The sequence below is a fragment of the Pteropus vampyrus genome, unplaced genomic scaffold, assembly GCF_000151845.1.
Source record: "Pteropus vampyrus isolate Shadow unplaced genomic scaffold, Pvam_2.0 Scaffold390, whole genome shotgun sequence".
In the NCBI taxonomy this organism is placed as follows: Eukaryota; Metazoa; Chordata; class Mammalia; order Chiroptera; family Pteropodidae; genus Pteropus; species Pteropus vampyrus.
Window position 1 is genome coordinate 513,128 of NW_011889171.1, and position 72,089 is coordinate 585,216.

A 72,089-nucleotide genomic window follows, 5' to 3' on the forward strand; every position below is an offset into this window, starting at 1 on the left:
AATATGCCCACTTTCAGGACTTAGTTCAGATATCACATCTTCCCGAAAGGCTTTGATATCCCCTGAAGCAGACCCAAGTGTCAGTGGTCTCACTGCTTGGTGTATGTCTCTGTATTACAGAATTTATTGCCAAGAAGCTGAATTCCACTCCATTTTGATCCATCTTCTTCTCTCTTTTCGTTGTCTATTGGTGTGTGAAGTGAATAGGAAGAAAAATTCAGGTCACTTCCACACTTTTGCTACAAATGACATCCTGGGAAGTAAACTTAAATCTATGGGAGGCAAAAACTGACGTTTCAGCAGCTGTATATTTTTCTCTCTCTTTTTGGAGGTTCTTATGGTGTGGCAAGCTTGCCTGCCTAGGCAAGAAACAGAGTTACTCACCAATCTGGTGTTAACCATCTTTCCAGGCTTGTCTTTTCCACTTCCTGTTACAGAATGCATCAGACAGGATCCAGCCAGGAAAACAAACCCACACCAGCCATCTCAATAGAGGGAATACAGGAAACAAATTAGTGTTAGAAGAATAGAAAGAGCAAATGGGGGAAAGATGAGGCAACCTAGAGCTTAGTAACTGCAAGAAGCTGCTATCAATCATAGGGCTGTAGGGCTGAGGGACAGAGACAGGAGATATGGCTACCAGAAAAGAGCTGGGACCTTTGAGGAAGAGCCCCTCAACAGAAGTTGGGATGCTGGAGCTTCCAAGTAAGAACTAGAGACACAGAGGAGACACTGCCAATTTCTGGAAATTCAAATGAAAGCAGGCTTGGGATACAGTGGCTAACCCCCTTCTCCGGCCCTCCAGTTTCTGACTAGTGTCTGTTATTGGTCAAACCTAATGAGAAGCCAATTCTCGAGGAAGCCCAGGAAATAGTTTGCAAAACCCTTGCAGAACAAGGGACAGATAATGAATCTAAAAGTAAAACAAATCGTCTTGTAGTTTCCCAGATTCACCATACCTTTTTCTTATTACCTTCACTTGAATTGCATCCACTTTCTCCTCTTATCTTAAACATGACCTTTTCTGTGAAGCCTTGTCTGATTGTCCCAGGCTTTTGAACTCTAATATCTCTATAGAACACACTATTCATTTAGTAATTAATATACAGTAGTCTCCCCTTATCTGCTAGGATAAGCCTTAAGACCTCCAGTGGCTGCCTGAAATAGCAGATAGTACAGAATCCCGTGTATACTATGTTTTTTTTTTTCTATACATACATACATACCTGTGATAAAATTTAATTTATAAATTAGTCACAGTAAGAGATCAACAGCAATAACTAATAGTACAACAGAACGATTAAAACAATATACTGTAATAAAAGGAATGTAAATGTGGTCTGTCTCTGTACTGTACACACAGCATAGATATGCTGGATAAAGGCATGTTTCACACTCTTCGGGTTGGGGTCAGGTGGCTGAGATTTCATCAAATTACTCAGTGCACAATTTAAAACTTGTAAATTATTTATTTCTGAAAATTTTAATTTAATGTTTTCCAATCAGTTTGGCCGTGGGTAACTGAAACCAAGGAAAGCAAAACTGCAGGTAAGAGGGGCCTATATGATCAATACTGAGTAGTAGCACTGTTAGTTATCTTTGCTTGCATGTATGGTGTGACCACCTAAATACCCTATAAGCTTATTGGAAAGGGAAAGGGAGATCTACATATCCACATATCCCATGGGCACCTAGCACATGGCAGGTTTTGCTTGGATCCCTGTAGCCCAATTCTAACTACTGTGTGATATTTTCTACCATATTAAGATTTCTTATGACATTCAGGTATAATATTGAAATACTTAACAATCAGATCAGACCCTGGCTATAAACAACTAGTACACTTATACTGGTTGGTGCATCCTGCTGAATATCTGGCTGGGCTATATTCTTCTGAACAGAACCTGCAGCATAGAGAAATGTCCTAAGTACATTATTTGGTTACAGGAGCCTAATTATGAAAATAAAATAATATTATTAAGCAAATTAGATTATAAAATAGCATGTTCCCTTAAAAAAATTGTAAAACATTTTTAAACACACGCATTGCGTGCATTGCATTATAATGTATATTTTGTTATATATTATATCTAATACATCATGTATGAATATATTATATATATCTTATGATAGTCTATATTTTTCATAAACACACAAAAAAACACATGCATTATAAATATAGAGCAATGTTTACCTTGGTACCTATTCAGGGGTATCATTATTTTCCTCTTGTATTTGCTTATTTACATTATCTTACTTTTCAACAACACAAAAGTGTCAGTTGTATGATAAAAAGTTTATAAACTAAGTGAACTTCTTTCAAATTTTTCATTAATCTCTAGGAAGTGGATGATGAATGAAAGAGAGAAGAGGGGATGAGGGGTATAATACATGCTCTAACAATACATTTTTTAAAGACCCAATAGCATGGAGAGGTTTTACACTCTATGCATGCTCTCTAGCTCTCAGAAAATCAACATGAAAAATTAAAGTTCACCCAAAATCACTATTCTTAAGAAGTGTTCTGAAGAAGAATAAAAAAGGTAAAAAGCTTGTAATAAGGCATGGCTTAACTTTTTTTAATGGAGATCAGTATTTCACAAAATGGGGAGATTAGTTTAGAAAATTGTCACTCTTCCTTTTCACTAAACCTACCTGCCACGTCAAATGATACCTCACCAGTCTTTGCATTTCACTCATTTCCAAAACTGTATACATTCTGTGGTTTGACCTCTGAGGTTAACCATAATTTTCATTTTCTCCATGATCAGTCCAGGCTGGGAGTTCATGGCCAGCATTTGAATTCTCAGCATGTAAACACAGAGTCCAGGCAGACAGGCCAATCAAAGATATGATAACACGACCTATTTCTGTTCTGACCCCTCAGATGAGGGGAGCTGCCAGCTGTCGGTACCCAACAATGACAACCCAGCTGCCTAGAACAAAAGCACAATGTTTCCAATGTGACATATTTGGTGATCTCCATGTAACTATAATTGATTTTCTTTACTGAGACTCTTTACTGCTATTTTAGTTTTATAATTACTTTCCAAAAAAATCTTTTGTCATGGTGACGCCTCCATTCTCTCATTCTTATCTTAGGCTATTACCAAGGCAGTGACAAACCCTGTGTTATTCCAATTCTGGTTGCTTTCCATTAATTTTTTCTTTGACTTGGACCTCTACACTAGGTCAGCTCAAAGTTTGAGCATTTAATTTCTTCTTTTCCAATAATTAACATAACATTAATAAGTCTTGTGTTTTCAAAAAGATTTAGCAAAATGTCACCCACATCCCTAGTCCATAAAGATAAAGAGCTATATTTAGCTTGTTCTAATTAAAAATAGCTAAAATGCTGCCTGGTATGGGAGGAGAGAGTAATCTGTTCAATTCACATCTCATTTCAAAAACTTTGACATTTGAGTTTCTTTAGTGCTATTTATCGTTTGAATATTGTTCCACTAAGTTTAAGATACAGCAAGCATCTAAATTGTATTATTGATCCTTATAAAACATGTCAAGTTCACTAGTCTCACATGCTGTAAATCCTGGACATGTGAAAGGTGTTTTGTGACTCTCATTGTTAGTTAAAGGCATCCTAACCAGAGAATTGGATTCTAGATGAATTGTCTCCTAATAGTCCTACAGAATGCTGCCTATCAGTCTGTCAGTTTGATATGCAATCATTGCCACTTGGCAGAAGCTATAAAGCAAAAACTCAAAATCTGAATCAATCCAAGACCTGAGGCTCAGTTCCCTATATAGCATAAGAAAAACAAAGATCTGCATGTTCACAAATCAGTGTCAGTGCATCTACTTTGTCCTTGTGTTCCTTTAAAACATTTCCCCATGCTTAAACACATAAAGAAACAAAACAAAAAACTCTCCATGAAATAACTCACTCAGTATTAAAGAGGTAAAAGAAATAGATTGTGTCTGTCTATCCTTGAGATGAATGTTCAGACCCAGGAAAGAGATTTCTATGGAGAACTGACACTTCCAAATCTAGAAGCAAGGTGCTAATGGGGAGGGGGCTGGGAGGCGGGAGGTAAGCCACTGAACTGAACCTCATACAATAATCTTATCCAAACTCCATGGGGGACAGAAAACAGCAGGAACCAATGATGGGGGTTCAAGGCTTTTGCAATGTGCAAATATGCATTTGTGTGTATATGCACATATGTTTTTGTCAGTGTGCATATATATATGTGAATGTGGGTTGTGTATGTGTGTATGCATGTGAAGCTCTGTGGACTAGGGTGTGTGCATCTGTATGTCCAGGAAAGCTTTCAAAGCCAAGAATAGAAATAGGCTTCTGATATCATCCTCTTTGGTCTTTCTATGTCATGAGAATGTCCTTTCTAGCCTTTGAAAGTATTAACCATATTCTTGTTCTCACACCTGGTTGGAGGGAGAGGTACCAAGGCACAGCAGGTGAAAAAACATGTGACTTCCCTGTCAAGAAGGCCAATCTGTGGATCACCTTATGATAGCTGGTTGACATTTCCTGCTCTTCGATAGTGTGCCTTTGAAATTACCAAAAGCAGCCAAGAACATGAAACAGGAAATTAGGAAACCGAGCCTTCAAGAATCTGCCCTCATTTTAGCTGTCTCCAATGTCTAACTGATATTAGTAATGTAGAATGGCTTTCTTTTGTTTCTTATTTGACACTTCTCACCTTCCTTAATTCCACATTAATTGACTGTGAGCATCTTAAAGACAGGAATTCTGTCTTCATCTCTCTGTTCCCAATACTAACACAATGCCTGGCATGAAAATTAGACTCAATGTTTACTGAATTGTAAAAATTTTTCTACCCCAGAGTCAGGTTTCCCTTGCACTCCAAAGCAAGATTGACCCTTCAATTCAGCTATATTTCCTTAGACCCATTCATGGTAGGACTCAATACATAAGCCTTGAGCTGAGTAATTAAATTGTCTTTCCAAGAGCTACCTTTGCCTAACACCCTGAAGATGTCAATTCCCTTCTTGAAAGCCTATAATACATATCATACATGAATCGATTCAATTAATATTTTCTGTGGGCCTGCTATGTAGGTTCTATGGGAGAATATATAGGTTCTATGGGAGAATATAAAGATATATGAGACATAGTGTCTGTTCTTTAAGAATGTATCCTGTAAGATAGATAAAATATAACCAAATTACTCTAGTACAAGGCTATGTGTGCTAAGTGCCATGAGTGTTTGTCAACAGGGTGCCAGTTCAGAGGAAGATGAGATGTCCTCCCTTTGGTATAGTCATTAAAAGCTTCCCAGTGAAGAGGCATTCAAGCTGGACCTCAAATGATGGATGGGATTTGAATATGCAAAAGGGAAGAGCTTGGAACTTTAGGTAGAAGGGACAAAGTGATAACAGTCACAGAACTAGGAACTTCTAAGGACTTCTTTACTGTCTACTTTTTTTAAGAGGTAAAAACTTCTTGGGAATATAATGTAACCAGTCTGTCAATCTCTGGAGTACAGCTCCAAATGCTGTGCTTTACAGTCATACAGGGAAAGGGTAGGGTGTTTCCTGGAATGGTATACATCTCCTAGTGAGCTGACCACAAAATGGGCTGTTCTTGGGTATGCATGTGCCTTTCCCTTTGAATAATATATCATTGCCTGTTTAATAGCTGCATTTTAAAGAGAACAATATAAAATGAGAGGGAGAAAAAGTGAATTTTCAGTAGTTTTTTAATAATGGTTTATTCTAATATATAAAGTTCACACACACAAAAATATCCACAGGAAACTTAAGTATTCTCATTATGAATAGAATTTTGTCTACATGATGCCAAGCATCTAACTGAAATAAACAGATACGTTTAGCAAAAATAATACCTACCTGGTATTAAACTTTTGGAAATATCCAGAAATACCTAGATGGTGGGCCAAAGTTGTTTTCTTCAGCATAAAACAGAGAAATCAGCATTGAGTAGACATAGCCTTACTCTACTTATTGGCACATCAAATCATTGAGTAGGCCCCCATTCACACCACCAGCCATAGTTTCTACCACCTCACTGATTTTGAAGAAGAAATGTGTGCTACAGCATTTTAATTCCTCATTTTAATTCTCACTCTTTTCAACTTCTACACATTCCTCAAGTCTAAGCACACATTTTTCTTCTACAAAGCTTCAATCAGCCACCCCAAACCTCAGTGATCTTTCCTTCTCCAAATTACACCAGTCTTATAACATTTAATCTTATTTAGGTAATATGTATATCTCCAACTATAAACTCCTGAAGGTCAGGGAAAACATTGTGTTTATTTTGCAGCCTCTTACAGCTGGACTAAATAAATCATTTATAATGTAAGTTAATAAATGGGTATAGATAATAATATGAAAATGCATAGATGTAACTCCATCACCCCTGCTTTGTTTTCTTTCTGTTAAATATCCCATATTTTTGTCCTCTAAAATGTAAATATTCTTTGTTAAAAAAATGTATGAACACATAGACTTGCAGCGAAACAAACCATTCCAGATGCCTAACACTCTATACTGTGATTCCTACAGAGTAACTCCAATTTCGAAGGATATCGTGTTGATCAATGCTTGAAGAACTTGAGAAACAGCCTTTCTTTTAATAATAATAAAGTTCTCAGTCTAGAAATTGTTCAGTCATATGTCTCTGTAGTATTTCAAGAGCTAAAGAAAAATAAAACAAGGAAGCAAAGGTACTTGTTTCAATAAATGTTCAATAAAGTATATAAACTCACCAAGAACTATAAACTCTCAGTGGATATACCTCCAAAGTGTACACTAACACACATTGTACATGCAGCATATTATCTATAACCCAGTTTTGCATCAAAAAAAATAGAAATTTCATTGAGGTTTTAAATGCCATAAAGCAAATATTTAAAGTGTTTATATTTATAATAAAGAACCTTCTCTCTTCTGTAAAAGTAATCTTAGAATTCACCTTCTCCATCTGACCAGTTTCATTCCTGTTTTAATCCTTATCCTTTACCCTCCCAGCTCAGAGGAAGAAATGTATGCCTCCCCATACTCAAGTATTCATGTCTACGTGTGTTCTCCAATCCTTTTTCTTTGCCCAACTCTGTTTCAGATTAAGTAGTTATTGCCTTCGCTATTTACCCCTCAGCTGTACTCAGCTTCAAATACATCACTCATATTTGTATATAATATTTTCATATATTATGACATTTCAAACATGACTAAATGGTCTAACTAAATTATAAGTTCTTTAATGGCAGGAACCCCTCACACAACCAAGAGAGTATTAAGTACACAGCAATCAGTGCTTAACTCCTACATAAATATACAGCGCTCAAGTACTGTGGCTATCTGACATCTTTTACTTTTAAAATAGGTGACATAACCATGCAGCCCTAAAACTTCATCTCTGTCCCTGAGGCAGTTCATTATGTAGCAATTACAAGTCATTTTCTGCTATCCTCCTTCATACTTCACTCTGACCAAGCCAAGCAGGACTATGTCCCACAAAACCATAACCTGCTCCCGCTGCCTTTTGTTTCATTCTACATGTGTTTTTCTTCTTTCTATATGTCAGTCCCTTCTCCTGGAATATTTTCTTTCTTACTCTTCTCTCCCATGAAAAGCCTATCTAGACCTATTTGAAGTTCTACTTCCTCTGTGAAGCCCTCCCTAGAAAGTCAAGCCAACAATTCTCTTTTCTCCAACTACTCATTGAATTCACCATCTTCCACTGACTGGGAGACTTAAACAACGCATATTTGTTCCCTCACTGTTCTAGAAGCTAGAAGTCCAAGATCAAGGTACGGGCATAGTCAGTTTCTGGTGAGAGTTCTCTTTCTGGCTTGTAGATAGGTGCCTTCTTGCTGTGTCCTCATATTGGAAGGAGAGGAAGAGGGAGAGATAGGTGAAGGAAAATAGAGAGAAGGAAGAGAGAACACACTCTCTGGTCTCTCTTATTATAAGAGCACTAATGTCATCATGAAGGCTCTAGCCTTATGACCTCGTCTAAAGCTAATTATCTCTCAAAGGCCTCACTCAAGTCCAAATATCATCACATTGGGGGTTGGTACCTCAATATATGAATTTAGAAGGGACACAATTCAGTATATAGCAAAGTCCTCCTCTACCCCATACCCAAGTGAATAAATAAGTCTGTAGACTAAGTTTGTAGGTTCTAGATTCTACCACTCATTAGCTGTATAGACTGGATAAATAGCCTATTTTGAATCTTAGTTTTTTCATCTATAAAATGAGGATGATAATGATGCTTAATAGGATTACTCTGAGAAATAAATGAGATAATTTACATAAAACACATACCAGCGTCTAATACAAAGTTAAGTGCTCATTTAATAGGCACTATGCTTATGATGTGCTCATCTGGCTTCTTTTCCTAGAATATCTTCCCACCAGATCTGCATATCTATCACTTGCTATAAATCCTTCAAGTCTCAACTCCAGATACTACCACCATAATCTTCACAAGCCTCCTCAGATCCCTTGAGTCAGAATTATAGTCTCCATCTTCTTCTAATGTACTGTGTTTCTGTCTCTATTCTGGCATTACCATAGGCTGCCTTAGTCTAGTTAGATGAGGCATTTAAATATAAAAACCTTAAATAGTAAGCTCATGGCTCGGAGGTATATGTATTACCTTGACCACAGTAGGTAGTTCATGCAATGAACTTCACTGGGCTAAGAATAAGGTATGGTTTGACTCTGGTGCTGCTATCCTCATATAGTAGTAGTATTCTGAAATAATCACTCTTAAAGCTTTAGCCTCAATTTTCTCAGCAATAAAATGAGACAACATCCCCAGCTTACACATATTACTAAACATATTAATAAACATATGCATTGCAGCAATTTCATGGAATCTGATTATGAATGTCAGCTCTGCCACTTACTAGTTCTGTGACACTGGGTAAGACTTTTATTCTGTATCAGTTTCTTCCTCTGAAAACAGGAAAAATAAGACATTCCTTTTAAGTATTAAAAAAGACTTGTGTCAAATACCTGAGGCCTGCTAGAACTCAGTTTTAACTCAGTAAGTGCTAAATCCTTCCCTCATTCCACAGTCTTACCCAGGGCAAGGACACATTTTCCCAGTTATGCTTTCATTCCTGCCTCCATTGACCCTGGGGTAACCATTCCTCTCTAACATTTTTGTCACATCCTTGCCTGTCTTTTCTTCCGCATATCCTTTTCCTTTCTCCTGAATCGCTACTCTATCCCTCTTCCAGCTATATCCTCTCTGCATCTCCATGAGATACTGGTAATAATCTGGAGCTGAGAAAATTCCTAGGCCCACTGGTTTACCACCTGGAGGGATGGCAAAGCAAGGGTTTCTCCATACTATTGAAGCTTCAGTGGGAAAGAGGGTGTTTTTGGAACACATGGTTGAATTATAACATGGAATTTCCCATAGAAACGCAGTGATCATTAGTATCTATGGTATTAATACAGCATGATCCTTCAGATTATGGATTACATAGGCTTTTATGGGCTGGAAACCAAATTACCATGGAGACCATTGTTTTCTGTGGGGAAAAAAATGCATTCTGCATTCCAAGCAACTGACTCACAAACATAATTTTGGAACACAAGCCAGGCATGAGTTACCAACTTTCTATACTTTTCTATTCTACCCAAGATCAAGCATAGAGATAGGTACTCCAAAGTACTGACTACTTACAGAAACTGAATAACTAAAAAAATCACTTATAGATCCTTGTACACAAAATATCCTCTCTCGTGGAAAGTCCTTACCTACACTATCTACCTAGAATATTTTGCCTCCTCCACTTCACCTAGCTTTTACCTACTATTACTTCCAAATTTACCTCAGGCTTCACCTCCTTCTCTAATTCTGATCAATCCCCTCATCCCTCAAGTGGCTAGATACTCTTCTCTGTCCCCAGAAAACCCACATTCACACCATTCCCAGAACACTTATCACAATGCATTGTGACTGCCTAGCTACCTGTTTGCTTCCACATGAGAATAAGGACTTTTATCTTTATGTCTCCAGTGTGTAGGATAGTACCTACTCTTCAGTAGGTAGTCAAAGATAATATCCTAAGTGATTAAATAGCCAGGACCTAAGAATGCAGTGGAAAACACACAGGTAGTCATCTTCATAGACCAGAGGGGTAGGGACCAGGAGAAGGATACATGCCTGGGATGAAGAGTAAGAGCTAGAAATACTAGCAGAGTTGGCACATGGTGCACCATGGCTTAGTTGCTAGATCTTTCACAGATTCTGAATAAATTCAAATGCTCAATATTAGCCAACTGAATTAAAGAATCAGATAAGTAGAAAACATCAGAACTCGTAGGGCCCTAAGAGATAATCTTATCCTCCTCTTACTTTCTAGAGATAGACATTGAGATCCAAATAGGAGCTAGGACTTGCCATTCACCCAAATTAAACATCCAAGAGCTCTCTTTCATTTAACAGCTCCCTTTCTGACTTAACAATATGACAGGGTAAGATAATCACTGTGCTAATGGGAACTCCAAACTGTTCCTCAGTACCTCTACATATCTTCTAGGGTCACCCTACCTAGATATCAGGGCCAGCTCAAGTTACAGAACCTAAAGTAGAATAAAAATCTCTTAGATATGGAAAAAGCCCTCAAAACCAGCCAGCTCAAACTGTTTCCATGCAACAATAAAAATTACTTCTGTCAATACTCCCCACAATTTGTACTTCTTAATCCCTTCACTTTCACCTCCTTTCCAACCCCCTCCCATCTGGCAACCATCAATTTGTTCTCTGTATCTAAGAATCTGTCAATTATATGTGGCATCTAAAGGAGCTTCTAGCTTCTAATCCTGAATCCACCACTGACCAGCTGAACTATCCTGGGAAAATCGTTCCCTTTCTATGAGCATTAGTTTCCCCATTTATAAAATAAACAGGTGAAAATAGATCAGTATTCTCTCAGAGCACTGCTTTAATATGTTTACATGTGTTCTGGATACAATTTCAATTGTAAATAAGAGTGCTAGTGGCTTTAAGATGTTCACTAATTATTAAACCAGAATTTCATGATTTTTTTTTCCTGCTAAACAATCTTGATTCTTAATTGGCTAACTTAGCACAAGAATCTAGGGATGCATAGGAGGAAAAATGGCATAGATGATAGAGGTTTTGTTCATCCTTCTGGCAAAAAAAATCAAAGTTGTGACAGAAACAAGGTACAAACAGCAAGGAAAATCACCTGGGATCTAGATGAACAAGCCATACTACTAGGGAGAGAACTAGGAAATAATCCTGCAATGGCAGAAGGTAGGACAGGGCAAGGAAATAAGGCTGTCCAGTCCCAAGCCAAGCGGCTGAGTGGAAAGGAGGCTGTGGAAGCGACAGATGCCTCTTAAAGGGGCTGTGTCCGTAAGCGGACTTTCGTGGTGACAGAGCTGCTTGCTCTGATCACCAGTGCTGGTCGGCTGTGCATGGGGCACCAGGGATTTACAGGGGAACATTGAGTTGTCAGAGGAAGAGCTGAGTCAAGACTCACTCTGTACAGAAGTGCTGGCAATATCCATTGTTCTTCTGATGAGTCCTCCCCTCTTCCAGTGTGCAGACTCAGAGCTGCCATAGCTGACATCACCAAACTGAATAACAGAGGTTGCTTGGCCCAGAGAATTCCCTGAAACTTGTCTCCCCAAACTCGCTGCCCTACCCAAGCCACATTCAGGTGTGTTCTTGCATAGTCAGGTGCCCCTTCCTGAGCAGCATCAAGACTCTCACTGGTGTCAGCTGCCCTCGGTTTCTGGCATGGCCTCTTGAGACAACTATAAGCACAGCACCCATGGATTGCTTGTCAAATCTTAACAAGTGGATCTGGAGGGGCACAGGCTGGGGCTAAAATTGGCCTGCAGCTGGACCTTTCTCAGGACTATGCTACCGGATCCCACAAAGGCACACTAATAAGACTGGAGGACTTAGGAGATTTGATTAGTATGTAGAAACAAACCCAAAAAGGTAGCAAAAATGGGAAAACAAAGAAGCAGAAACCATATGAAAGAACAGAACAGAGATCCGGGGATAATGGAGTCAAGCAATCTACCAGATGCAGAGTTCAAAACATTGGTTGTAAAGATGCTCAATGAACTTATGACAAGTGTAGATGAATTCAGTGAGAACTTTAACAAAGAGATAAAAATCATAAAAATGGAAATGGAAATTATAAAAAGGAACAAGTCAGAAATGAAGAACACATTATCTGAGATGAGAAGTATATTAAATAAAATAAACAGAGTGAAGAAAGAAGAGGATCAAATGACCCATATAAAGGATAGGAAAGCCAAGGACACTCAATTAGAACGGCAAGAAAATAGAAGCCAAGACTATAATAATAATTTCAGGAGCATATAGGACACTATTAAATGTAAAAACATCCATGTCATAAGGGCACCAGAAAAAATAAAAACAAGATTTTGAAGAGCTATTTTGAAGAGCTATTTGAGAAAATAATGATTGAAAACTTTCCTTACCTGGAGAAGAAATAGACATGCAACCCCAGGAAGCTCAGAAAATCCCCCAAACCAGGAACCCGAAGAGGCCTACACCAAGACACATCATAAATAAAATGCCAAAGGTTAACTACAAAGAGATAATCTTAAAAGCAGCAAGAGAAAAACAATTAGTTACCTACAAGGGAGTACTCATAAGACTAGCAGCTGATTTCTCAAAAAAAACTTCATAGTACAGAAGGATTTGGCACAAAATATTTGGTGTGATAAAACCCCAGGATCTACAACCAAGGATACTTTATCCAGCAAAGCTATCATTTAGAGTTGAAGGACAGATAAAGAACTTTCCAGACAAAAATAAGCTAAAGGAATTTATCACCACTAAGCCAGTATTATAGGAAACATTGGAGGGATTTCTTTAAGAAGAAAAAACATGTATCAAAAACAGGAAAAAAAGAATAATAATAACTACATTCCTATCAATAAGTACCTAAAATGGAAAAGAAGCGCTCTAACCAAAAGATAGAGTGTCTGAATGGATATGAAAACACGACCTCTATATATGCTGCCTACAACAGACTCACTTCAGATTTAAAGACACACACAGACTAAAAGGAAGGGTATGGAAAAAGATCTTGCCTTGATGGACCTATAGGCTATGGATTGGATAAAGACAAATATTGCATGATTTCATATATATGTGAAATATAAAGAACAGAATCAACAAAAACAACAAAAGCAGAAATGAACTCATAGAGAATATTTAGAGATATACTAGATCGGAAGGGGTTGGGTGGGGCAAAAAAAGGCAAAGGAATTAAGCTGTACAAATGGATAGTTGCAGAATAGTCATGGAGGTGTAGAGTGTGGCAAGTGGAAGATGGTTAATAATGTTGTAATACATATGTAAGGGGGAAAAGGGGTACTAGATTTAGTAGGGTGATAGCTTTGCAAATTATGTGGATCTCATCACTATTCTATACAACTGAAACTAGTATATTGTTGTATGCCAACTATAATTGAAAAAGAAACCCATTGAATTGTATGATGTAAATACTAATTGTCTATTACATTTCAATAAAAAGGGGGAAAATTAAAAAAAAAAGAATCTAGAGATGCAACAGGTTCAAAATAGGAACTATTCTCAATAATTGTCTATCGAACTAAGAATTGTTACTTTCTAAAAGTGAAATAAGTCTACAGCCATGCTACCCAGAAGAAGCCCGATCCCATCTGATCTCTGAAGCTAAGCAGGGTCGGGCCTGGTAAGTACTTGGATGGGAGACCACCTAGGAAGACCAGGTGCTATAAATGTAAAATATAAAAAAATGTAAAATATAAAAAAATAAGGGATTGTAAGCTGACAAGGTCCTTGCAATCTGTGAGGTCAACCAAAGGTTGTCTCACCTAAAAAAAATAAAATAAAATAAAATAATAAAATAAAATAAATAAAAATGAAATAAAATAATTGATAAAGCAAGCTATCTAGAGAAATTCTTTCCACCCTAAGAGAGAGTTTGCAAATATGCTGCTGATGAGTTTCCAATGTTAGCTCAGTTTCCATCCAGACCAACTAAGATTAATGTAAGCTAGGCTGTGACAAGCCTTATCATAACAAGTGGGGGTGGGAGAACGTTTTCATGGATTCTAGGGAGAGCCAAAGTGTGAGAATATGTCAAGGTGCTCTGTGTAGGAGAATCAGTGCTCTGAATTTAAAAACGAATACCAGTTATCTAGAGAGGACTATTTCTGCAGTGAAGGACAACCTGTCAGGCCACCATAGCTGAATAGAAATATCACCAGAGAATATCAGATTCTCTTTTTCTGACTATGCTCACAAACTAATATCCTGATACATCTTTTCTTCTCCAGAGTGAATTTGCCAATTAGTGTGTGTGTGTGGGAGCGGGGTGGTGCTCTGTGCAAAAGACTGATACCAGCTATACTGCTGGATACAATTCTTATCATAAATTAAGAAAATAGACTTCTGGAAGATCAGAGTTGTCTGATTTTAACTAGCATGGGTAATCTGATCAAAATGAATTTCCATTCTGAAAAACTAAAACATGAACCTAAGCTCTGGAGTGATCTCGTTAAGAATGGCATTCACTCATGGTGCCTATTCTGAAATGGTCAGTACCTCAATAACATTATTTCACCCTTTAACAGAAACTTCAGTACAGTAGATTGTCTATTTCATGGGGCCAAGCACATTTTCCAATCCAGACTCATTAACTCCATTATCTTTGCTCTCCTTCAGGGCCATAGTTTCTGTCAACTGGCCTACCAATATGTTCAAAGTCAATGAAGCTTTAATAAGTAACTACTATGAAAAAGGTAAAAATTATAGGGAAAAGTAGGTGAAGAAAGGGTACCTAGATTACTGAAAACCACAGAAACACTGCTGGAAATAAAATCTGTGACATTACTTCAAATCCCTAAGAATAACACATAAGCCGTTGAATAATGTAACTAATCCTTGTCTAACTCTCTGTCCTCATTGCCACAGATTGTTTCAAGACACTCCCTGCCCTCCAGTCATATAATATATTGGCGGTTCCTTGTTTACACCCATGCTTTTACATGTGTAGTTTCTTCTGCTTAGAGTATCCTCCTCACTCTGAATATTCTGATTCAACTTGAAGGGGAACAGAATATATCACCCCCAAATATGACTTTTTGGCATAAGGATTATTTTGAGCAGGATATTTTTAAGAAACAGAAAACAAATTAAAAACTCTGATAACCAAGTAGAAGTTATCCTTTTGTAAGGGACATTTAAATTTATAAGAGAATTTGTGAGGGTGTCTCCCTCAGTTTACGAGGAAGAGGACAATTAGTCTAAAAACTCTATTCATTGGAGAAAGCAGAAATTTAAATCTGCATAACAACCTTACCTTTGTTTACTGTGTTTTTCCTTGTATACTCTCATAATTGGACTCCCCCAACCCAAATTGTCTTTTATTTATAGCTGGAGATGATAATTAAGGTGGTGGCTTGAGCTATAGTGGGGAGTTACTCAGTTTTCCTGGGTATCTCTCATGTACAAAGGAGGTATACATGTTATTAAACTTCTGTCTGTTTTTCTCCTGTTAATCTGTCTTTTATTACAGAGGGGTGTCTCAGCCAAGAACCTAGGTAGAGGCAAAACTATTTTTCCAACCATCCAAATTAAACATCATCTTATTCATTAAGCCTCTAATGAAAATGAGTTAAATGTCCTCTTATATATCTCCACAGAAACCAGGATTTAAGCCTATCTAAGCTCTTATGATCCTGCATTGTAATTCCTGGTTTTTCTCTCTATATTCTTTCTTATGACATCAGCTTCTTCAGGGAGATACCAAGATTTCTCCCATGAAAAAACAATAAGCTGAACATCAAAAACTCATCAAAAAACAGCAAATCTGCACACCAGCATGTCCTGAGCATGAGATGTGCACATAAAAGCTACCACAGGCCAGAACCCTGGGAGTCTGGCAGTAGACTGGAAGAAACAAAAAAGCTGCCTCACCCATCTGAGGATCCCTGCAAGAGGATGGGGAGGAGAGAATGTGTGGTGGGTTGCCTGAACAGCCCTGCCTGAGAGAACTGTGAGCTCCATACAGTTCCAAAAGTTCCTAGGGATCAGGGCAGAGAATTGGGGCTGGCAGAGAAATAACACTTGATTATTACCAATCGTGGCTGCAAAACACGAGACTGAACCACAGCCTCCATCCCACAACACAGAGGGTCCCTCCCCCCATATCCTCCAAGATCCAACACAGCAAAGTTCCAGGGGAATCTGAGCAAACGTTACCAAAATTGTCGCTAACACTGGCAGGGACTGAGACTGAGGGTAGTGAGTGTGATTGAATATCTATAAGAAAAAAAAGGCATTATTAAGACATTACATAAAGCAGGGATCCAAGATGCTTAGATTTCACCTATTGGAAACTAAAAGAAAAACACTTTCTTTACAGCAGACTAAAGAGGATTTTTATATAATAAATCTTTCTGGAAAAAAAGCAGAATACACTTCCATTAATGCCCAGGCATAAAATACTCCATTAAACAACATGAACAACCAAGGTCATGAGACATCTCAGAAAGAAAGAGAAAAATCTCCAGAAAATAAGCTTACAGACAGAAATATGCTACTTAAATGACAGATAATTTAGGATGGCATTTCTGAAAAAAACTCACTGAGATCTGAAACAATTCATATCAACAATTTCGGGAATTGAAAAAAACAACTAGATGAGCAGAATGAGTTATTTATCAAGGAGATTAAAACTCTCAAAAAGCAGAATAGAACTTCTGGAGATAAAAACACACACTGCAAGAGTTGAAAAATGAAATAGCAAGCTTGGGAAATAGAGTTATCCAAATGGAGGAAAGGATCAGTGATATTGAAGACAGAAATCTAGAAATAAATCAGAAGGAAGAAGAGAGATACCAAAGAATGAAAAATAATGATAGAGAAATACAAGAACTAGCTAATACCATCAGGAGAGGAAACATAAAAATAATGAGCATTTATAAAGGGAAAGAAAACGTGCAGGGATTAGAAAGCATTTTCAGAAAAAAAAAATAGTTGATGAGAATTTCCCAAATCTAAGGAATGAGCTGGAGCTTGGAATTCAAGAAGTCAACAGAACACCCAATTATCTCAACCCCAAAAGGGCTTCTCCAAGATACATTTTATTAAAATCACCAAAATCAATGATGAAGAAAGAATTCTTACGACAGCCAGGGAAAAGAAGACAGTAACTTATGAAGGTAAATGCATTAGATTATCGTTGAACTTGTCAGTACAAACCTTACAAACCAGCAAGGAGTGGAATCAAATACTCAAACTATTAAATGAAAGGAACTACCTGCCAAGAGTAATGTATCCAGAAAAGATCTCCTTTAGATATGAAGGAAAAATAAAAGGCCTTTCCGGGCATACAAAAATTGAGGGAATTCTCCACTACGAGGCCTGCACTATAGGAAATACTAAAAGGGGTCAGCTCACCTGGAATAAAATGACAAAAATATATATGTATAACTAAGAGAAAAGTGAGTAGCAGGCAGAGAGAAGCAGAGTAGTGTAACCTTTACTATGAAAAGGGTATTATAAGCTTAAACAATAAGAGATTTGCTATAGCAACATAGTAATGAACATTCGGCATACATAGGGAAAAATTAAGACAACAATGACTTAAAAGGTGAGGATGCAGAGATCCAAATTCAAAAAGGGTAATGGAGATAAGGCACACACAGAAGTAAATGTACTACTATATATAATTATCTTTTACATACTTGTAATGGTAACCACATGCCAAAGATTCAGAACTGAAGTTTATAATGTAAAACAAGAAGAACTAGAGGGACAACCCACAAAAGCCAACCAAAAAACAAAACAAAACAAAACATAAAAAACCACAAACAAACAAGGAAAAGGAAGCAATGAGAACAGATCTACAAGACAGCAAAACATAAAATAGGTATAGGAAAATCTCATATTTCAATAAATACCATAAATATAAATGGAATGAACTCACCAATAAAAAGGCAAAGAGTTGAAGATTGGATCAAAGAACAAAACTCAACCATATGCAGCCTCCAGGAGACACATCTCAACTCCAAAGTCAAATATAGACTCAGAGTGAAAAGTGAAAAATGATATTTTAAATAAATGGCATTCAGAGAAAAGCAGGACTAGTGGTACTAATATCGGTTGAAATAGACTTCAAAATTAAAAAAGATAAAGAAAAATACTGAGGGGACAGTTCATAATGATAAAGGGAATCATACACCAAGAAGACATAACACTCGTTAATATGTATGCTCCCAATCAGGGAGCCCCAAAATATATAAAGCAATTACTAACAAAGCCAAAGGGAGAAACAGATGAAAACACAGTTGTAGTAGGGGGCCTAAATACTGCACTGTCAGATATGGACAGATCATCCAAACAGAAAATCAATAAAGAAATAACATCCTTAAATGACACATTAGACCAAATGACACATTAGACATAATTGACATTTACACAGCCTTTCATCCCAAAACAGCTGCTTATACATTCTTTAGTGCACATAGAACATTTTCAAGGACTGACCACATACTGAGACACAGAGATAGCCACAACAAGTATAAGATGGTTGAAATCATACCAACCATATTCTCTGATAATAATGCTTTGAAACTAGAGATCAACTGCCAAAAAAAATCAGAAAGAACCACAGATATTTGGAGATTTAACAACGTGCTACTGAAGAATTACTGGGTCAGGGAAGAAATAAAAAAAAGAGATCAAGAGGTACATAGAAATGAATAATAATGATAATACAACATATCAAAACTTTTGGGACACAGCAAAAACAATTATAAAAAGAAAGTTCATATCATTACAGGCCTACATCCAAAAACAATAACAAACCCAGATAAATAACCTAATACTTCATCTTAAAAAAACTAAAAAGGAAAGACAAATTAACCCTAATATCAGCAGAAAGAAAGAAAGAATCAAAATTAGGCAGGATTTAATGAAATTGAAAACAAAAAGCAATAGAAAAAATAAATGCAACAAACAGCTGGTTCTTTGGGAAAGTTAATAACATTGACAAACTCTTGGCTAGACTCAGTAAAAAAAAAAGAAAGAAAGGACACAAATAAACAAAATCAGGAATAAAAGAGGGGAAATGATGACAGACATTGCAGAAATACAAAGTATCATACCAGAATACTATGAAAATATATATAACATGAAATTTAATAACCTAGAAGAAATGGACAAGTAGTTAGAAAGATGAAACCTTCTCAGACTCAAGAAAAATTGGAAAATCTAAATGGACCGATCACCAGTATGGAAATTGAAACAATCATAAAAAATCTACCGAAAAGTAAAAGTCCAGGACCAGATGGCTTCACCAGTGAATTATACCAAACATTTAAAGATTTAATACATAATATCTTCAAACCCTTCCAAAAACATCGAAGAGGAGACAATATGTCCTAACTTATTTTAATAGGCCAATATTACTCAGATACCAAAACCTGGTAAAGATAACACAAAAAGAGAAAACTACAGACCAATATCTCTCATGAACACAGATGCAAAAATCCTAAATAAGATACTAGCAAGCTGAATACAGCAACATATTCAAAAGTTTATACACCACCATCAAGTGGGCTTATTCCCAGGGGCATAGGGATGGGTCAACATCTGCCATTCGATTAATGTTATACATCACATAAACGAATTAAAAATAAGTATCATATGATCATATCAATATATGCAAAAAAAATCTTTAACAAGATACTGCATCCATTTATAATGTAAACACTTAACAAAATCAGTATAGAAGGAAAGTACCTTAATACAATAAAGGCCATGTATGACAAACCCTCAGGCAACATTATACTTATTGGTGAAAAAGTAAAAACCTTCCTGTTAAGATCGGGAATAAGACAAAGCTGTCCACTATTGCCACTGTTATTCACTGTAACATTGGAGGTCCTAGAAAGTGCAATCAGACAAGAGAAAGATATAAAAGGCATCCAATTAGGAAATGAAAAATTCAAACCATCACTATTTATGGATGACGTGATTCTCTATATAGAAAACCCTAAAGACTCCACAAGAATACTGCTAGAAATAATAAGCAAATACAGTAAAGAGTCTGGATACAAAATCAATGTTCAAAAATCCATAGAGTTCCTATATACTAATAATGAAGTGTCAGAAAAAGAAGTGGGGGAAATAATTCCTTTTGCAACTGCAACTAAAAGAATACAATACCTAGGAATAAATCTAAGGATACATGTGATGGAGCTACATAATGAAAACTTTAAGACCCTATTATAAGAATCCTTAAAAGACACAAAGAAATGGAATGATATTCTATGTTCTTAGATTGGAAGAATCAATGTAGTTAAAATGACCATATTACCTAAAGCATTATACAGATTTAATGCAATCCCCATGAAAATCCCATCGACAATTTTTAAACAAATAGAATAAAAAATCATCAGATCATATGGAAGCAGAAAAGATCCCAAATTGCCAAATCATCCTGAGAAAAAAGAATGAAGCTGGAGGCATCACTCTGCCTGACTTAAAATTATACTACAAAGTGGCAGGAATCAAAACGACATGGTATTGGCAGGAAATCAGACACATGGACCAGTGAAACAGAATCAAGAATCTAGTAGTAAACTCATATTTATACGAGCGAATAATTTTTTACAAAAAAAGCCAAAAACATACAGTGGAGAAAGGAAAGCCTCTTCAATACATTGTGCTGGGAATACTGGAAAGCCACCTGCAAAAGAATGAAAATAGACTGTTTTCTATCACCACACACCAAAATTAACTCAAAATGCATTAAAGACCTGAATATAAGACCTGAAACAGTAAAATGCGTAGAAGAAAACATAGGCACGAAATTCAAGGACCTTGGACTTAAGGATGATTTGATGAATTGACCTTAGAGGCAAGGGAAGTAAAAGCAAGAATAAATGAATGGGACTACATCAAACTAAAAAGTTTCTGCACAACAAAAGAAACTATCAACAAAGAGACAACCATCTGAATGGGAAAATATATTTGAAAGCAGCACCTCTGATAAGGCCTAATATCCAAAATATACAAAGAGCTTATACAACTCAATAACAACAACAACAACAACAACAACAAAACAAAACAAATGATGCAATCAAAAATTGGGCAGAGAACCTTAACAGACGCTTCTCCCTAGAGGAAATACAAATGGCCAACAAACATATGAAAAGATGCTCATTGTCACTAGCTATTAGGGAAATGCAAATCAAAACCACAATGAGATACCACCTCACACCTGTTAGAATAGCTATAATCTACAGGACAACTAATAACAAATGTTGGAGAGGATTTGAAGAATAAGGACCCCCTGCCCCATACACTGCTGGTGAGACTGCAAATTGGTACAGCCACTATAGAAAGCAGTATGGAGGTTCCTCAAAAATCTAAGAATCGATCTACCATGTGATCCAGCAATCTTTTTGCTGGGTATTTACTCCAAAGACTTGAAAACCCATATCCGAAAAGATACTTGCACACTGATGTTCATAGCAGTATTTTTCACAGTGGCCAGGACATGGAAGCAACCAAAGTGTCCTACGATAGATGATTGGATAAAGAAGCCATGGTACATATATACAATGGAATATTACTCAGCCATAAGAAGAGATGAAATACTGCCATTTGCGACAACATGGATGGACCTCGAGATAATCATGCTAAGCGAAATAAGTCAGACAGAAAAGGTTCAAAATCACATGATATCACTTATATGTGGGATATAAACCTAAAAGCAAAAAACAAACAGTACAAACAAATAGAGACTCATGGACATGGACAATAGACTAGTGGTTACCAGATGGTAATGTGGGAGAAGGGAGTGGTGAGGTAGATTAGATAGCATAAAAGGGGTCAAATATGTAGTGACATAAAGAAATCTAATTATGGGAGGAGAACACACAATGCAATATGTGTGTGTGTGTGTGTGTGTGTGTGTGTGTGTGTGTGTGTGTGTTAAATTCTACACCTGAAACTTTCTGGATTTTGTTAACTAATATCACCAAAAAATATATATAAATTAATTAATTTTAAAAATGTAAAACAAGTACACATAAAAAAAATTACAATGCCTACAAAGCCCTTCTATAACTGGATCTCACATTATCTTTCTTTCTTTGTATTTTACATACTGTCAGACTAATAAATTAGTTTATCATTTAACAATGATAAAAATTTATCATTGTTAACAAGTTGGCTTTTAAACATTTCTCTGTGCTTTGGTGGTATAAATTTCATTTTCTAAAGTTAGATCAGCCAGAAGAGCTGGAAAATATCGATTTAAGAGGACAACATTTCTTACACTGACAAAGAAAGGTTACTTAAATCTTCCCACGTAAATGTGGCTTTCAAATATTTATTGACCTGAGGTAATGTCATACTTTCTGGAGAGGATAGAGAGTATTTTCTTTCCTTGTTTCAACCTTTTAACAAATACCTCCTCGTACTCAGTTGATGTCACACTTCAGCTTGTCTTTAATAAAAGAGGCAGCAAGAAAGAAAATAATCTTCATCAGTAATAGCCACAAAATTATTGCTTCAGTAGCCAGTTTTGAACGAACTCATTATACCTTGCTTATGAAACAGTTGAAAAGTTTACATCTTTTTTTAAAAATCGTTTCTCTTCCCTCCAACTCACTCTTCTTGCTTTTCTCCCTTCTTTCCCTCTCTCTCCTACCCTTCTCCCTTAGTTACATCTGGAGTTATTGCTTTCTAATGTCCTTATCATATTCTGTAATTTGGCTTTAGTTAGAATTATTGAATTGACTTTTGGTGCTATTTCTAATTTTTGACATATATTGACTTATTTTTAGGTGCTTAATTCCGTGAACTTATAGATGAATTCTGTTTTTTACACTTCAAAGATATATGTTTTACTTATGATGTAATTTATCCATTATTTGCTTGATATTTTATTTTTATTAACTTAAAGCATAACTTCGTATTAAGAGTAAACTAAAATGATTGATGAATGAATACCTTGGGTCCTCTTATAGCCCTAGAAGGAATTTTTTTATACAAAGCAGTAAGAGCTTCTAATGTTTGAAAATCTTTCTGAATTGATAAAATAATGCAGAGTAGACTCTTGAATTAGGCACTAGAGAGGAATCAGAAGACCGAGGCTCAAGTAAGTCATTTAATTCAGTCAAAAGTCAAATCAAGCCTCCCTCAGAATTATGCCTATGTCTGGCCAAGTCTGTGTACCAGGTCCATCTCTGTAACTAGAACATTTACTTTACTTGGTTATCACAGAATTGTCTTCTTAATAACAAAACTTTCCTTTACCTTTTATTTCCTCAAGCAGCCTTGTATCCCACCCCTATTTTGATTTCCTAAGTGAGAGGTGAAAACAAGTAATCCAACTGTTTTGGCAGAAATATTTATCATTGTTAACAAGTTGTCTTTTAAACATTTCTCTGTGCTTTGGTGGTATAAATTTCATTTTCTAAAGTTAGATCAACCTATAGAACTAAAATTAGATAGCAATAGGGACCTAGATCTTTGACATCCCTGTAATTTATGTTATAATGTACAAGCTCCTTGGCATAACAGTCCATGCCATTCATAATTTGTCTGCCATCTATCCAGATTTAATTTCTGCATTTTCCTACCATTCCACTACACTTCAGCTATCTAGCTTCTATGCATTTCCTCATGCCCCATCCCATCCCACCCTCAATTCCAATTGTGTCTAGTGAATCCAAGACCCAGTACAAATAATGCCTTCCCCTAAGTTCTAAGGCAGAACTGTTACTTTCTTGATGTGGTCACAGTAGTTAATTTATATCTCTAATACAACATATAGTGCATTATATTATAGATGTGTGTCTATCTTTCTTACTTGATTGTGAGTGCCATGAGGACAATGGATCATATTTCATTTATTTTGATGCCCATCTCCCAGAATCAGTGTTAATCACGCATTCCTTTGTACTCCCAATACTCTCTGGGCATACACACATTTTCACATACAGTGTACTATATCAAGACAATTTCTTTATAAGTCTGTCTCTTAGATTGTGAGTTCCTCTAGGTCAGTGACTGTGTTTTGTTCATCCTTGAATCTCCAGCAATAGCACATAAACAGAAACATAGATGTTCAATAAATATTTGGCAGAATGAAGGACACAGAACTCATTGTCATTCATCGTTTTCTGACCACCCGAGCTACCGTTAAATGGGATAAATTAACCATTTACAATTTAAAAGTGATTATAATGTGAACATATTGATCAAACTTTAAAAGGTAGTTCAATCAAAAACAAAATACAGCTCTAATACTATCCATAAAAAAAAAAAAATAGAAGTAATTCAATAGATGTTTGTTGTATACCAACTATGTGCCAGGAACTTTCTAAGTGCTGATGATACAACACAAAACAAGATGAATTCCTTGTATTTATGGAGTTTACATTTTAGGGGAAAGAGAATGACAATAACAATGAATACAAATGTAAAAATATAGCATCTGACTGAAGGTTGTATCATGAAAAATAATAAAGCAGGATAATTATTCTGATAACTTCAATAATTCAAGGAGAAAATACATTTGCTTTGAATATATGACAGTTTCAAGCCTTAGCATTTCTTTGGGTCTAATTTATAAGCCTTTGGATTCTACAGGTATTTTAGTATCTATGGATATAAAAATTGATGTTTTTAACATTAATGGTTGACATAATCCATACAACCACTGATGCTAATGCCAGCATTAACGAGCACTTGGGAACAAAAAGAATGAACAATAACAAAGAAAAAGATGAAAAGAAGCAGAGCAAATAAAGGGAGCATAGTACTGTAAATTAGCATTTTTCCAAATATGAGTTTGTTTTTTAAATTCCCATCATGGGGCAACTATACAGGCAAATCACCTTATGATAAAATCTACTGGGCAATCTAATATTTAAATCCAGATGGGCCTTGTTTATACTGACTTCCACAGAAAAGATAAATATTAGAGCAAGATCCCAGTTTTTTCATTCTCCTCTGTTTCCCATTTCTATTCACCACAGATCTTCCAGTTTCTCCCTTGTCACAAACCATCTCCCCTCAGGCAGTAACAATTATGTTTCTTTGAAACTCTCATTTCTTAAGAACTAATGCAGATCTGTATTAAAACAGATGTCAAAGTGCTAAAACATTGTTATTCTGTAATATTTCTGGAAAATAAAACAGTGTAATTTTATCTTTTAATAAAGAATTTTGGCACTGTTATTATAATAGGCTTAGCTACAGTCTTTAAATATTTACAAAGACATCAGTAGACTAAGTCATTCAGCATAAAAGGTGTGTATGTGTTTTGAGGAGGCCATACTGAAATCATTACACTGATTATTTATACATAAATGTTCTGATATGAAAACCAGACTTTCATATCTTAAGAAAAAGAGAAATTTACTGCAGAAAAAAATAAGAAAATCTGATTACCTGAGGATATTTTTCTTTTTAAAATCACTGTGCATTTTCAAATAACAGAGAAATATTTTTAATTGCTTACGATTATTCGTGCCATATATTACTTACATTCTTGCAAAGTTTTATTTATCCAAAATGAAAACTAGGGTCTTATTTCCACATCAATTCTCTTTAAAATAGAAAAGAATTAGATAACTTTGCAAACTTTTTAAAAAATTCATATGATCATTTACACTTCAGTGACTTGGAGCTAAGCCATCAGGGATGAAATCAACATGAAATTTTTAATAAGTATTTTATAATTATTCATTTGTTCAAACATTTCCCCTACCTCCCTTGTATTCATTTAGATAAAAATTTAATATTAGTACTACACATTCACTTCAAAAAAATTAGATGACACTAATTACAAGAATGGAAAAAAATTAAAAACAATTATATCAACCAATAGTAAATGCAAGTAAAGTCTTGGCATATGGCTATTCAATACTTACATATAGATTAGTATAGATAAATATATAAAGATATACAGATGTATAAAAAATTGAATTGTAAAATTTTCTTTAAGTCCTTAAGGAGCATTTTTCTATCTTAATAAATGTGGTTCTACATCATTAATAGCTGCATAATATATTTCACTCTATAGCTATTACATAGTTTAACTACTTCATATTATTAGATATTTAAATTGTTTGTTTTTTTCCTATTATATTCAACCCTGCTATGAAAATCCTTGCAGCTAAATTGTAATAATTATTTATTTTCCAAGGGGAAAATGCTAGAAATAAAAGGTCAAAAGGCATGAAAATATTTAAGACTTTTAAACATATTGTCAAAATACTCTACAGGAATACTTCCCAATATATACTCAACTGCCATTAAAAATAATAATGACAGTGAAAATAACACTACAGCTACCCAGTTCCTCTGCTTGCTGTCTCCCCATTACTGGATATTATCTTTGTCCTTAATGTCTGTTAATTTGACAAACAAAAACATATAATAGTGTCTCTTAAGTAGGAAATTCTTTGTAAATTATTTAATCAACAAACACTTGTTGAGTATCTACTGTGTTAGGTACTGTGTTAAGCTATGAAGGTTACGACACCAAAGAAGACACCAAACACCTTAAAATTGAGTGGAGAGTTCTGACATGTACACAAATGATAGACATGCTACCATAAGAGCTGTAACAGAAATAAAAAAGTGTCATAGGAGAGCTTCCTTAAATAAGTGATTTTCCTGAGTCCACTTCAGCATATAAAGGCATTTCCATTTTCCGTAACCTGACAGATCCCATATACAGAAGCCAGGTATTTAAACAGGAGAGAACTGAAAAGTACACAGACTTTGAAAGAGAGCAAATGAATGCCATCAAATTAGATATGACAGCAAAGAAGAATTAACAAGGGCTGAATACACCAGGATATATATCTGCGTTTTTTTACAGAGAAAACCAATGACCCGTCAAGTTGTATGCTCTGCTACAGAGCAGAGGGTAAGTGATAGTTTCTAGGAGAAATCTTCCTTGTTGATCAACTCTGATCTAATCACCATTTACCATTTTAACACACAGAAGAATGAAAGTATTTAGGGAAAAACATACTTGTGTTTCTAAAGCTTACTATAATCCATCTTCCTCCCTACCTTAGTGATAGGTAAGAGTAGTATCATTTGCCAAACACTAGTATGTTCTAGGGTTTTTCACATAGTACTTCATTTAATTTTCCATGTTTCCCATAACTTCAATCTCATGTGTACAGATTAAGAATATTAAATTTAGAGATGTTAAGACATCTTGTTACATCTTGTTCCCATTTTCTAGGGATAGAACCTATCTGAGGTCTATTTTTACTATATTTTTGGAACAATTTCTAGTTTCATGAAGCAGTCTAGAGATTGTCTCTAACTCAAAAAGCAGAGATCTTTCAATTGCCTTAATTATTCATCATAAATAGAGAAGAAATTATATTTTATTTTTTCTCATTGGAGTTGGATGTTTTTTATAACTAATGCAAAATCAGATAATGTTTTAATGTAAAATATACACATGTATATTTTCAGTCCACTGATGGTTCCAGAAATGCATTTTGTACAGCTCTCTGTCTTAGGTTGTCTAAAGACACAGTGAAATAGAAAACTGAAGCAATTATTAATATCATTCTAATCAAAACCTTTTCCCTTAATATTTGCATTGTTCATATAAACTGCTTTAAGGCCTGAATAACCCAGATATTTTCTCAGTTTTCAAAGCGCAGGGAGATACAGATAACAATAGATCATTAATTACACACCTAAAAAGCTACTTGGTTAAAGGAAAATTAATGGTTCTTGCTCTTTATGTCTGCATTGAGAATAGCACATATGTTTTATAACTTTGCTGCAAATACTTTCAAATAATACTAGGTCATATTTATAGCCCCTTTTTTTGTTGTTTTTAATTATAAGAAGTTCTTTTTGTCCTGCTTCCTTTTTTAAAAATTCATCAGTGATTCATTTTATTTACAATGAAATCCTCTAGCATAGTTTTTTTTTCATCCTCCAGCTTAACTGCACTGTGAGTGAAAAGTCTTTAGACTCAGATTTTCCATTTGTATTTTGAGAGACAGTAAAACACTTTAGGACTCTCTGATTTTCCTTTATTGAAACAGGAGACTTAGAGACATTTATAAGCGTATGTGGCAGCCACTCTATAGTTTGTACTTCTAACACTGAGAAAGCTTTTTATGCCTCATGCTGTCTTGGAGAGCCTTATATGTGTGTTTTAAAAATTCAAATGGAAGTAACCACTCCCGTTGGCTATTTTATTCTGTGGATCAGAGCCAACCTGTGTAAATAACAAAGTTGTTTGCAAAATAAAAATTGAATTGATCTGACAAGTTGGACAAATGTCACTGGTTACCCCATTGGCTGAGACAGAGGAGCTTGGTTGTCTATACTACTGAGTAAATACTATACAACATAATGTACAGTCATGCATCACAGAATGATATTTCTGGTCAACAACAGATTGCATATATGATGGTTGTCTCATTAGATTATAATGGAGCTGAATTTCCTGTAAAAAATTGAAGGATATGTGATTCAGGAGGAACTTTTTTCCCTCTGATGGGAGCAATATTTGTGGGGCTTGGCAGTAGATTCCCTCTCACTTACAACACCTCAATTTTTAGTACACAGATTACAAACCGGAGGTCTACAGATTATAAATCGGATAGTCACTGACCTGTTCAGCACAGGAAATCCTATCCCCCTATCACGACATATTTAAAGGGTACTATAGCTCTACCAGATATAGCTTGATGGTCTTCCGAATATGCTGCTATCAGTTCTTTTATGAGGGCCTAAGCTCTTGTACAAGATCATAGGTCCACAGGAGCTACCTTAACAAGTATTAAGTACCACTTCCACCTTAGTAAAAATGTTTCTGTGGTAGTGTGGAGCCAGCCTAACCTTGTATTTTGGAAACGTTTATAGGTTGTAATGATGTATAACATAGATAGGTTTTATTTCTTCCAGTAATTCATTGCCAGAGAGAAATCTTTGTGACAGATAGGGTCAGTGAACCAAAAGGGAATTTTTAAAGTCAAAATATTGAGCTCTCAGTTCTACAGCCTATCCATGTTAAATGCCCTATTTTTTTTTAATGAATACCACAAAGAACACTAACATGCAATAGCCAAAACTACTTTGCCATGACAATCCCCTATATTCCTTTATCTCTCTCCATTTTAATTTCTTATTCCTACTGATCCTCAGGCCACTTTTTACTCCCTCCTGACAGTCACTATTATGGAGAGATTTACACCTCACCCAGCCAGTTTCTCCTCAATATTTCCAATCAATTCAGCCTACATCCCTGTTCACAGAGCAGCACTGACAGCTTCGATGTTCTATTTCTGACTCTGTCGGAAAGAAGCAGGGGGAGGGCTTGTGGGATTTATAAATTCTACAGTAGTGTAGAGTAATATCTTAGGCCTTCACATTCACTAATCACTCACTCACTGACACCCAGAGCAGCTTCCAGTCCTGCAAGCTTAATTCATGTTAAGTGCCCTATAGAGGTATACTATTTTTTAAATCTTTTATACTGTATTTTACTATACCTTTTCTATGTTTAGTTATGTTTAGATACACATATTTACCATTGGGTTATAATTGCCTACAGTATTCAGTATAGTAATATGCTGGACAGGTTTGCAACTTGGAGCAATAGGCTATATTATAAACTCTAGGTGTTTAGTAGGCTATAGCACCTAGTTCTGTGTAAGTGCACTCTGTGATGTTCACACATTGATGCAATGATGAAATCTCCTAACAATGCATTTCTCAGAATGTATCCTCATCACTAAGCAATGCATGACTGTAAATATGGTATGGTTACCTTAATACTTTTAAAAAATGGGGTTGGATGAGAAGGAGGAAAGGAAATTAAGAAATTTTGGTTGTAGATACACAGGCAATTTATGCCTTGCTGCTGGTATGAGATCAGCCTATGTTAAGATAGCTAAGTTTGGTGATATAAAATTAATTTAAAATATTGAGAAAGAAAAAAAGTTAAGTAAAATAGAGATTTTAAAAAATGTTTTCCAGAGGCCTCCAATGTATTCCTAATGCATTTATTTATTTTTTATGGGAGGAAAATTCCCCAAATACTAATAATTTATGCTAGATAGCATACTTCATCACTATTCCTACTGACAATACATGAAATTATTTACTCTTTTTGATAAAATAAACATAACGTTCAATGAATGGAGAAATTAAAATGATCACAAAAGGATAGAGACCAATAGGAAATTCCAGATACCTGCAGACAGAATAAAAGAACTTGTGGTTTTAAAAGCAGAACAGATGAAAGAAGTTTTATGACCAATAGAGGCAGTGATGTTCAGAAGAGGAAACAAAACAAAAGCAGAGTGAAAGAAAGGAGGATAGAAATACTATCCACCTCAATGCCAACCCACTCCTATACAACCTTGCAGGAAGTTTAGGAATCTAGCAAGTGAAAAAGAAAACTTTCTCTAAACCATCAGACCGAACAATGACATTGTAATACAAGCAAGGAGCCGTGTAGCAAATAAAGGAGAACAAAATTGTGCAGAGGAAGAAATACTAAACAAGAAGCCAGGATATCTGTTGTGGCTTCTTGTACAACATGGATGGAACTTGAAGACATTGTGCCAAGCGGAAGAAGTCAGAAAGAGAAAGACAAATATCCACTTATATGTGGAATCTAAATAACAAACAAAACATAAAAATCCAAGCTCATAGATACAAAGAACAGATTATTGGTTGCCAGAGGTTGGAGGGTTGGGGGTTTGGAACGGGTGAAGGTGGTCAAAAGGTATAAACTATCAATTATCAAGTAAATAAGTCATGGGTTATAATGTACAACATGTTGAATATTGTTAGTTAATAATACTTTATCGCATATTTGAAAGTTGCTAAGAGAGTAGATCTTAAAAGTTCTCATCACAAGGTTAAAAAAAAACTTTCCTTAGGTATTAGCTATGGGAAAGATATTATAAAAAACATGGTGAGAATATTGGGATGAATAAAAAGAGCCCCTGCCCTTCACTCTGATAGGAATACTTGTTTCTATGGAATTCTTGTTCTTACCCTTAGAGAAAATCAATTCAGTCTTTTATCTAAAGTATGATGTTAGCTGTGTAGATGCCCTTTTTAAGGGTTAAGAAGTTCCCTTCTTTTTCTAATTTGCTGAGAGTTTTCTTCAGGAATGGATGTTAGATTCTGCCAAGTGCTTTTTGTGTATAAATTGATATGATCATATGCCTTTTCTATTTTAATCTGCTAATGTGGTAAAATACATTGATTGATTCTCAAATGCTAATTAACCCTGAATTCCTGACATAAACTCTACCTGGTCATGATGCATTATTGTTTTTACATACTCTTAGATTTGATTGCTAATATTTTGTTTAGATATTTTGCATTTTTGTTCATGAAGGATATAAGTCTGTAGTCTTCTTGTAATGTCTTTTCTTTGCTTTTTATACCACAGAAATCCTGGCCTCATCAAACAATTTGGATATTACTCCCTCTCCTTCAATTTTCTGGAAGAGTTTCTCTACACTTGATATTATCACTTCCTCAAATAACTGGCAAAATTCCACAGTGGAGCCATCTGGTTATGGAAAAGGTAAGTACAAATACAATTTTTAAAAACTAGATATATGTATATTCAAATTATCTAGTTTAACTTACAAGAGCTTCGATGGTTTGTATCTTTTAAGATTTATCCATTTCAGGCACCCAAAAATGGCATAGATTATAGAGGCTTTGTTCACCCCTCTTGCAACCACATCAAAGTTGGGACAGAAACATGGAGCAAACAGTAAGAAAAGTCATCTGGGGTCTAGATGAACAGAAGCCCTACAACTAGGGAGAGAAATAAGAAACTACCCTGCAATGGGAGGAGGTAGGAAGGATAGAAGATGCAAGACTGCCAAGGCATGAGCGGCTGAGTGGGACAGAGATTATGGCAGCTGCAGACACTCCTCTTAAAGGAGCCATGTCTGCAAGAGAACTTTCGTGGTCACGGGCTTGCTCGCTCTGAACACTAGCTCACTAGCTCTGGGTAGGCTGCTGGGGGGCGGGGGCACCAGGAACTTATTAGGAGACACTGAGTTGTTGGAACGAGGACCAGAGGCAAGGCTTTCTCCTGGGAAGAAGTGCTGGTGGCATCCATTCTTCTTCTGTTGAGCCCTTCCTGCTTCCAATGTGTGGACACAGCATCACCATAACTGAGACATCATCAAACTGGATAACAGAGGTTGCTCCACTCACAGGATTCTCTGAAACTACAACCTTCCCCAACTCGTGGCCCCACCCAAGCCATATTCATTGTGTCCTCAGCAAGTCGGGTGCTCCTTACAGAACCAATCCCCAATATTCACACAGGTGGCAGCTGGCCTGTTTCTGGCGTGGCCTCTTGAGGTAACTATAAGCACGGCTTCTGTGGATTGCTTGTTGAATCTTAACAGGTGGAGCTAAACTTGGCCTGTAGCTGAACTCCTCTCAGGACTGTGCCACTGGACAACTACTACACAAAGCCACACTAATAAGGCCGGGAGACTTAGGAGCTTTGCTTAGTACATAGAAACAGACAGAAGCGGGAAAAAGCCACAATGGGAAGACAAAGAAGCAGAAACCATATGAGGGAATAGAACAGAGATCCAGGAATAATGGAGTCAAGCAATCTAACAGATGCAAAGTTCAAAAACTGGTTATAAAGATGCTCAGTGAACTTAGGGGAAGAGTAGATGAATTCAGTGAGAACTTTAAAAAAGAGATTAAAAAATAAAAATTGAAATGGAAATTAAAAAAAGGAAACTAGTCAGAAATGAAGAATTCATTATCTGAGATGAAAAGTAGATTAGAAGGAATCAACAGAGTGGATAGAAAAGAGGACTGAACCCCCAATATAGAGGATGAGGAAGCCAAGGACACCCAATCAGAACAGCAAGAAAAATGAAGCCAGGCTATAATAATTTTAGGAGCCTATGGGACAAAATTAAATGTAAAAATGTCTGGGTCATAGGGGAAGAAGAAATTTTAAAAAATAATGATGGAAAACTTTTCTAACTTAGTGAAAGAAATAGACATACAACCCCAGGAAGCTCATAGAGTCCCAAAAAAGATGAACCCAAAGACACTCACACCAAGAAACATTATAATTAAAATGTCAAAGGTTAAATACAAAGAATCTTAAAAGCAGCAAGAGAAAAACAGTTAGTTACCTACAAGAGAGCACCCATAAAATTGGCAGCTGATTTCTCAAAAGAAACTATGCAGGATGGAAGGGCTAGGAACAAAATATTCAACATGATGAAAACCCATGGTCTGCAACCAAGAATTCTTTATCCAGCAAAGCTATCATTTAGAGTTAAAGGATAGATAAAGAGCTTCCCAGACAAAAAAGAAGCTAAAGGAATTTATGAACACCAAGCCAGTATTACAGGAAATGCTGGAGGGATTTCTTTAAGAAGAAAAATCATGTATCAAAAACAGGAATAAAGAATAGTAATAACTACATTCCTATCAACAGTTACCTCAAATGGAAAAGAATTAAGTGCTCCAGCCAAAAGATAGGATGGCTAAATGGATAAGAAAATAAGACTCCTACATGTGTTGCCTATAAGAGATTCACTTTAGATTAGAAGACACGCAGACTAAAAGGAAGGGGATGGAAAAAGATATTACCTTGATGGACCTAGAGGATATTACGTTAAATGAAGTTAGTCAGATAAAGACAAATATCATGATTTCATGTAAATATGGAATCTAAAGAACAAAACAACAACAACAACAACAAAAATGGAAACAAACTGATAGATACAGAGAATATTTTGAGGGTTACTAAATGGGAGGGGTGGTTGGTGGAGATGGTGAAAAAGGGCAAAGGGATTAAGAAGTACAAACGAATATTTACAAAATAATCATGGAGATATAAAGAGTAGCATAAAGAAAATAGTTAATATGTTGCAATAAATATGTAGGTAAGAAGAGGGGTACTAGATTTAGTGGGGTGATCACTTTGTGAGTTATACAGACCTCTAATCACTGTGCTGTACAACTGAATCTAATATATTATTATACGCCAACTATAATTGAAAAAAAAACTCATTGAATTGTACAATGTTCATACAAGCAACTAATTGTCTTATGTTTCAATAAAGCTAGGGGAAAATAAATAAAAGTTTATATGGAAAAGTAAAAAAATAAAATAAAAGATCTGTCCATTTTACCTAAGTCATTAAGGTTATTGTCATAGTTGTTCATATTTTCTTATTATCTTATATTTAGTATCTATATAATATGTACAGATATTGCCTCTATCATTCCAGAAACTCCGATTTGAATATTTTCTCTTTTTATATTGATCGGTCTGACTAGGTACTTATCAACTTTATGGATCTTCTCGTAAAACTAGATTTTTGTTTCATTAATTTTTTTCTAGTATTATTTTTACTCTGGTGTTTATTATATACTTTCTTCTGTATAATTTGGTTTGATTCACTTTGCTTTTAATGGGTTCCTAAGGTAGAGGCTGAGATATCTGACTTAAGATCTTTCTTCTTTTATAATATAGACATTTAGTGCTATAAATTTCTCTCTAATTACTGCTTTAGCATTAACCTACAAATTAGAATTTGGAATTTTAAAAAATCTAATTCAATTAAAAAATACATTCTAATTTATTTTTTTGATTTATTCTTTCATCCACGGGTTATTTAGAAATGTGTTATTCAGTTTCCAAATATTTAGGAAATTTCCAGCGATCCTCCTTTTATTGAATCCTTTTAAATTTGCTGAAACTAGTTTTATAATTCATGATGTAGTCCATGTTGGTAAATGTTCCATATGCACTTGAAAAAACTGGGAATTCTGCTGTTGCTGGAAGGAATACTCTATAAATGTCAATTAGGTCAGATTGGTTGATAGTGTTGTTCAAGTTTTATATATCCTTATTGATTTTCCATTTATTTGTTTTATTAATTACCAAGTATAGGATATTGAAATCTCTAACCATAATTGTGAATTTGACTATTTCTCTTTGCAGTGCTGTCAGTTTTTATTAACATACTTTAAAGCTCTCTTTTTATGTCCTCTTGATGAATTGACCCCAATGTCGTTATAAAATGGTCTTCCATATTTCTAGTAATATTCTTCATTCTGAAATTTAATTTGTCTGATATTAATATAGCCACTCAGCTAGTTATTAAGATATCATATGCAAGGTATTTTTTGTTAGCAAAGTGTTTTTTGCACCTTTTATTTATAACCTATTTGTATCTTTATATTTAAAGTATTTTTTATAGGCAGCATTTAGTTAGGCCTTGCTTTTTTATCCAATCCGATAATATCTGTCTTTTAATTGTGAGTACTTAAAACATCTATATCCGGTGTGATAATGTGGTATTATTACATTTGAGTCTATTACCTTGCTATTTTGTTCTCTTCTTGTCCATTCATTTTTTGTTCTCTTTTTTTCTGCCTTATTTTGGATTCCTTGAATATTTTTTAATGGTTCCACTTTACCTCTTTTTTTTTTTTTTTGCTTAGTAGATATCTCTTTATGTTATTATTTTAGTGATTGATATAAGCTTTATAGCATATATCTTTAAACTTAACAATTTACTGTCAGGTAATGCTATGTCACTGTGTGTATAGTATTAGAACTTTATAACTGCATACCTCCATTTCTCCCCTCTTGATCTTTGTACTATTATGTTCATACATTTTACTTTTATATATGTTATAAGCTCCATAGTACATTTGTTTAAACAATTTGTTTAAGCAAAAATTTGTTTAAACAATTATATCTGGAAGAGATTTATAATTATTCATCAAGTTGCCATTTCTAGTGTTCCTTATCTCTTTGTGTAGATATGGATTTCCATCTGGTATCATTTTTTTCTGCTTGTAGTATTTCCTTTAAAATTTCTTATAGTAACAGAATACTAGGGATGAATTCTTTGAGCTTTTGTGTATTCAAAAAAGTATTTTCACTTTCATTTTTCAAACATATGTTATTTTTTTTTTCTTTTGGTACTTTAAAGATGTTTTTCTGCTATATTCTTGCTTTCATAGCTTTTGATGATGAATCTGCTACCATCCTTATCTTTGTTCCTCATACATAATGTGATTCTCTTTTTTATCTGTTGTCTGTCTGATTGACTCTTTGTCTTTGATTTAAGCAATTTGATTCTGATATGTGCTGGTAGTTTTCTTCGTATCCCTTGTGCTTGAGATTGAACTTTTTGGATCTGAGGGCTTATAGTTTTCATAAAATTTGGAATATTTTGACTATTATTTCTTTAAATATTTTTTCAATGTCCCCCTCTGTTCATTCAGAAACTCAAATTATGTGTATATTGAACTGCCTGATATTGTCTTACAGCTCACTAATACACTGTTCTTTATTTTATTCTTTTTCCTTGCTGCTTCAATTGGCATAATTGGTATGGCTATGTCTTAAAGTTTACTATTTTTTTCTTCTGTAATGTCTAATCTACAATTAATTCCATCCAGTGTATTTTCAATCTCAGACATGGTAATTTTTATCTCTAGAGGTTCAATTTACATCCATGTTTTCATCTTCCATGTCTCTAAGTTTTTTAACATGGAATGTAGTTATAGTAACTATTTTAATTTACTGTGTGCTAATTCTAATATCTGTGTCAATTCTGCTTCAGTTTCGATCAATTGATTTTATCATTTTGGATTAAATTTTACTATTTCCTTGTATGACTGGTAATTTTTGATTGGATACTAGGCATTGTGATATTTTTCCTTATTGAATGCTTGATAATTTTGTGTATCTATCAATCTCGAGCTTTGTTCTGAGATGCAGTTAAGTAACTTGAAAACCATTTGATCCTTTGGGTCTTGCTGTTAATATTTTTTAGGTAAATTCAAAGCAGCGTTCAGTCTAAGAGTTATTATTTCTACTACTCAATTGAAATCCTTATGTTTACTCAATGCCTTATAAATCTTGACGTTTTTCTAGCCTAGTCAGTAGGAATAAGCACTATTCCTAGCCCTATGTGAGTACCAAGTACTGTTAACTTTAAATCTTTTAGATATTTCATTTCCCCAGCCTTGAGTGATTTATTTGTACAGAAGTGCTGTTCTGAATTTATCTAAGTACTCGAAAGGGGCCTTCCACAAATTCTAGACTTCTCTCCCTATATAGCTCTTTCCTCTCCATTACTCTGTCTTGTAAAGTGTAGCTGCCTTGGTCTCTCTGCTCTCAGTTCCATCTCCTCAATACAGAATCCACCAGGCTCTACCTGGGTTGCCCCTACCTGCAATATGACATGGAAGTTCTCTCCAGTAAGTAATCTAGAGCAATCATAGTGGTTTATCTGTTGTCTTGGGGATCAGTGCCTTAGTATTCTGATATCCAGTGTCTTGCAAACCATTATTTCATTAATTCCGTCCATTGTTTGAGTGCTTCCAGTGGCAAGGTTAATCTGGCCCCCGTTTCTCCATCTTGTCCAGAAGCAGAAGTGTTTACCCTTATTTTAAATTTTAAGTACACATTAGTCCTAGGGGAAAAGGTACTCATTGAGAAGTGCTACAATTATTTAGTCATCATTTAAAATCTAAGACTCTGATTCTACCCATACAAGGAACCAGAACAAGCCTGTAAAAATAATGGGATGTAGCTATTGCTGCTTGATATTATAATTTACAGGTGCTGACAACATTGCCCTGTTACTGTACTTTTGTATGTAGGTCTTTTATCCATGATATTATTTACTGATTTGGAAGGTTTTTTTGTTGTTGTTCTGGGAGTGAAACAGACCAAGTCTAGATGGAGAGGCCTTATAATGATAACCAGCACACCCTACGTGTGTACAGGTGTGTGTGTATGTATGTGTATGTGTATATATATATATATTACATATATATTACATACACTCACATGTCCTTATTTTTGTTCCTCTGATGTGTCATTCACATCACATTTGATTTTTGATGTGTCTGTAAGGCACTATACGATTAGTATCTTCATATACATTCACAGAGAGGTTAAATGGTCTACCTAATCACACATCATTATCTAGTGTCAGGAAAATGGCTGGCACTTGAGCTGCCCAACTCCCTGTCTGGGACTCTGTCTCCATATCCTGTGGCTTATTAATGGCCTTTAAAGATAGAATTGGTATATCTGGGCTATGTCAGAGTGTGCTCTGCCTATTAAATAGGAAGACAAACAAAGCAGAGACTAGGAGAGCCACTGTAGCAGCAATCCCATAGATGTATAAGGGAGTCCTCCTCTCATAATATATTTTGATATAACGCAAAATCTCAAGCCCAGCTGGATTTGAAAGCTTGTTTTTCTCCCTCTTAGCCATCATGCATTATTCATGTGATGTGACCTCACTTACATGTCATAGGCACATTATGATGACAGAAGCTCTTCTGGTACTGGCATGTAGAAGGTCATCTTTCCTTTTGCTCTAAATCGATATACTTTCCCTGCTTTATATAGCTGCCACTTGGACTGTCACTCCCCTGCAGTAATGAGCCTAAATGAATGTTTAACTCACTGTAGTTAAACATTTTCAGTAAAGCCCTTATGTACTCAGTCTTGTCTTCTGTCTTCACAAGGAATTTTATTTAACTCCTTGAACCCAAGAAGGTTCCATTCCTCATTGCTCTGCTGTAAGGCTTTGCCAGCTGTCCCACTGAGGATCTGGAGATGGCCATATGCTGGCTAATTTCTACATTGATAGATAACTACTCCTACCTGGCTAACCTAAGTCACATGCTCCTTGACCTGAACCAATAGGAAGTCTGACAGGATTACCTTAGAACCTCTCCTTGTCCATTTTTTTCTCATTCTTCCTGCCCGACTTCTCTCTCTCTGTCACTTAAAAGAGAACTTATGCAATACAAATGTCTACATATATTTGTGGTATCCTGAAAATATCCAGCTTCCAAAGAAATATAAATCTGAAAAAAACTCCTTAAGAGGAGGCAAGAAATTATTGACAGAAGCAGATTCTAAAATAGGGACTCATTTAAGAAAAAATGTATTAGGAGATTGTCCTGAGAATTTAATATTAATAACCACCAAAGCTTATATATTAGAGAGTATGAGATAAAAAGATGTTTGAAAAAGGGATTTTTCAGGAGTCTATACTGGTTAATGGCGCTTTGAAGAATGATCTCTGATTTTTGTGAAGTTCCAGTTCTGAGAATATGTGCAAATGACTCATCCATAGATTTTCTTTCCACATGCTCTGATTCAAAAAATACTGTAAAGCGAGACAATACAAATTGCTTTATGCAAAGACATTGAGGAAATAATTTTTTTATAATTACATACTACCAAAAATTTTCTGCAGCAATAAGTTTGTTGTTTAATAAACAGAGCAGGTAGGCAGCTACTACTCAAGGGATTCTCTTGCAGGTTTCTAGAAAATGAACACTAAAAACTTGGTTATAACTTCAAGGCTTGACAAACTATTTCTCACACTCCTTCTTCACCTTGATTTCCACAGCTATAAGTGTATGACTCTATTGTTTTGCTCTTTTTTCTCGTTTGAACAGATATTCAGGGATAGATTACAGTAATTTTCAAAAGGAATAATATATTAGAGTCACCTACGGAAGCTTTAAGATATAAGATAGCAGGGCCCTACCGCAGCTCTATAGCATCCATATTTCTGGGAATGGGGATCATACTTTTTACAACAATACATGACTAAGATATGCATCCCAGTTAAGAAATTTTTGATTAAGAGATATTTGAAAAATTAAATAATTGAGTTTTTAATAGTTTCCTATTGGTACTGTAACAAATTACCACAAACTCAGTGACTTGAAACAGCACAAATTATTATAATACTGGAAGTCAAAAGTCCAAAATGGGTCTCTCTGGGCTAAATTCAAGGTGTGCAAAGGGCTACATTCCTTTCTAGAGGTTCTAGAGGAGAATCCCTTACCTTTCTCAGCTTCTAGAGGCTCCCTACATTCCTTTGCTTGTGCCCCACTTCATTCTTCAAAACCAGCTATGGTTGGTCAAGTCTTCCACATGATGCCCTCTCGCTGATTCTGCCTCTTCTGCTTCCTTCTTCCCCATTTAAGGGTCCCTGTGATTACACTGGACCCATTCAGATAATCCAACATAATTTTTTTAAGGTCATCTGATTAGCAACCTTAATTCCATCTGCAAACTTAATCCTCTCTTGCCATATAACAGCATGTTTACAAGTTCTGGAGATTAGGACATGGACAACTTTGGATGACCATTATTCTCCCTACCACACAGTTGATCTATTTCAATCCCTTCATTTGGCAGATGAGGCAAAAGAGACAGAAATAAGTAAAAACACTTATCCAGTTAATGGTATTAAGGTCCTTAAAGTTACCCTTTTCTTTATGTCATCTTTGAAATTTAATAACCAAATTCTTTCAATTTGGTACATATAAATCTAAATCAATTAACACTCTCCTCTTTAATTCAGGCTTACTTTGTCAACCTTGGCCTAGATCTCCACCTGACGTTTCACAGGTACATGCAGATGCTCAAGTTATGCTGTCCTTTGTAGCAGCCAATTAAAGACAACTAGAATACAACAGATGGTCTAAGCCAAGCCACTCTCAAGTCCCGGTGGGATTTGAAACGAATCCTATTTTCCCCATGCTGAAGTATGCATCCCATAGGATTCCTACATTTTCTGACATTATGGAATCTGAAAAGAAGTTCTCCCCATTATCCTCAAACCATTGCTTAGCCCCTACTCCATGCTTTGCTCTGGAAGATGCTGTCACTATCCCACAGAAAGACTGCCACTTCTATTCTTTCATCCCAATCAAACTTTCAGCATAATTCCAAGATAAAAATCTAGAACTGACCTAATTTCTACTTTTATAACTTTGAGATTGTATTCCTGTCCTTGATTTCTCTCTTCAGCTCTCTCACTCACTCTTTTGTGCTTATCCATCCTTCAGTCTGTCATTTTTTCTCAGGCCAGAAAACTGCCTTGCCCAAACAGATACTCATTTAATATCTGTTAAATGAATTAATGAATGTGTGAATGAGTGAAAGGATGAATGAATGGGTTATCAAAATAGCCTAATATTTGATTCCTCTATCTCCAGTCTCTCTTCCTTCAAACATATCCACATTTCTACCAGACTGTGCCTCTTTTGTTTTCCTTTTAAAAAATAATTTATTCTACACATCTCCTGATAGGTTGTCCTGCCCACCATTCCTGGGTAGCAGCTAGTCATCGACTGGTCTTTCCCTCTAGAACAAAGGGGGCCTTCCATACCCGGAAAACATTGTCCTAAAGCAGCGTGGATTTCTCCCCACTGGCCTCAGGATGGGACAATGGATAATTTGTCTTTCTCCCACCCCTCACTGCCCCCATGCTACCTTCACTTGCCAGGGATGTCACTGGCTGATAGCAAGAATATTTTTTCTTAAACTCAGACTTCCTCAAGCATCCAGCTTGTGGGGGCTTCCCTAGGCAATGCTGTTGTCCTCCTAATTGTCCTCCAAATTGTCCAGGAGTAACGTTGGCTGTCCTCAGACAACTGCCCATCACCGCAGCAGGAGGTGGCCAGCTCCCCCATCACTGGCACAGACAGAGCCTCTTAAACCAAGGTTTTAACTGAGTTCTCTCCCAGCTTTCAGTCGTCTACAAAATAAAGTCCACATTTCTTAGCTTGGCATTCAATCCCCTTCAAAATTAACCCCCTAACAAATTTCCCAGCTTTGTCTCCTACTGCACTAGTTCTCCTCTAATGCTCTTACCCCTATATTGTCATTCTATAGCTATAGCTCATACTCTTCAATCTCTGATTGCAACCTGCTCTTTATTCTCTGCTGCTTCATACTCATATTTTTTCAGAACTTGAAATGCATGTCTGTCACTTCCAATCTCCATGACCTAAGCCCCAAGCAATCTTCAATGAATTCCTCCCAGAGCACTCTGTAGGCTCCTGTCTATTCTTCAGGTCTTACACATTTCCTTGTCCTCCACAGGGCTTTGTACTAACTAGAAATTATTCTATGTTTACTAAATAATTGCTGATTTTATAATAGAGTAGTACTTACTTTGTTAATAGTTTCTGAATCATAAAAAGATTTATTTTTTGCCTTATAGTACACTGATAGAAATTAGTATTTAATGTATGTTAGAGAGGATTTATTTTTCCTAAAAGAAGAAAGCCTTTCAGTCAACTACTGGTTAACCAGAAAAGCCAATTAACCAAAAGATCCATTCCTTGCTGTCAATTATACACACCAATGGAGGAAAGCAGTGAGGCAGATGATCTAACACAGCAGATAATCAAAAATTCTGCCCACTGGTTTTCAGGTTCTCCCTGCACACCCTCCTTCTTTCTCTGCTCACTGAAGTACACTCATTATCCTGATTCTGCTTAGCTTAGGCTATACAAAAATAATTCTGAATTCTCTGCACTCACATTCATTTATCTGACTTTTACCAGCCTCCTCTTATCTCCCAGCCACTCACTAAGGCCCTGGATGGAAAAAGAGAGATAGAAATAAAACATATATAGACCCTGCCTGGAAATTATTAATAATTTTCAAATAAAAAAAGAGTTTGCAATCTAGCTAAGCACTAATTCTTTTTTGCAATCCCAACACATCGGGGGATTTAATTCTCATCAATTGCAATGGCATACAAACCCATAGGGACATGAAATTTCATGACATACTAAGGGAAAGTCAAAATCACAGGTCAAGCTTCCTTTGTAATCTGGATAGTTTATTTAGAGGAAGTTGAATGTCGAATGCATGGGAGAGGTAGAAAAACAAGGCCAAAAGGCTGGTTGAGCCAGATTTGTGAAGAACCTCGTAATCCCAGCCAAGACGTTTGGACTTGGTCCTAGAGGCAGTAGTGAACTGGCAAAGGTAATGACATTGCATAATGGCAGCAGTGATTACAGAGTCATGGGAAGGATCTTGTAGCCCTAGTTTAATCATTTGAGCCACAAAATATATAATCTACAGAGAGATAGCTATATCTGCACATTTAAAGGCATAATTCGCTTTTTAAGATAACTTTTTCAGAATCCCTACTGCCTAAGGATTTAGACACATGACCTCTACTAAACAAACAAGTGCCTAGCACAGTGCCTTTCACATGACAGAAATGACCACTGAATTCAATAGAATGAGAGATAAGTCTTGATTAGAAAGAAAACATATTAAACAGCTACCAGGGCTGAGCTATAAAAGGCCGACTGAGGGACTTTATCTCCCTGGTGCTTACCATAAGTAAAGTGAAATCCTACACTCAGAAGTTGAAAGAAAGCCATGTTCAAAATCCCTGGCTTAAATTTTTGAGTGACTCCCTGCTATAATCAGGATTAAGTCCAACCTCATTAGTTAGGGCTAAAAGCTTTCTGTGATTTGGCCCCCACCCTACCTTGCCTGCCTGCTCTCCTAATATGCCCTAAAACAAATCCTCTACTATAATTATATGGTTCCCCAAATACCTACTAAAGAAATGTCAATCCAATCTTACCATAGACATGTTCTGCAATCTGGATAGTCTTGATTTTCATCCCAGGAATGCTGTGTGGTTTTCTATGATAACCAATTACTATAGTGGTCTTTAAAAATGCAAACTGAGAAACACAGTGTCTAGTGTAGTAGTGGTTAGCCTTCAGAACTAAGCCAACACTTGGATCCATTCTTACATAAAACAAATGAACAAACAAACAAACAAACTTGGTTTGTCCAATTCTAATGACTGGGTAATGTCTCAATGCCAAAAGCAAAGTCTACATTATTCTTTAAATACCAAAGAATGTATTTACAAACAAGCAGACCCATAGGTTCACCTGCTACAGCATGCATACGTGAAAAGAATCAATTTTAATGATTTTTGTGTGTGTGCTTATCCATTGGAAGACAACTGTGAAGAAGGATACTTGAACTGAATATGAGTTTGCAGTTTTTTAATAATTTGGAATGTATTCATTAATTTGAATACTTTCAAGTAATGATTTTGGGTTCTATTTATTCTTCCAAATACCCCATAACAAGTCAACTCATCATGCTCTAAGTTAAATTTTAAGATAGCTATAACATTTTTTAATTGAGCACCTGATACCAAGGGTTCTTAGGACTTGGATTAGAATTAGCTTTAAATTCTATTTTTAGAAATCATGCCTCCCTTTCTCTCTTGCATCTCTCTCTCTCTCTCTCTCTCTCTCACTCTCTCTCTCTCTCTCTCTCATACACACACACACACACACACACACACACCAAACTCCCAAACTCTTTACCATGTCCATGAGGCCCTTCAGGATCATCTTTAAGCTCTAGGGTTTCTGTGCTCAAAGACTAGAAAGCCAGGGCTCAGTGGTTGTAGAACAGATTAGGACCTGAAACATAGATAGCTAGATCAACATAAGACAGATATTTGTGAAAGTCCCAATAAGAGATGTTGGAAGAAGGCATCATGAGCAATGCCCATGGAATGATCGTTGTTATGGAGTATATGACCTTTATAGGCTTGGAAATTAATGAAAAATATCCACTTGAAACAAGAGATCACCTTTTATTTTGTCTTGATTGCATCATTGCATCTTCAGAGTTGTACCCCTTTACTTGTGCTGTGGGTCCCATTCTGTTTTCCTTAATCAAGAATTTTAATCCTATAACTATGCCCTCTCTTGAAACTTCAGTTTCTCCCTTTCTACTGGGGTATTCTTAACTGCATACAAACATGACATAGTGCCTCTTGTCTTAAAAAAAAATGCCTTAATCTTTCATCCCTTTCTATATATAATCGATTCCCCTGATTCCTTTTTCCAGCACCATTTATTCAGAGTGATGTAGCTCTCTATCTCTGTTCCTTCACAACCCACTTTATCTTCAGCCACTTCACTCAGGCTTCTGACCACACCATACCACTGAAACCGCTATGATCAAAATCATCAATGACATTCTTGAAGTGAAATCCAATATCTGCTTTTGCTCTCATCTTACTTAATTTCTCAGTAGCAGTTGATTTCTTAGTTGGCATAGTTGACCACTCGCTTCCCTTTAAAACCCCCTTTTTATGTGCCATCCTTTAGAGTATACCCTTGGTTTCCACCCTACTGGTTGCTTCTACTCAGCCTTCATTACTGGATCCTCTTAATGTTACATATAGATCAATCCCAGGTATTATTCTGTAATCTATCTACACTCTCTCTAGGTAATATTATGCAATCCAATAAATTTAATTTAATCAATATACTGAGGATTCTCAAATTTATATCACTTAAACCACTATGTGACATTTGTATTTGCAAAAATAGGCATTTCAAACTTAAAACGTTCAAAAAGAACTAACAAATCATCTATCTCCCTCTGTCACCCTCTCTTACCTTCCAAATTATTCGCTACTCTTCCCCATTTTAGAAAGCAATATTACCAAATACAATGGCCAATAAAAAAATGTAAGAGTCATTCCCGATCAACTCTTTCCTTATGCCCCCAGCATCCAGCCCATGAACAAGTCATGTTGAATGAACTCCTATGGCCTCATTCAAACCACCCTACACTCACTCAGATGCTGTAATTCCTTCAAAGTGCCCCCTTTTGTCTTCAAAACTATCAACTTGTATCTGTCTTAGAAACTTTACACCAATTGTTCTCCTTTTCTGATATGCTCTTCCTCCTTATTTTCAGATTTCTGTTTCCTTTGTGTCATTCAATTCTAAGCGTAAAAGTCACCATCAGAAAAGCTTTTTCTTGGCTTCTAATCACTCTCCCATTACTGTCTTTTAATTCACTGCATAACACTTACTATTATCTGATATATATATATTTTTTACCTGTAGACTTTTTTGATGTGTTCATTAATAATCACTCTCTAACTAGTACATATACTCCAGGACAGTGGGAGCATAATTTTCCTTGTTCAATATTATATTTCTAGTGTCTATTATAGAGCTTAGCGCATAATAAGCACTACAAATTATTGAATGGCTGAATGAATATACAAAATTCCTAGGATAAGGGACTTTCACAGAAGCAAGATTTTATACAAAACAGGAAAGAAGCATTAGAAATACAATGAAAAGATGGAAACAAATAAAAGAAAAGAGTGAGAAAAATGTCAGAAACTTGGCAAAGTGAGAGACGATCCCAGATGTCTCCACTTGAAACAACAGTAAGCTGAACATTGAAAACTCAAGAAAAAACACCCAATGGACACCAGCACATCTGAACATGTGATCAACACATAAGAGCTACCACAGGTCAGTAACCTGGGAGTCCTGTGATGGACTAGGAGAAAAAAGGAAGCTGCCTCTCACAGCTGGAGATCCCTGCAGGAGGACGGGGAGGGGAGATGGTGTGGGGGGTGGGGGAGGTCCCCGATCAGCCCAGTCTGGGAGAGCTGTGAGCTACATGTGGCCGACAGCAGCGCCCAGGTATGGCAGAGAAGAGGGGACAGCAGAGAAACAACAGTTGATTTTTACTAGCTGTGGTTGCAAAACAGGAGGCTGAGCCACAGCCCCCATCCCCAAACCCAGAGGGCCCATCCCCCCATATCTGTCGAGACTAAGCACCGCGGAACCCCAGGGGAATCTGAGCAAACACTACCGAAACTATTGCTAACACTGACAGGGACTGAGACTGAGAGTAGCGAGCATGATGAAACATCTATAAGGAAAAAAAAAGGCATTATTAAGACATTATATAAAGCAGAAATCCAAGAGGCTTAGACGTCACCTAATGGAAATTAAAAGAAAAGTGCTTTCTTTGCAGCAGACTAAAGAGAAACCTTTATATAATAAATCCTTTTGGAAAAAAAAAAAAAGCTGAATACACTTCCATTAATGCCCAGGCAGAGAAATAGTCCATTAAACAACATGAACAACCAAGGTGACAAGGCATCTCAGAAAGAAAGAAAAATCTCCGGAAAATAAGCTTATAGACATAGAAATATGTGATTTAAATGATAGAGAATTCAGGATGGTATTTCTGAAAAGAACTTAATGAGATCTGAAATGATTCATATGAACAATTTCAGGAATTAAAAAAAAAAACTAGATGAGCAGAATGAGTTCTTTAGCAAGGAGATTGAAACCCTCAAAAAGAACCAAATATTACTTTTGAAGATGAAGAACACACTGAAAGAGATGAAAAATGGAATAGCAAGCTTGGGAAGTAGAGTCAACCAAATGGAGGAAAGGATCAGTGATATTGAAGACAGAAATTTAGAAATAAATCAGAAAGAAGAAGAGAGAAACTAAAGAATGCAAAATAATGAAAGAGAAATACGAGAACTAGCCGATACCATCAGGAGAGGAAGCATGAGAATAATGGGCATTTTCGATGGGAAGGAAAAGGAGCAGAGATTAGAAAGCAATTTCAGACAAATGGTTGATGAGAATTTCCCAAATTTAATGAATGAGCTGGAGGTTGGAATTCAAGAAGCCAACAGAACATCCAATTATCTCAACCCAAAAAGGCCAAGACACATTGTATTAAAATTATCAAAAATAAATTACGAGACAGAATTCTCAAGGCAGCCAGAGAAAAGGAAATGGTAACCTATAAAGGAAAACCCATTAGATTATTGTTGGACTCCTCAGCATAAACTTTACAAGACAGAAAGGAATAGAATCAAATATTCAAACTATTAAATAAAAGGAACTACCAGTCAAGAATAATGTAACCAGCAAAGCTCTCCTTTAGATATGAAGGAGAAATAAAGACATTTCCAGACATACAAAAATTGAGGGAATTCTCTACTATGAGATCTACATTACAGGAAATACTGAAAGGGGTCAACTCACCTAAAACAAAATGACAAAAAAACAAAAAACATAACTATGAGTAAGGCGACTAGAAGGCAGAGACAAGCAGAGGAGTGCAACCCTTACAGGGCATTATAAGCTAAAAATAAGAAGAAATTTGCTATAGCAAGATAGTAATGAATGTTCAGCATAAATAGGGACAAACTGAGACAGCAATGATAGAAAAAGCGAGGATTGAAAGATCCAAATTCACAAAAGGGAATGGAGATAAGGCACACACAGAAGAAAATGCACTACTATGTATATAATTACCCTCTACATATTCATAATGGCAACCACATGGCAAAGATTCAGAACTGAAGTATATAACATAAAGCAAAAAGGACCAGAGAGAAAACCCACAAAACCCAACCAAAATAACAAAAACTGACACAGAAGGACAAGGAAGCAATGGAGACACTGAGCTACCAGAAAGCAAAACGTAAAATAGTATTAGGAAAATCTCATATTTCAATAATCACTCTACATGTAAATGGACTGAACTCACTAATAATAAGGCACGGAGTTGCAGATTGGATCAAAAAACAAAAGCCAACCATATGCTGCCTCCAGGAGACAAATCTCAGTTCCAATGCCAAATATAGACTCAAAGTGGAAAGGTGGAAAATGATATTTCAAGCAGATGGCATTCAAAGATAAATGGAAGTAGTGGTACGAATATCTAACAACATAGATTCAAAATTCAAAAGGTAGGTTTTACCCCAGGCTGTCAGTGTGGTGCAGTATCTTGAACTCTGAGAGGCCTGAGTGTGGCATCACTTTGTTGTCCCAGGCGGCGTGTAGTATGAGCTGGAAGCTGGCACCAGCACTGGGGTCTCTGGGCTCCAGGCAGAATACACCCTTACCGACTTGTCTTATGACTATGGTGCCCTGGAGCCTCACATTAATGTCCACATTATGCAATTGCACTACAGTAAGCACCACACGAACCATGTGAACGACATGAATGCCACCAAAAACAAGTACCTGGAGGCTCTGGAGAAGGGTGATGTTACAACTCAGAGAGCTCTTCACCCTATGCTAAAGCTCAATTGTGGAAGTCATATCAAACATAGCATTTTCTAGACAAACCTGAGCCCTAATGGCAGTGGAGAACCCAAAGGGGAATTGCTGGAAGTCATCAAACGTGATTTTGTTTCCTTTGCTAAATTTAAGGAGAAGTCAACCACTGAATCTGCTGGTGTTCAAGACTCAGGTTGGGGTTGGCTTGGTTTCAGTAAGGAAATGGGACACTTACAGGCTGCTGCTTGTCCTAACCAGGATCCCTGCAAGGAACAAGAGGTCTTATTCCGCTGCTGGAGACTGATGTGTGAGAGCATGCTTATTATCTTCAGTATAAAAATGTCAGATGTAATTATCTAACAGCCATTTGGAATGTAATCAACTGGGAGAATATAACTGAAAGATACATGGCTTGCAAATAGTAACATGTTAGCATTACAACAAGTACGGGTAAAGCTCTTTACAACTAATTTTGTAGTACTGCAGAGAACGGCAACATACCCGTAAGCTACTCTAATGCAGAGTTTCTGAATGAAGCTTATTCAAATGTTTGATAAACATAATTAAGTGCTCTGAATAATTCTTGTTTTAAATTTTGTTATAGAGCACTGTTTGAAATATTAAATGCTTTGTATGATTTAGTCTTTTGATTGAACATTTTTTCAAAAAGCAAAAAAAAAACTAGAAGATTATAAATGTCTTCATAAAACCATCAAAAATATCGCATCCCTATGATATTGGGACCTCTAGGGAAGCATTTGTAATTCTGATCAATTGCATTTATTACAAATCTAGTCTTTTGCCCCAGTTGTTTAACAACAAAATATTAAATTTGTTCACCAAGGGATAAAAATATTAAAAAGGTAAAGATATATACTGAGGGACATTTCATAATGATAAAGGAAATCATGCACCAAGAAGACATAATACTTATTAATATCTCTGCTCCCAATCAGGGAGCCTCAAAGTAGGTATAGCAATTACTAACAGAACTAAAGGGAGAAACAGACCAAAACTGTATAGTAATAGGGGACCTAAATATCCCACTGTTGGATATGGACAGATCATCCAAACCGAAAATCAATAAGGAATTAACATTTTTAAATGACACATTAGACCAACTGGACATAATTGACATTTACAGAGCCTTCCATCTCAAAATAGCTGCTTATATACATTCTTCTCTAATGCACATGGAACATTCTCAATCATTGACCACAAACTGGGACACAGAGATAGACTCAACAAATATAAGAGGGTTGAAATCATACCAACCATATTCTCTAATCATAATGCTTTGAAACTAGAGATCAACTGAAAAAAGAAAGCAGAAAGAAACAAAATACATGGAGATTAAACAACATTATGCTGAAGAATAACTGCATCAGAAAAAAATGAAAAGAGAGATCAAGAATACATGGAAACAAAAGATAATAATAGTACAACATATGGAAACTTTTGGAACATAGCAAAAGCAGTCATAAGAGGAAAGTTCATATCATTACATGCCTATCTCCAAAAACAAGGAGTCCAAATAAACAACCTAATGTTTCATCTTTAAAAAAAAACTAGAAAAAGAACACATAAAGCCTAAAGTCAGCAGAAAGAAAGAAATAATCAAAATTAGAGCAGAAATAAATGAAATTGAAAACAAAACAAAACAAAAGAACAACAGAAAAAATAAATGCAACAAAGAGCTGGTTCTTTAAGAAGATTTATAAATTTGACCAATCCCTGGCTAGACTCATTAAAGAAAAAAGAGAAAGGAAACAAACAAAATCAGAAATGAAAGAGGGGAAATGACAGACACCGCAGAAATACAAAAGATCATACAAGAATACTATGAAAAAGTATATAACACCAAATTTAATAACCTCGAACAAATGGACCAGTGCTTAGAAAGATACAACCTTCTTAGATTGAATCAAGAAGAACTGGAACATCTAAATAGACTGATCAGCAGTATGGAAATTGAAACAATCATCAAAAACCTACCAAAAAGTAAAAGTCCAGGACTGGATGTCTTCAACAGTGAATTATACAAAGCATTCAAAGAAGATTTAATACCTATTTTCCTCAAACACTTCCAAAAAATTGAATAGGAGGCAATACTTCCCAATTCATTTTATGAGGCCAATATTACCCTGATACCAAAACCTGATAAAGATAACACATGAAAAAGGAAAACTACAAATCAATATCGCTCATGAACACAGATGCAAAAATCCTAAATAAGATACTACCGAACCGAAAACAGCAACATATTCAAAAGATTATATAGACCATGATCAAATGGGCTTATTCCCAGGGGCACAGGGATGGTTCAACATATACAAATCAATTCTTGTAATACACCACATAAACAAATTAAAAAAAATAAGAATCATATGATCATATCAATAGATGCAGAAAAAGCCTTCAACAAGATAAAGCATCCACTTATGATCAAAACACAACAAAATTGGTATAGAAGGAAAGTACCTTAACATAATAAAAGCCATCTATGACAAAACCTCAGCCAACATTATACTTAATAGTGAAATACTAAAAACCTTCCCTCTAAAATCAGGAACAAGACAAAGTTGTCCACTATCTCCACTGTTATTCAAAATAACATTGGAAGTCCTAGTGAGTGCAATCAGACAAGAGAAAGATATTAAAGGCATCCAAATAGGAAACGAAGTAGTCAACCTGTCACTATTTGCAGATGACATGATTCCCTATATAGAAAACCCTAAAGACTGCACTAGAACACTACTAGAAACAATAAGCAAATACAGTAATATTTCTGGATATAAAATCAATATTTGAAAATTCATAGCATTTTGATAATTGAATAATGAAGTGTCAGAAAAAGAAGTGGAAATAATATCTCCTTTTGCAACTGCAAAGAAAAGAATAAAATACCTAGAAAGAAATCTAATGAAACATGTGAATGAAACTAGACTGTTGCCTATTATCATTCACCAAAATTAACTCAAAATAGATTAAGGACCTGAATATAAGACCTGAAACAATAAATGTATAGAAGAAAACATAGGAACTAAACTCAAGGACCTTGGACTTACAGAGGATTTAATGAATGTTACCTCAAAGGCAAGAGAAGTAAAAGTAAAACTAAATGAATTGGACTATATCAAACTAAAAAGTTTCTGCTTAGCAAAAGAAATCGTCAACAAGGTAAAGTGACAACCATCCGAATGGGAAAATATATTTACAAGCAACATCTCCAAAAGGGGCATAATATGCAAAATATACAAAGAACTCATACAACTCAACAGCAACAAAAATACAAGCAATCCAGTCAAAAAATGGGCAGAGTCACTGAACAGATACTTCTCCCTAGAGGACATACAAATGGCCAACAAATATATGAAAAGATGCTCAACGCCATTAGCTGTTAGGAAAAGGAAAATCAAAACCACAATGGCATACCATCTTACACCTGTTAGAATAGCTATAATCAACAGGACAACTAATAACAAATGTTGGAGAGGATGCAGAGAAAAAGGAACCTCATACACTGCTGCTGTGACTGCAAATTAGTACAGCCACTATGGAAAACAGTATGGAGGTTCCTCAAAAAACTAAGAATTGATCTACCGTACGATCTAGCAATCCCTCTACTGGGTATTTACACTAAAAACTTGAAAGCTCATATCCAAAAAGATATTTGCACACTGATGTTCATATCAGCATTTTTCACGGTTGCCAGGAATTGGAAGCAATTGAAGTGTCCTACGGTAGATGATTGGCTAAAGAAGCAGCAGTACATATATACAATGGAATATTACTGAGCCATAACAAGAGATAAAATACTGTCATTTGTGACAACCTGCATGGACCTCGAGATAATCATGCTAAGTGAAATAAGTCGGACAGAAAAAGTTGAAAATCACATTACATCACTAATACTTGGGTATAAACCTAAAAGCAACAAATGAACAGGACAAACAAACAGACTCATGGACATGGACAATGGACTAGTGGTTACCAAAAGGGAGCAGGGAGCAGGAAAGGGAGAGGTCGATGGAGTAAAGGGGGTTAAATACTTTTGATAGAAAGAAATCTAACTATGGGAGGTAAACGTACAGTGTAAATATATGTATATCTTAATGTTGAAGTGTACAGCTGAAACTTATTAGATTTCATTAACCAATGTCACCATAAATAAATAAATAAAAATAAATTTTAAAAAAATAAAAATAAAAAAATAATTTAAAAAATATTTTGTGCCCAGGCCTCTGTCCTGCATAGTGTCTTTGGAGAAATCAGCTGACAGTCTTATGGCTGTTATCTTTTAGGTAACTAACTGCTATTCCTTTGCTACTTTAAAGATTCTCTTTGTATTCAATCTTTGACATTTTAGTTATGTGTTTTGGTGTGGGCGTCTCTGGGTTCCTCTCTCTTGGGGCTCTCTTAGCTTTCTCGAGTTGTATGTCTATTTCCTTCACCAGGAGCGGGAAGTTTTCCATCATTATTTCTTCAAATAGCTTTTCCACTTTTTGTTCTCCCTCTCCTCATTCAGTTACCTTTATTAAACATACTTTTACACTTAATTTTGTTCCAAAGACTCCTTAAATTATTACTGTATTTTGCTTCTTTTTTCTTGCCATTCTGATTGGGTGACCTCGGCTTCCCCATTCTCTATATTGATGGTACGATCCTCTTCTTTATCCACTCTGTTAATTACCTCTAATATACTCTTCATCTCGGATAATGTAGTCTACATTTTTGACTGGTTTCCTTTTATAATTTCCATTTCCATTTTTATGTTTTTTTTTATCTCTTTATTAAAGTTCTCACTGAGTTCATCTACACTTTCCCTAAGTTCATCGAACATCTTTATAACCAATGTTTTGAACTCTGCATCTGTGAGATTGGTAGACTATATTTTTTCTTAATCTATGTTCTGTTCTTTCATTTTGTTTTTGTGTCTTTGTCTTGCCATTTTGGCTGCCTTTCTGTGTCTGTTTCTATGTACTAAGCAAAGCTCCGAAGTCTCCCGGGGCATATGAATGTGGCTTTGTGGAGTAGGTGTCCAGTACACAGTCCTGAGAGGGGTACAGCTGTAAGCCAAGTTTAGCCATAGCCTGTGCCCCTCTGAGTCCACCTGTTAAGATTCCACAAGCAATCCACAGATGTTGTGCTTATAGCTGCATAAAGAAACCACACCAGGATCCGAGATCAGCTGCCACCAGTGTGAATCTTGGAGTTGGCTCAACAAGGAGCATGGGACTTGCAGAGGACACAAGTGGATGTGGCTTGGGCGAGGCAGAGTGTTGGGGGAGGTGGAATTTCAGGGAATCCCTTGGGTGGAGCAACCTCTGTTATCCAATTTTATGATGACTCAGTTATGGTGGTGTCTGTGTCTGCACACTGGTAGTGGGGAGGACTCAACAGAGGAGCAATAGATATTACCAGTACTTCTGCCTGGTAGAAAGCCTCACCTCTGGCCTTCACTCCAACAACTCAGTGTCATCCCCATTAGTCCCTGGTGTTCCCTGATCAGCCGACCTGGCGCTGGTGCTCAGAGTGAGCAGGTTCATCTCCGTGAAAATCCAGTTGTGGACATGACCCCTCATCTGCAGCTGTCCGCTGCCACTACCATAGCCTCTGTCCCACTCAGCTGCTGTACTGGCAGGCTCACATCTTTGCCCCCTCCTACCTCCAACGTTTACAGGGTAATTTCTTATTTCTCTCCCTAGTTTTAGGACTTCTGTTCATCCAGACCCCAGGTGACTCTGCTTACTGTTTGCTCCGTGTTTCCATCTCAACTTTGATGTGGTCTCAAGAGGGGATGAGCAAAGCTTCTATCATCTTTGCATTTTGCCCAGTCCTCTTTGCCCATTTTTTAATCAGATTGGTTTATTTTGTTTGTTCGTTTGTTTGCTTTTTGCTATTGAGCTGTTTGAGTTCCTTATATATTTTGGATATTAATTCCTTATCAGCTATATGGTTTGCAAATATTTTTTCCCATTGCATAGACTGCAGTTTTACTTCTTTTATTGTCTCCTTTGCTGTACAGAAGCACTTTAGTTAGATGCTATTTTACTTGTCTATTTTTGCTTTTGCTGAACTTAGTGTGATGACAAAAAAGAATTATTACCAAGACCAATGTCATGATGTTTTTTTTTCCCTATTTTCTTCAAGTAATTTTACAACAATTTCAGGACTCTCATTTAAGGTTTAATCCATTTTTCATTGATTTTTTTAATTTGGTATAAGATAATGATCCAATTTTGTTCTTCTGCATGTGAATATTCAGTTTTCCCATCACTATTTATTGAAAAGACTATCTTTTCCCCATTGTGTGTTCTTGGTATCCTTGTGGAAGATCAATGTCTATAAATGTGTGAATTTATTTCTGGGTTCTCTATTCAACTCCATTGGTCTATTTGCCTGTTTTTATGCCAGTAAAATACTGTTTTGATTACTGTTATGCTAAGTGAAATAAACTGGACACAGAAAAATAAATACTGCATAATATCACTTAAATGTGGACTCTAAAATAGTCAAACTCATAGAGGCAAACAGTAAAATGGTGGTTACCAGAGGCAGGAGGGTGGGAGAATTAAAATGTTGGTCAAACGGTACAAACTTTCAGTTATGCAAAATGAATGAGTTCTGGAGATCTAACGTACAATAACATGACTATAATTAACAATAATGTATTGTATACTCGAAATTTTCTAAGAAGGTAATTTTTAAGTGTTCTTATAACACCAAAACCAAGTGGTAACTACATAAGGTGATTTATTATTTAGCTTGCATGTAGTGATCATTTTACAATGTATACATATATCAAAACATCAAGTTGTATACCTTAAATATATACATTCCTCTTTGTCAATTATATCTCAATAAAACTAGAAAAAATAAAGCTTAAAGACTGAAAAATTTTTTAAAGATATGAAAGTAAGCATTCAGACATATAATCTAGACTCAAGAACAGGCCATGAAATGGGGTCATCAGCCCACAACTTAAGTTTCAGTCATGGAAATGTTTGAGATAACACAAGGACAGTTTGTATGGATAGAAGAGAATTGGATTGAGGATTGAATCCTGGAGAATACTACTGCTTAAAGGACAAAGTAGAGAATGGTCAGGATGAGAGAAAACAACTGATCATAAAAGGAGAGAAAGAGAAATTGAGAAAGAAGAGTTTATCAAGTGTTGATAAACTGATAAAGATCAGTATTAAAAATGCCCATTGGAGTCTTAACAATGAAGCCTTTGGTGATTTCAGTGCAAACACTGTGGGAGCAGGGTGAGAGTAGACAGAATAATGTCCCCCATGTCCTAATCCTTGGAGTCTGTGAATGTGCTAGATGTAATTAAATTAAGTAACATAGAATGGAGAAGTTATCCAGGATTATCTAGGTGAGCCCAATCTAATAACAAGGGTCCTTAGAAGTGAAGAATATTTCCTGGCAGTTGTCAGTAGGAGATGTGACTGTGAAAGAGATAACCAAAGAAATACAACCAATATGGCAAGTTTTAAAGATGGAGGAAGGAGAACTAAGAACCAAAGAATGTGGGCAACATCTAGAAACTAGAAAAAGAAAAGGAAAAGTTCTCCCCTAGAGCTTCCAGAGAGAAATGCCACCCATTCACCTAGTGAGACCATGTTAGACTTCTATGGGACTTTAAGACAATAAATGGCTGTTGTTTTAAGTCACTAAATTTGTGGTAAGTTTTTAAGCAGCCATAGAAAACTAATATGGGGAAAGAGGACAATAGTCAGGACAGAAGCCATATCACAGTGGAATAAACAGTGACTGGAAGGTGAGAAAATAGAGATGGTGAGTGAAGAAAATTAAAAAATGTTGATTTTTTAAGTGGAAATAACGAAAGAGCATTAACAGGAAGAGCATAGAGTTTTTAGGGTGGAGTTTTGCAATAGGTTTTAAGATGAGGAATATATGAGCATATTTAAATGTTGATAGGAAAGAAGATAGGAAAATAGAGCAGAGGTTCTTGGGGAGGCAGCAGGAGTGGAGTATGAAAAACGGAAACACAGGAGCAGCTAGCAATGTCAAACAACAGAGATTCAGAAGACAAAAAGGAACTGGTAAGGGAGGGGAGACTTGTGGATCTGGGATTCTGATGGCAGAAACTCAATTTTATCATCACATGCACAACCTGATTGTCCTTTCCTGAGCAACTAAGACTTAGACAGCCAGGGGAAACAAAAGGCAATTGAGCTCCAGAGAAATGAAGTGATTTGTTCAGAATCGCACAGGTCTCCCGAAGTTTCAATTTTCTTGATGGTGACATATAAAATGTAATAATGCATTAAAGTGCAGTGTCTAGCACATAGTAAATTATGACAGTTATTATATGACAAGTTATTATACTTCTGATAGCCTTTATAGCTAGAGTTTAGAAGCATAGGATGTCTAGTAAGACAAATCTGTTTGAGTTTCAGTTTTGCCACTTGCTTCTTATATGGCTTTGGACATAGTTATTAATAAATACTAGACAAATGTTCTAGCTTCGCATTCTGTACCCTTTCTACTATCTACCTTTAAATAATTATACCACACTGTCTACCTTTAAATAATTATACAAATGCCCACTCTGGGGCTGAGAATTTAATCATGTATTCTACCAAGCTCTAATACTGTTAGAAGTTTTACTATTGGAGGGGAGCAGAATTTGCCACTGCAAAATATGACTCTTCGGCCTGTTGATTATTTGGGGATGGTTATTTTTTTAAAAGAGCAGACACAGGAGAAGCTCTGAAAACCTAGTATAAGCTTCCCTTTTGTTAGAAATATTTACACGTATAAGGAAAATCTCCATTTGTAAGGATGTCTTCCTCTTTATACCAGGAAGAGGATGATGACCAAATATGTAGAAGCCCTTACCCATGGAGAAGGCTATGACTTATCTGCATAACAACCACATCCTGTTTACTTTGCTTTCCCTGGCAATCTCCCACAAAGCACCCCCTAACCCCCTCCAACATCTTTTGTCTTTACTGGAGATGGTATTTAAAGTGGTGGCTTCGGTCATTTCAGAGAGTTACTCAGTTTTCTTTGGTCTCTCCCATATATACAGGAGGTATACATGATATTAAACTTCTGTTTTTATTTTTCCTGTTAATCAGTCTTTTTATTCAGGGAAGTCTCAGCCAATAACCTACAAGGGAAGAGGGAAAATGATTTTTCTTTCCCTACACTGTTCAAGGCTGACAAATGCTGTAGGACTTATAGTATTTGTACATTCTGCAAAAGAATTTAACTATTTGCCAGCTGTCGCAATTCTGTGAACATGTTGGAAAGAAAGAACACAATAGTGAACAACAGCTCTATTTCAGTTATCAAAGGACTCAAACAGAAAAATCTGAAAAGCTCCTTTTTTACCTTGATGAATATGTAAATATTCATGATAACATTTGATGATGGAAATGTATTTGAATAAAAAAAATACTAAATATTTTAATCAAGTCAGCCATCATGTGAAACAGAAGTAATCTTCCCTTTCAGAGGTTCCTGAGTGAATGATGGGAGGTTGTCTGACGGATCAGTGATTGGCAATTTACTTATGTAGTTAAAATGTATCTCTTTCTTTCATCATTTTGAAGGGACACTGATTTCAATAAAAACCTCTAAATGAGAAGAACAAGAAATTTAAATCCACTAAATGAAAATGAATGGAAGCAGCAGATAAAGTTCAAGGGGAAGTCAAGAGACGAAATGGAAGAGATTTTAACTGCAATGATTGCCTGCAGGCTCTATGTGGTTTGTGGATACTTTGTCTGATACTAAGAGCTTGTCCAAGTATCCCATTAAGGGTGAGAGTAGGCAGTGTAAAGTGTCATACTCAAACTAGCCTCACAAGGTCAGACGAAATCATCTCCCCACCATTCCCCAACCACCTCCACTCCCACCTCCTCTCCCTACACACACACACTCTACCACAGGAGGTAGCAGGGGAAAAAAAGAGCTTTTTAGAAAATATTATCAAAGGAGCCAGAAAGACCCTCACCATCCATGCAAAATTCATCAACCCTTGCTTGTTATCTTTTAGCCTATTCCATGGGATGACAGAAAACTGCCTGAGAATATGTAATGCCTTTAGGCTCCATTTCACCTTCTAATGTCAGTTTTGTTCAGATATGTGGCATAGTCAGTAGCTTTTTAACTTCTTTAAAAAAAAAAAAACAAAAAAACAGATGACTAGAATTTTGTGTCCCCCTATACTGAGAATAAATTAACCAAAACAGACATATTCCTCTTGTCAGTCTTTCAAGACTGTTTTGCTTATGACATGTTACTAAAGTAATGTGTATGACTTACAATCAGTTTGTATGATTTCTTGTCCTGAAGGATAGTCAGTGTCTCTCTCTGAAATACTTTGTAACATAAAGGGATCCAATTATCTATTACTTTAATTATTCTATTTACACAAAGATTCCATATTTTACTAAAATTAATATCAGTATATGCCTGAAAACCTCCTTAATGGCTTTGGAGATCTCTGTTGCAGTCTCTGAAATCTGTACAAACACTATACGATATCCTGGGTAAACTTAAATTGAGACGAACAAACTCTAAATAATTTATATGTGTTCCTAACAATCATTCTTTCTCAATATTATTGCCCTGAATGATAGAGTGTCATTTTCTCAAAAGGCCAAATGGACTCCACTAGCAGAACACATTCATATACCTGCCACCCCATGTTCAAGGAAGTTACAAGAATAATTATCCCCATTTTATGGTCTCAGGAAATGAGGGACTAGGACATAAATTGATATGCTACATGGAAAGTTGGAGGCAGAGATGTAAGACTTACTAGAAAAAAAAAGTTCAAGAGACTAATAATCCTGATTGATCTGCAACTCTGGAGTTAATTTGGGAATGCAAGTAGTCAAAACCTGTCATGAATCCTGCATGTACTATTCAGTCTAATATAAAAAATGCCAAGGCATCAAAACTAGACATCTATATAAGCCAGGTACCAAGTGAAAAATATGCAACTGACTCTTGTGCTGAAGTAGAGGTATTATTGCTTGAGAAGACAAGCTTCACAGGAAAAAAATGTTTCTATAGACCTAAGGTGTATGGCAGCAACCCCCAGGCTACCTGAAAAGCAACAGTTGGACAAGAAATGTTTATCTGAAACAAGGGCAACAAAAATTCTACCTAGAATAGAGAACAGGGACTGGAAGGTAACATCACTGGAATATTTTTTTTAATTAAGTTTATTGGGGTAACATTGGTGAATACAATTATATAATTTTTGTGTGTACATTATAATTTGACATCTGTATATTCTATTGTGTGTTAAACAACCAAAGTCCAATTTCCTTCAGCTACCATATATTTGATCCCCTTTACCCACGTCACCCTCCACCTAAACCCTATATTTGACCACCTTTACCCCGTCTACCTATCCCTTCCTCACCCACCCTCTACTCTCTTGTAACAAATAGTCTATAGTCTACGTCCGTGACTCTCTGTTTGTTTGTCTGTTCATTTGTTGCTTTTAGGTTTATATCCCATATATAAGTGATATCATGTGATTTTCAACTTATCCTATCTGGCTTATTTCAATTAGTATGATTATTTAGAGGTCCATTCATGTTGTCACAAATGGCAATATTTCATCTCTTCTTATGACTGAGTAATATTCCATAGTATATATGTACCACAGTTTCTTTAGCCAATCATCTAGTATAGGACACTTTGGTTGCATCAATATTCTGGCCACTGTCAATAATACTGCTATGAACATCGGTGTGCACATATCTTTTCAGATATGGGTTTTCAAGACATTGGGGTAAATACCCAGTAGAGGGATTGCTGGATCATATGGTAGATTAATTCTTAGTCTTTTGGAGGAACTTCCAAACTATTTTTTATAGTGGCCATACTAATTTGCAGTCACAGCAGCAGTGTATGAGGGGTTCTTTTTCTCCGCATCTTCTCCAACATTTGTTATTAGTTGTCCTGTTGATTATAGCTAAGAGGTGTGAGATGGTATCTCATTGTAATTTGGATTTGTATTTCCCTAATAGCTAGTGATGTTCAACAACTTTACAAATATTTCTTGGCTATTTGTATGTCCTCTAGGGAGAAGTGTCTGTTCAGGTCCTCTGCCCATTTTTTGATTGGATTATTTGCTTTCTTATTGTTATTGAGTTGTATGAGTTCTTTGTATATTTTGTATATTAGGCCCTTATTAGAAGCCTTGCTTGCAAAAATATTTTCCCATTCAGATGGTTCTGTTCTTGCATTGTTGAGGATTTCTTTTGCTGAGCAGAAGCTTTTTAGTTTGATGTAGTCCCCTTCATTTATTTTTGCTTTTACTTCCCTTGTTGAAGTCAAATTAATAAAATCCTCTTTAACTCCAAGGTCCTTGAGAGTATTTCCTATGTTTTCTTTTATGCATTTTATGGTTTCAGGTCTTATATTGAAGGTCTTAAATCATTTTGAGTTAATTTAGGTGTGTGGTGACAGACAATAGTCAAGTTTCATTCTTTTGCAGGTGGCTTTCCAGTTTTCCCAACACCATTTATTGAAGAGGCTTTCCTTTCTCCATAGTATGTTTTTGGCTTCTTTGTCAAAAATTATTTGCCCATATAAATATGGGTTTACTTCTAGACTCTCGATTCTGTTCCACTGGTCCATGTGTCTGTTTTGCTGCCAAAACCATGCTGTTTTTATGTTTGTTTGTTTTTTATTAAGTTTATTGGGGTAACATTGGTTAATACAATTATATAATTTTCAGGTGTACATTATAATTTGGCATCTATATATTCTATTGTGTGTTTACCACCCAAAGTCCAGTTTTCTTCACCTACCATATATTTGATCCACTTTACCCATTTCATCCTCCCCATACCCCTTATATTTGACCCCCCTTTACCACATCCATCTCCCCCATCCTTCCCCATCCACTACCCTCTGGCAAACACTAGTCTATTGTCCATGTCCATGACTCTCTGCTTGCCATGCTCATTTGTTGCTTTTAGGTTTATATCCCATATATAAGTGATATCATGTGGTACTCAATTTTTTCTGACTGGCTTATTTCACTTAGCATGATTATCTTGAGTTCCATACATGTTGTCGCAGATGGCAGTATTTCATCTCTTCTTATATTCCAATGCATATATGTACCACTGCTTCTTTAGCCAATCATTTATCATAGGACATTTCGGTTACTTCCATGTCCTGGCCACCGTGAATAATGCTGCTATGAACATAGGTGTGCAAATATCTTTTCAGATATAGGTTTTCAAGTCTTTGGGGTAAATACCCAGTAGGGATTGCTGGATCATATGATAGAACAATTCTTAGGTTTTTTTTTTTATAGTGGCTGTACCAATTTGCAGTCCCAGCAGCAGTATATAAGGGTTCCTTTTCTCCATATCCTCCCCAACATTTGTTATTAGTTATCCTGTTGATTATAGCTATTCTAATAGGTGTGAGATGGTATCTCATTATGGTTTGGATTTGCATTTCCCTAATAGCTAGCGATGTTGAGAATCTTTTCATATATTTGTTGGCCATTTGTATGTCCTCTAGGAAGAAGGGTCTGTTCAAGGATGCTGCCCATTTTTTGATTGGATCATTTGTGGGTTTTTTTTGTTGTTATTGAGTTGTATGAGTTCCTTGTATATTTTGGATATTAGGACCTTATTGGCAGTGTTGCTTGTAAATATATTTTCCCATTCAGATGATTCTCTATTTATCTTGTTGAAAATTTCTTTTGTTGAGCAGAAGCTTTTTAGTTTAATGTAGTCCCCTTCATTTATTTTAGCTTTACTTCACTTGCTTTTGAGGTAAAATTCATAAAATCCTCTTCGAATCCAAGGTACTTGAGTTTAGTTCCTGTGTTTTCTTCTATGCAATTTATAGTTTCAGGTTTTATATTTAGGTCCTTAATCCATGTTGAGTTAATTTTGGTGTGTAGTGATAGACAACAGTCTAGTTTCATTCTTTTGCAGGTGACTTTACAGTTTTCTCAGCACCATTGATTGAAGAAGCTTTCCTTTCTCCACTGTATGTTTTTGGCATTTTTGTCAAAAATTATTTTCCTATATAAATATGGGTTTACTTCTGGATTCTCAATTCTGTTCTACTGGTCTGGGTGTCTGTTTTCTGCCAATACCATGCCGTTTTGATAACTGTTGCTTTGTAGTATAATTTGAAGTCAGCAGCTTGATGCCTTCAGCCTCGTTCTTTTTCTCAGGATGGCTTTGGCAAATTGGAGTCTTTTGTGCTTCCATACAAATCTGATGTTTGTTGTTGTTGTTGTCGTTCTATTTATTTAAAAATGCCGATGAGATTTTGATGTGGATTGCATTAAATCTGTATAATGCTTTAGGTAATAAGATCATTTAAACTATGTTGATTCTTCCAATCCAAGAACACAGAATATCTTTCCATTTCCTTGTATCTTCTTCGATTTCTTTTAATAGAGTCTTATAGTTTTCATTATATAAGTCCTTCACTTGTGTTGATAAATTTATTCCTATGTATTTTATTCCTCTTGTTGCAACAGCAAAAGAAATTCTTTTTTCCACTTCTTTTTCTGACACTTCATTATTAGAGTGTAGGAATGCTATGGATTTTTGAATGTTGATATTGTATCCAGAAAGTTTACTGTAGTTGCTTATTGTTTCTACTAGTGTTCTTGTGGAGTTTTTAGGGTTTTCTTTATAGGGAATGATGTCATCCACGAATAGTGACAGTTTGAATTCTTTGTTTCCTATTTAGATGCCCTTTACATCTTTCTCTTGTCTGATTGTACTCGCTAGGACTTCTAATGTTATATTGAATAACAGAGGGAATAGTGGACAATATTGTCTTGTTCCTGATCTTAGAGAGAAGGTTTTTTAGTTTTTCACCATTAAGTATAATGTTGGCTGAGGATTTGTCACATATGGCCTTTATTATGTTAAGGTACTTTCCTCCTATACTGATTTTGTTAAATGTTTTGATCATAAATGGATGCTGCATCTTATTGAAATTTTTCAGCATCTATTGATATGATCATGCGATTCTTATTTTTTAAATTTGTTTATGTGATGTATTACATGAATTGATTTGCATATGTCGAAGTATATTTGTCCCTCTGGGATGAAGCCCACTTGATTGTGGTGTATAATCTTTTTAATACGTGGCTGTATTCAGTTTGCTAGTATCTTACTTAGGACTTTTGCATGTGTGTTCATGAGAGATATTGGTCTGTAGTTTTCTTCTTTGTGTTATCTTTACCAGGTTTTGGCCTCATAAAATGTGTTGGGAAGTATTGCCTCCTCTTCGATTTTTTGGAAGAGTTTGAGGATAATAGGTATTAAATCTTCTTTGGATGTTTGGTAGAATTCACCATTGAAGCCATCTGGTTTTGGACTTTTACTTTTTGGTAGATTTTTGATGATTGTTTCAATTTCCATATTGCTGATCCGTCTATTTAGATTTTCCAGTTCTTATTCATTCAGTCTAGGAAGGTTGTATCTTTCTAAGTACTGGTTCATTTCTTCTAGGTTATTAAATTTAGTATTATATACTTTTTCATAGTATTCTTGTATGATCCTTTGTATTTCTGTCATGTCATTCATAATTTCCCGTCTTTCATCCCTGACTTTGTTTATTTGTGTTCTTTCTCTTTTTTCTTTAGTGAGTCTAGCCAGGGTTGGTCAATTTTATTAACCTTCTCAAAGAAGCAGCTCTTCATTGCATTTATTTTTTCTATTTTTTTTATTTCATTTATTTCTGCTCTAATTTGATAATTTCTTTCCTTCTGCTGACTTTAGTCTTCATGTGTTCTTTTCTAGTTTTTTTTTTTTTTTTTTTTTAAGATGAAGCATTAGATTGTTTATTTGGGATTGTTCTTGTTTTGGGAGATAGTCCTGTAATGATACGAACTTTCCTCTTATGACCGCTTTTGCCATCTCTCAAAAGTTTTGATATGTTGTACTACCATTATCATTTGTTTCTATGTATCGCTCGATCTCTTTTTATTTTTTCTCTGACCCAGTTATTCTTCAGTATCATGTTGTTTAATCTCCATGTATTTGTGTTTCTTCCTGATTTCTTTCTGCATTTGATCCCTAGTTTGAGAGCATAATCATCAGAGAATATGATTAGTATGATTTCAACCCTCTTACATTTTTGGAGGCTATCTCTGTGTCCCAGTATGTGATGGATTCTTGAGAATGTTCCATGTGTACTAGAGAAGAATGTATAAGCAGCTGTTTTGTGAAGGAATACTCTGTAAATGTCAATTATGTCCAATTGGTCTAATGTGTGATTTAAGGATGTAATTTCCTTATTGATTTTCTGTTTGGGTGATCTGTCCATATCAGACAGTGAGGTATTTAAGTCCCCTACTATGATAGTGTTTTGCTCTATTTCTTCCTTTCGTTCTGTTAGCAATTGTTTTACATTTTTCGGGGCTCCATGATTGGGAGCATCGATTTTAAAAAGTGCTATGTCTTCTTGGTTCGTGATTCCCTTTATCATTATGAAGTGTCCCTCAATATCTTTCCTTACCTTTTTTTTTATTTTGAAGTCCTTTTCATCTGATATTATTTTGCTACTCCTGCTTTTCTCTGAATGCAATTTGTTTGAGATATCATTTTCCACCATTTCACTTTGAATTTATATTTTTCTTTGGAGCTGAGATATGTCTCCTGGAGGTAACATAAGGTCGGGTTTTTTTTTTTTTTTTTTGATCCATTCTGCAACTCTGTGTCATTTTATTGGTAAGTTCAGTACATTTACATTTAGGGTAATTGTTGAAATATGAGGTCTTATTATAGCCATTTTATCTTTTGCTTTCTGGTAGCTTGGTGTTTCCATTGCTTCTTTGAACTTATTTTTCTGTTTTCTTTAATTTGGTTGTTTTTGTGGGTTTTCCCTCTGGTTCTTCTTGTTTTATGTTATATACTTCAGTTCTGAATCTTTGGTGTGTGGTTCCTATTACAAATATGAAAAAGATAGTTATATATATATATATATATATACAATCGTCCATTTTCTTCTGTGCGTGCCTTATATCCATTCCCTTCAGCAAATTAGGATTTTGAATCCTTCTGTTTTCAGTCATTGTCATCTCAATTTGTCCCTATGTATGCTGATCTTTCATTACTATCCTGCTATAGCAATTTTCTCCTTATTATTTAAGCTTATAATGCCCTGTTGTTAGTAAGAATTGCACTGCTCTGCTTCTAGTTGCCTTATAGTCAGTAATTATGTATTGTCATTTTATTTTAGGTGAGTTGACCTCTTTCAGTATTTCCTTTATTGCATGCCTCATTTTGGGGAATTCCCTCATTTTTATATGTCTGGAAACGTCTTTATTTCTCTTTCATATCTAAAGGAGAGTTTAGCTGGATATATTATTCTCAGCCAGTAGTTCCTTTCACTTAATAGTTTAAATATTTGATTGCATTCCTTTCTGGCTTGTAGGGTTTGTGCTGAGAAGTTTGAGGATAATCTAATGGATTTTCCTTCATAAGTTACCGTTTTCTTCTCTCTGGCTGCCCTGAGAATTCTGTCTTTGTCACTGATTTTTGATAATTTTAATACAATGTGTCTTTGTGAAGGCCTTTTCGTGTGGAGATAATTGAGTGTTCTGCTGATTTCTTGAATTCCAAGCTCCAGCTCATTCCTTAAATTTGTGAAATTCTGATCAACTATTTGTCTGAAAATGCTTTCTAGTCCCTGCTCCATTTCCTCACCTTCGATAATGCCCATTATTCTTACCTTTCCTCTCCTGATGGTATCAGCTAGTTCCAATTTTTTCTTTCATTATTTTTCATTATTCAGTTTCTCTCTTCTTTCTTCTGATTTATCTCTAGAAATTTGTCTTCGATATCACTGATCCATTTCTCCATTTGATTGACTCTGTTTCCCAAGCTTGCTATTTCATTTTTCAACTCTTGCAGTGTTTTTGTTTTTTGGTTTTTTGTTTTTAAATCACCAGACGTTCTTTTCTGTTCTTTTTGAGGGTTTCAATCTCCTTGCTCTGCTCATCGAGTTGTTGTTTTTTTGTTGTTTTTTTGTTTTTTTAATTCTTGAAATTATTCGTATGACTCACTTTGGAATTCACTGAGTTTTTTTTTTTTTTTTAAAAAGTACCATTCTGAATTCTCTGTCATTTAAGACACATATTTTAATATCTGTAAGCATATTTTCTGGAGATTTTTCTCTCTATGAGATGCTTTGTTACCTTGGTTTTTCTTGGTGTTTAATGGACTTTTTCTCTGCCAGGCATTAATGGAAATGTATTCTGCTGTTTTTTCCAGAAAGAAAATTTATTACATAAAGGTTTCTCTTTAGCTTGCTCCAAAGGAGCTTTTCTTTTGTTTTCCAGTAGGTAGCGTCTAAGCCTCTTGGATCCCTGCTTTATATAAAGCCTTAAAAATGCCTTTTAATTTTCTGATAGATATTTAATCATGCTTGCTATCCTCAGTTTCAGTCCCTGTCAGTGTTAGCCACAGTTTTGGTAGCATTTTTTTTCAGATTCCTCTGGGGCTCTGCCCTTTTTGGTCTAGGAAGGTATCGAGGGGAGTGGCCCTCTGGGTTGTGTGTTGGAGTCCGTGGCTCAACGTTGGTTTTGCAACTGCAACCGATAGAATTCAGCTGTTGTTTTTCTGCCATCCCACTTCTCTGCCTTATGTCCTGATGACTGGGCCCTGCCGCTGGCTGGCCACGGGGTGTTCACAGCTTTCCCAGGTAGGGCTGTTCAGGGAACTCGCTGTTCCTTCTCCCCTCCCCATCTTCCTGCAGGAAGCTCTGGTGTCTGCAAGTGGCAGCTTCTTTATTTCTCTCAGTCCACCACCCGACACCAGGATTCTGACCTGTGGTAGCTCTTTTGCATAGATCCCACGCTCAGGTGTGCTGGTGTGCATTTTGGGCGTTTTGGGTTTTTTTTTTTTTTGAGTTTTAGTTGTTCAGCTTATTGTTGTTTTAAGGGGAGAGATCTGAGGACATCTCTAACTCCACCATGTTTTCCAAATTCTGGAGTATTGTTTTTAATCATGTCTCTTATCAGCCAAGGACACAGAGTTGAAAAATCATGGTCTGATGATTAAAGAATTAATTACATTAAGCAATCACACCACAGAGGTAGGTATAATCTACTGAAGTTAAATATTACTATTCTGAACTGTTTTCCTTTTAATGAGAACATATGAGAAAAACAACCCCAGAGAGCCCAGTGTAGGACTAGGCAGAAAGTAGTTCCACCAAAAATGCCTGTCAAATTGACTAACAGAATCAACTCCAAGACTTTTTATCAGGCAGATATCAGGAAAACAGAGCAGAAAGAGAATCAAAAACCTTAGTTAAATCAGCCACTTTACCATGATTGCCCTAATCTATTTTGTTCATGAGGATCTTCATTTCTTGTGTGGGTAAGTGGTATTATGTGGTTAATGTCAGCCTATATAGTTACAATCAAAGAGAGACAGTATATACAACTAATCTTTGTAATTTATTACCTATGGATCTTGGGAAAATTACTAAAATTTTCTGAGCCTGCATTTTTCCATTTGTAACAGTGGGTACATTAATAGTACCTAAACACAGGTTGCTAAGAGGATGAAATGAGATGAAGCATGTAGACATTTTGCAGCTATTAATATTATTATCATTATCAAAATCATCATTACGTCCCCATTTTTACTGGGCTTGTGATTCTTTATGGGACTTAGCTCTCCTAGCCCTGACCTATCCAGGTGTGATATATTTTTAGCTACTTCCTTGATCATACTCACAAATCAAGTTTACCTCCACTCAGGTAGAAGCTCTAACCTCAATGTGAACTACCAAATAACCCAGAAGTTAAACAATCCCAGACTTATGATAAGACTTACTTCTGTAAATCTATAGCTGGTTCTAGATCTTAAACTACCTAAAATTCTGGAATTCTGACTGTCTTGACCTCAGAGATGTGATCTCTGTACCATATGCCTGGATTTCAGATATTTACCTTACTTCTGACCATGCATAACTCTAAACATCTTCTTGCCATGATTTTTTGGTTTCCATGTCTGAGCTCACTTTAATCTGGCAGTCACTAATGTAGCAAACCTCTGATTGCCAATTCAGAATCAAATTCCTATTTCAGGTTGCCTAGTCAGCCTTGTCTCTCACTGGGTCATGATATTAAAAGAATTTATTCTGTTTACCCTAAAGGAGCCAGTTGGTAGCAACAATTGGAATCATACTTCCAGTTTCTGATTGTGCCAATCCAGTCTAGTAATGCTATCAAATACATGAGCAAAAACACACCAACTTTCTGTGACTACAACTATCCATGTTCAATAATCCATCTGATACCTGTAAGAAAACAAGCTTATAAATAATTCTACTACAGAAACACACTTTGAGCTAAATATCATGCTGGAAGATTTTAAAGTTGGAATTTATTGTCTCAGATATGCAAAGCAATACTAAATGCAAGTACAAACTAAACATGAATGTTCCTGTAAGAAGTTTGTTTATTATGAATAATAAATAAATTTGGGTAGTTCCAGGAAGTATCATGACCCTGTGACAGTTTATTAGAAAAAAACCTGAGGCCAGAATTTACAACCTGAGAAAAAAATTAACCTTTCAAAAGTCTGCACCTGACACTTTTTCATAAGATTGCTGGGAAAAAGAATTCAAAATGACCTCCACTCTCAGGCACAATAGCTCCTGAGTTTCTTGGGTTTGTGCTCAGTTTATGGAGAATGTGAGTTTTCCAAGCACAGTTACTTTAAATGAGAAAACATGAAGGTGCATAATAGACTCTTCATGGAAGAGTCAGGAAGAATCTTCATGTGCAAAGCCTCTATGGCATGTGTGAATTAAAATGGCTGGAAAACATAAAAAGTGACAGGATAGAGGGGAAGAAACCACTGCCTGCAGAGGAACTATAGGAAGATTTATGTATAAATCTCGTCAGACTGAGCATTGTCTGCATTTTTTCTTTGATATGAGCTTCTCTCTTAATGGATAATCTTTAAAAAAAGAATCTGCGATGAATTTCTACATATATATATATATATATACACACACACATACACACACACACACATATGCATACACACATACGTATATATTATATATATATACACACACATATATACACACATATTATATATATATATACATATATATATACATATATATGTATATATATACACACACTTATATATAGATGCATGTGTGTGTGTATATATATGTTTTTTTCTCTAAGTTGATGATGTGTCAAACATTAGCCAAGGGAAGAGTTCCATGAGGAAGGAGTATTGTGCTAAGTGAAATAAGTCAGACAGAGAAAGACAAATACTATATGATTTACTTATATGTGGAATCTAAAAAACAAACAAAATAGAAACAGACTCATAGATACAGAGAACAAATTGAAGGTTGCCAGAGGGGAGGGGATGGGGGAATGGGCAAAAAAAAATGGAAGAGGATTAAGAGATACAAACTTCCAGTTATAAAATAAACAAACCATGGAGATGTAATGTACTGCATAGGGAATATAGTCAATATTGTAATAACTTTATATAATGACAGATGGTTACTAGACTTATCATGGTAACCACTTTGTAAGGTATTTAATGTTGAATCACTATGTTGCATGTCAACTAGAATTAAAAGTAAATTATTTTTTAAATAAAAATGGATAAATACTTAAAAGAGAAAACAGTCCAAGTAGTGAATGGAAAGCTAATCTCCTCTGCAGCTTGAGAGATTGTGTCCCTAAAGATATTCAGCCTGATGAGTAGTCTGATCATAGGTACCATTATAATTTTAGGGTATGTTTTAAGGGATATCAAAAAATAACCTGCAATGACCCCACCTAAAATATCTCCATTTTTTGCTCCGACCTAAATATTCTATAATTTGAGAGTCACCGCCCCTCTTGTAAGAGTCATCATGAATACAATTGTTCATTGTACATATCCCCTACTAGGCTGTAAACTCCATGAAGATGGAGACCATGCCTGTAGTGCCAAGTGATATTCATCTTTTTTTTTTTTAGGTTATCCCCTTTAATATTCCATTGGTACAGCATACAGAGAGATATTCATCTTTGAACTGCATCAGTTTAAGGTATTATTAAAAATAAATTACTCTTCTCAGTATTTATAATATACATCTTTATAGGGCTGGTACAACCTAGAGTTTTGTCAGTGTGAACACATTTCTACTGAGATAGTTATAATTGAAGGATAGGTTGAGCATGGGTGAGATGGAACATAGTGATACTAGGTAGGTGAGTCAGGAGGCCGAAGCCACAAGGGGAGGTAGAAGGATCTGGAAGAAAATCACCATTTTGCTGAAGCAACTCTGGCCTGGTGCAGAAGTTACTCAGGCGCCTCAAATTCTGCCTCCCTGACAGTCTGCGTTAACCCAGCAAGTGACCTGGTTTTCACCTAGAGAGAGGACTCTATTCACCCCATTATCAGATGCCACACTTACTATCTTAACCTTTACAACAGCAGTCAGCTCAAAAATCATATCTACATAAAAGTAATTATTCATCTTATACTCCTTTCTATCTAGGTTGGGGATGTGTTTCATGATTTTTCTCTTAACTTTCTCCCCATGGGTTAACTTTCTCCCAATGAGTTGATTTATACTTACCAGAAAAGCATTAACCCATAAAAATAAAAAAAAGGAAAAGCATTAACAAACAGCATCACAGAGAAGAAAACTAGAATGTAATGATGTTGCTTCCTATTAATCTGTAACTGGGGGCTATTTTAGTATATATACATACACATACACACATACACATATATATCTAAATATTCTCTGTGTGAACGTAAATTAATTCGCTGACTGTGTATATGTGTGTGTCTGCACACATGTGCATGTGTGTTTGGAGGAAGAGTGGAGGAGTAGTACCTAGCAGAATTCTTAGGGGGCTTTTTCAAACTACACATGCTCCATGGGAGATTCTATAACTTTCCTCATACCAACCTCCCTCCTCCAAGTTTAAAATCACTTCAGGCTACTGAGTGATGTTGCTGATGGATGACAATTTCACAGTGTGGAGGCAGAAAACAAGTTGAGAACCTCTAAATTAAGCTCAAGATTAACAACTAAATGCCTCCCACTCCTGTCCCACAACTTTTACACATCCATTCTATTAGGAATCCCAGTGGAAACAGTATTATCAAACCTATTGAGAACTGCCTCAGAAAAAAAAACAATTAGTTGAAATCCACATGTATAAATTACATATACTTTATATTTTCCTGAATCTCCTAAATTGACTGCACTCTCTTCTCCTGTGCAAAGTCAGGCCCTC

General features: G+C 35.8%; 2 pseudogenes; both read left to right on the forward strand.

Annotated features, from left to right (window-relative positions):
* Positions 1 to 632: 632 nt before the first annotated feature.
* Positions 633 to 49,224, forward strand: LOC105305562 (annotated as a pseudogene).
* On the forward strand, positions 13,652 to 13,770 carry LOC111731655 (annotated as a pseudogene).
* Positions 49,225 to 72,089: the final 22,865 nt, after the last annotated feature.